This window comes from Azolla caroliniana, unplaced genomic scaffold (assembly GCF_043228905.1).
Source record: "Azolla caroliniana isolate FFs.n. ecotype wild unplaced genomic scaffold, voAzoCaro1.0.p SCAF_2, whole genome shotgun sequence".
NCBI lineage: Eukaryota > Viridiplantae > Streptophyta > Polypodiopsida > Salviniales > Salviniaceae > Azolla > Azolla caroliniana.
The window spans coordinates 24,497,616-24,568,676 of NW_028230437.1; the positions used below are offsets into that span (position 1 = coordinate 24,497,616).

Consider the following 71,061-nt stretch of genomic DNA (forward strand, 5'->3'; position numbering starts at 1 on the left):
AATGTTCCTGCTCCTTCGACAAGCCATTGGTCCTGTTCCTACTCCTCGGTCTCTTGTTTCTCTCAGGGGGGAAATGTGGTGTGCATGTGTTCCTTTGTGCCACCCTTTTAGCACACCCTTTTTAGCTAAACCAACCCAAATGGGTACCTTTGTATCAACTATATAAATTGACTACGAAGTAAGAAGCTAACTAGGCCGGTTTTGATCTCTTATGTGCATTTCACAATATTATAAAACCTTTCGTTTTGCAAAATAAATTTACATAATAAAAATTAATTAATTCACTAAAAAAAGATCACTCATTAATAGAAATATGAAAGGTATTCAAAATCACACCAACATATGAAAAGTTGTGATTAAAGAGTTTATGAACCATTATATTCTAATTCTTACTTCTAAGTAACACTTCTAAATTTAAGAGTATATGCACTATCATCTTCATCACCCATATCTTCAAGCTCAACAAAAATATCCACATGAACTTCATCATTGATTCATTTCAAATCAATAGCTTGGTTTTGCATTCTCAAAAGCCTCTCATCATCTTCTTCTTTGTTGATCATATGCATTCATCATTGTTCGTTTACGCGCTAGGTATGTTTTAAAAAATAAAACAAATACTTTTACATCTATTCATATGCATTCATGGGGGAGGCCCTACGAATGTGAATATGTCAATCTATGGTAATTTTTAAAAAATAAAATGAATACTTTACATCTATTTGTATGCATTTGTGGGGGGGCCTACGAATGTGAATATGTCAATCTATGGTCTAGACAATGCTTCTGCCTTGTACCCAAAATCACCCTCCACAATTAGCTTCTTTCTCCATTGATTTAATAAGCATTAGGGCCCAACCCATAAAACAATTGTAAATGTTGGCATGGAAGAAACAATTATTATTGGTCACTACTTGAATAGGATAACTTAAATTTTGGTTATGATGTTGCAAAAGGTTTACCTTTATTCTTACATATTCGCATTAAGAAGTAAAATTTTATCTCCCTTTTCTGAATCTATTTAATGTGCAGTTTAGGGTTTACCACTTTACCATCTACAAAAAGAGTTTATATCTTCATCATCCACCCCATTAAATCATTTGATTTGCCCATCTGGATGCTAGTTAATGCCTCATACAATTCCTGTGAGATTTTGCCCAATCCTTCATTTGCATAATGTAATCTGCATTCATATAAGCAAAAAGAAATACTCTTGACAATGCTTCATTTGTGTGATGTTTACATAATATTGAAAATTCACTGAGAATATGTCAATACCTTTCTCCGTGGAGTAAAATACTACCAACAGGAGAGACAACAACCGCTGTTCCTGTGCAGAACACTTCATCTGCATCGCGAACTTCATTCACATCAATTGATCTCTCGTCAACCTAACATTTTAACTTGTAAATGAGCTGTGAAGGAATAGATATCAGCATTATAAGAGTTTTCTTTGTTTCAAGCCAAATGGTGTACAAGAATTGTCTTCACCTCATAGCCTCGACTAATCGCCAGTTCGATGATGCTTTTCCTGGTTATACCAGGGAGTATAGTACCTTTCAGTTCTGGAGTAGCCAACTGATTTCCCTGGATTGACATATAACAGGTTGATTAACCAAAACCAATCAATCAAAACTGCAAAAATCATGCAAGGTAAAACAAAAGGTGCCGATAAGAAAAACAACACCTTCACAATGAAAATATTGCAGGAGGACACTTGTTCTAGGTATTTGTTCTCTAACGCATCTAGGTATATAACATCAGAAAGACCTTCTTGTTTTGCAGAACGCTGTGTTTTCAATACCTGTGCCCGTTTCTCATCTAATCATTGTAAGTATATTGCAATCTAATGAAGATATATGATTTCATTGTTGAAATATTATTACAGTTACTGCAGTTTTCTTCTACTTACAGGTGCATAATTGCCCACAGTTTTCACTCCTCCTGTCCCTCCGGGTGTTGCCCGGTGGTAAGTATCTTCAACCTTCAAATGAATAGGTGAAAGGCCTTCCTGGAAGATATAAAAAAACTTAAGGCTATATATCCAAATCAAACTAGCATTATTACACAATATAAATTGAAAAACAGTAACTTAGAAGGCAAAGTGTTGAACTACTATTGCACAGAAGTTTATAATTGTTTGATATTGATGCACTTCACCCCTTAATTTTGGTTATTTGGCATCTAAATTCTCAACAAACCATGAAATAGCCAAAAAAATTCAGAGATACACAATAAATCAAAACATTCAAAAATGCACAATAAATCATTAGAAGGGAACAAAACATTCAGAACGGCACAAAGATATATATTTTAAATTTAGAAATGACAAAGATCTCTGCCACACAAGCAGTCATACACTAAACATAATATCATCCATTCCTTTTATAGGACCATTTCTTTTGCTGAGTAGTGTAATTATATGTTGTAGGGTGCAATGTTTTAGCATCCAGCAAAACAAACAATACCTTGAAATAAGTGCCAACTGGGGCTACAAAAATCACAAAAGTATACTCTGGGGCAGGTGCCACTCCAAGAACTACACCGGACCCCATAAGCAGAGGGCGAATATAGAGAGATCCCTTCCCAGGTGGAGGAATCTGTAAAATAATGACTGAAAGAGTTACTGTTCACTTCAAATAAGAAATTATTGAGCATATAAGCACTCTGACACACTAAGTAAGAGAAGGGAAATATTCTGAAATCCCCAAGATTTTCTTGAATTTCCTCAAATGTTCTTTTTCAACCGCCAAATGAGCATTTATATGCTGTTTAAGAAATCATATGTGCTGATTAATTCATTCCCTTCTTTCAGGGTCGAACAAAGGCATTGGGGGAAATAACAAAAGATGAGGGGTATCAGAGAATAAAGAAGAACTCCATGGAATTGTCAGAGTTTTCCAATAAAATATACACACCCAACGCTTATTGGCCAACACAGTTTGCTTCACGGCTTGCACAAATTGATCAACTGAAGGAGCAGGCATGCATAACCTCTCTGCTCCTTCAATCATTCTCATCGCATTCTCCTCTGGACGGAATAATAAGATTTGTTCGTCTTCAGTACGATAAGCTTTGAGGCCTTCAAAAAGACCCTAAAAAAAAGTAAAATAGAAATATCAAAATATTAAAAATAAAAAGATGTATTGTGGCATTAGAAAAAATATTTCTTTTTTGTAAAAACCTGTCCATAGCTCAGAATACCAGCAGACGGGCTCAGATTCAGGGGACCAAATGGTTGTATATCTCCTTTCTCCCATTCACCATCCGAGCCACATTGTGACACAAACATGAAATCGGTTTCATGGTAGCCAAATCCCAAACTGTCCCAGTCAATTTGTGGCTGAGAATCCTTTTCCCTGATCCCAGTAGTCTAATTTACTAACATTATCTACTATCAATCCCCTTCATGTCATTAGATTCTACACATAATGCCACTTTACATAGCAGATAACAAATGCCATTCTCAGTAAAATAAGTTCATAATATTGCAGTAAGAGCCACTCTAACTAGTTTAGTCCCCAAACCAAAACACCAAGCTGCATTTCGACTGATATAGAACTGAGAGCTATTATTGGAAATTTGTCAACGTGAATGAAGAAGAAAATTCCTTTCCAACTGCATGAGCTGGGCGGCATTTCCATTCAAAATCAAGACCATGGCCCAATGGAGTTAGTTGAATCGGTAATCAAGGTTGGAAAGATATCATAAACCATATGGAGACAAGAGAGGCCATGGATGAAAGGGATGGCATGATGTCTGCTAATCATAGTAGGTTCTAACACAAAGATATGACTATGGCTTCTTCACAGCAGACTCACCATGCTGAAAATGACCTAACCTTTTGCACTTAAATAAACATTGGGAGAAGAAGAAAACTAAACTTTATTAGGCACACAGAGTCCAAATTAAAGAATATATTCCAACAAGTTCACAACCTGCGCACCTTCAAGGAATCATGCAATCTTGTCAAAAGCAATGACACAATCTTTGCTGAAATTTCTGAAAAAGTTCAATTTGAGTGACTTGGTGAAGAAATCCTACAGTTGCTCAGTAAATTGGATAATCTAATCCACGAATAATCCAACAAATCTCATTCGCGAGATTGGTTGGATTATTAGGCAGAATCCATATATGTGGGTATCCTTATGTGTGGGACGTTGTATGACGAAAACCTTCACAGTGTGGAGCAACATTGCGTTCACAGGCACTCCATTGTTAATCTCAACCATGCATTTTGCTTACAGGATAGGATGTGACATCTCTATAACAGCGTTGTTCCTAAGACCAAAGAGCACCACGTTTTCCAGTGTACAAACCAATTACAAGGTATGTTGGTGTTTCCATGGTCTCTTTAGGAGAATTTCTCCCCAAACCTCAGATGATGAAATTGTCTGATAGAGATGACTAGGAATATTTCTACTGGAGACATGTGCAGACATATAGAGGTCCTGCTAGGGGGCAGCTGCACATGATAAAAATTACCTTTGTAAACAACCTCATACAATGGATACTTTTGCATAGATATTTGTCTCAAGATTTAGGATTGGCACTACATCAGATTCTGATTGTTCTGGCTGTTTGTAGATGTTAATATGGCATTCCATTCCATTCCATTTCTCTCTCATTTAAACAATACACATCATCCTATGATAGTGTTCATATGCTGATGCGCCTATATTTTACATTGTATCATCTGCCTTGCTCGCATCCTTGGACCCTATATAATTGTATTTTGAACACAGCCTGATTGCATAGGGAAGCTACAGTGTTTAGATATAGTTCAATTTTGTTTTATTTTAGCAGCCATATTTCTACGAGTCTCCCTCCCTCCCTCTTTCTCGCCCTCTCTCTCTCTTTCACGTACTGCGAACTGGTCACTGCAACGCCTCGGATAGAACTCAAACTTTTGGATTTTACTGACACTCTTGGGATGAACAGATTCCGATCATGTTTCTGTATTCCAAACCAATCAATCTTAATGTACAAACACTGCAGACACAGACGCACAGAGGAAGAAAAGAACGCATTTCGTAAAAGATTAAGAAGAGAATGTATACCTGGAAAGCAAAGCTATGGCGGGAAGGAAAAGAGGTTTTTTTGTACTCTGACATGGAAGGAGCGATCCCATGAAGACCAAACGAAGAAGACGCCATAGTCTCGCTTTTCTCTGTCACTGTCACTTCTCTGTCTCTCTCAATTTTGAGAACGCTTTTGAGAAAATGGAAATTCCCCATAATACCCCTCCCACGTATTTAACAGTAATTACCCAAAAAAATACCCCTCTCTCGTACTTAATCGTAATTCCTGAAATACCCCCTTGGATTTAAAGAGTAATTCCTGAAATACCCCTCTCCCCCACTATATAATGATCGTTCCTGAAATACCCCTCTTCTATATTTAATGGTAATTATTGAAATAATGAGGATAAATACCAAACTACCCCATCCCCACTCATGTTTAAAAAGTGATATATATTGAAAGTGTGCCCCGCCATTTGCAAACATATTGGTACATTAACGAAAGGACATGTCAAGACAAATTTTGGTGCCAATTAGCAAGAAGGCGAGATGGTTGTCATGGATGATGCTTGATGGAATTTGGTGTCATGGGATGGAGTGAAGAAGAGTTTAGGTTTCATATTAGGGAGTGTAACAAACAGGATAATCTTCTAGTTGTTGTCATGTAGTTATTGTCTTATACAACTTATTAATGACGAGAGGATGAGTGGTGAGGGTGTGGGGGTTGAAGCAAATATATGAGGGGATGAGGAAACTTTATATTTTATGTGTGTAGTCATGGAAGTTTTTATAGTTGGTAAGGATGAATGATGGTGTTGACGGGGGATTGAAGCGCATGTTTAGGAGGGGATACACACAATACATTTATGCTATTGTTGTTTATACAGGTTTTAGGAGCTGAACGAATAGATGGGTGACGTAGAAATGAAGCACATTGTTGATGTGCAAAATGAAGAGATTAGGAGGAGTATCACGACAGGTTCAAAATGGTATAAATTGAGATAGGTGATGTGGTATTAAAGCAATTTGTCTAGTTTTTAGAGATGTGAGAATGGTGGTGGTATGGGCTGAAGCAAGGTTTGATGTGGGGGCATGTTTTAATTTCATGGTGATGATTGATGATGGCGGTAAGAATTGAAGCATGTGTCATGTTTTGTTGTTGTTTGTTTGATAGGACCTTCATGGTAATCGGTTAATAGGTGAGATGTTGGATGGGACTGAATGAAGCAATTTTTTATGTGATAAGGATAAGTGAAGACGGTGGGGGGGTCGAAGCCGATTATGATGAGTGGGTGAGGAAACTTGTAAACTGTTTTTGTGTTGTTAATACAGGTTTTGCGTGGACATTGACAAGATGCTAGTCGACGAGTTGGCTGATGTGGACTAAAGGAAGAATTTTTATGAGATAAGGATGAGTGAAGATGGTGGTGGGTCGAAATTGAATAGCACGAGTGGGTGAGGGAATTTTTATACTGAGTTCTGTTGATTATGCAGGATTTTAGTGGACTTTGGCAAGATGCTGCAACATGCTAATCGCCGAGATGGTTGAAGTGGACTGTATGAAGCATTTTTCTTGTTATGAGGATGAGTGAAGATGGTGGTGACGTCGAAGCATACTATAGAGAGTGGGTGAGGAAAACTTTAGATTAACTGCTTGTGTTAATACAGAATGTTTATGGATAGTGCCAACTTATCAAACAATTATGTGGGTTAAAAAAAGACAAAGGCTTCACATGCTTATAACACTGGACAATGGAAGTATGCAACCCACAATCTTTAAACCAGGGGGACATATAGTTTGCATTCAGTATGGAGGCCTTGACAATCTTCTCGAGGCATCAAACAAAGAGAAAAACAGAGGGTATTGGGATCTTGAATGGAACATCCCTCGAGGACTCCCAGAACGGGTGAAAGAAGATGGCTATTTACAGCCTGCAACATGTTATGGAGATTGAAGGTTCTTGATTGCATAACAAAAGGGTATAAATTGCATTTTACCTCGTTTGGTAGACCTTTGTGGAAGCTTTTTATAGAACAATTTTTAGATTGATTGTTTACTTTACTCTATGCTGGAGTCAAAACTTTTCATCAAAACTTTTGTTTTTTCAACCAGCATCTTATAAAGATGTTTTGGGGAAATTTTTGTATGTTGTTATGACTTTTCTAAATACTAATGGAAGTATACTTTCTTTTGACAAAGGCACCAAACTTGTTCCGTTGCCAAAATATGTTCTTGCAAATGAAAAATATTAGTATTCGTTCCAATAAGTCTTCTGCCATATTCTACCAAATATGTATCCAATACTTTATGAGCGATCTTAGATGAGGGACATGCCCAGGAAAAATGAAAGGAATAGATTGAAACAACATCCATACAAACTAAAAGAATACTTTGAACTTGTTGGGTATTTGGTATAGTACCCCTTAATATACAACAGAGGAGAATGTATTCTAGGTATCCAACTTTGTGAAGAATCTTTTAAACATCCAAACATAATCGAAATCAATTTAAAAAATGTGTCTCTTGTATTAGAGACCTTAGTTTTAAATCGTCAATAAAGTTAATGAACCAAAGGCTAGCTAATAACAAAGTTGATTACCACTAGCAATAATTTGATGTTGCTTTTAGAATGGTGTTGGGTAACACAATAATCAATGTGTATTGGAAGCAATGAGAACAACATTTCCAAATCACATAACCGATGTCTAATGACAATGATACATGATGTTACTCAATAGGAGCACTACAACAAGTGGATGCTAGACATAACACTAAACAAGGTGTTCAAATACATTGCACATGTGCACGTTTGAATGAAGCATGATACAATATTGGAGTTTGAAAAAGATTTATGGACATAACTACAAAGATGATTTGCAATAATAGTAGGATGTCAATGATACACGATGTTACTCAATAGGAGCATTATGACAAGTGGATGTTGGACATAGGACTCTACAAGGTGTTCAGATACATCGCACATGTGCGTGTTTGAATGAAGCATGATGCTATATTGGAGTTTGAAGAAGATTTATGGACATGTCACATGACTATGAACATGATTTGAAACAATACTAGGATGTCAAGAAGAAACAACATTGTGGATCAAAGGAAGAGAAATCGAAACAAAGCAACAATAAAGACATAAAAGAACAAACAATCTCCGTGTTTAGCAACTTGAGCACGTGGAATACAAATAAAACTGAAAGAGATCGACTCAAAGCCAAATAAATCCTATCACAACTCATGCACGTGGATTACAAATCAAGTTGAAAAAGATCGTGCTTGGAGTTTATTGATCGCATACTTTTAATGGTATCACACATAGTACGTAATGTTCGTGTTCGTTAGCCCAAACATTCATTTTCATACGTATGCAAACGAATGCGTATGTTATTAAAACATTCGTATGTGTGTTTTTTACGCTTTTTACCTTAATTGTCTTACTCTAAATAAAAATTACCTTATAATAAATAATGAGTGCAAAAGTATGGTATCTACCATACTTCGAGGGGTTATTTCTTATGCGAATGATAAGAATGTTCGCGGATGCGAATGCACGAATGGTTATGCTTCATACTATGGTATCACACAACCTATCGTAACACCTTAAGGAAGTTCACGCTTGTCAACAACTTCTACTGGCATCGAGTGTTGAAGATTTACAATTAATATTTTATTGGATACTTGGGCAAGTCCATGTTCCATAAAACATGCATTTGCCACAATATTAAGTATTGCGATGTAGCCAAACGTGATGCCTTTGGCCTTAATTGCACTTGGAGGATGATGGATTTGCTTACTTGATAAGAAAGGATATAACTAACACGAGAGGATGGTTGTACACCTTTCCCAACTCTACAAGACAAGTGCACGCTATTGTTTAGGAGACCCACAAATAAATATGTCTCAAAACATTGTCATTGGTTTGTCTTTGAAAGCTAGGAGATTAGTTATAATTATTCAACTTTTGATAGATTTTTAACTTGCAATAAGACGTCACAAATTCAACAATGATCGTGTGAGATATTTAGTAGGTAATTTGCATGTGAGTTCATCACATTGTTCATCAAAATATAAAACGGAGAACCGAAAGTATTGTCATACCATTTATTGTTCATATATCATCCATCTAAATGTGAATAGACTACAAGAAAAATTACCATGTCATTGTTTTATATCCAAACTCATAAAGCTACCAACCATGTCAACAATAAGCTTTGACCAAATGTGCATGCAAACATGAATAGAGAACCCAAAACATTGTCGTTACAACCAACTATTCACTACCATGTTACAATCACATCCTTATATATTTTGTCCATCTAACAGATCCAAAACATTGGCATGCCATGTCGAGCAACCCACCATTGACAACTATATCAGCACTTGGTCCCTACCTCCGTCCACCCAATCTATTAATGAAGCTGAACTAGGTCATTTAATTTTTTTCCAACCAATCCTATTTCGCCATGTCAACACGACGCCCTTACGGGGGATCGTAAAAGAATGGCCATGGCCTTTAATTTGCAACCAATGCACTACTGACGTTTCAGCAAAATCGCTACACATATTTTGAAGCACTACTACCACGGCGATTGGTTTTGAGACCAAATCTGGATTGCACGCACATGACTGTTCTCCCGTCCGTCCGTCCAAATGTGAACACGAAAAACAAAGTACAAAGAGTAAGAGATCCACACGCATTCGCTCTTTTCTTTTCTCTCTTCCGCCAAACCCTAGTTTTACTCCGTTTCTTCTTCTTCTTCTTCGCCGTTTCCTTTCGCCTTCGCAGGTAAGCTATGGAAAAACACATGTCCGAATCTTGATATTCTGGTCTTGTTTTGTTTTTTTCCACTGTTTCCCCCTCTTCTTCTTCTTCTTCTTCTTCTTCTTCTGATATTGTCTTGTTAAGGCACGAACTCACAGTGTGGAGCTTCTACGATCTGCACAGTTTTTTGTTTCTGTAATTTTGTCAGTCTCGTCTTTATTTTTTCTGTGTTGTTTTCTTTATTTTATTTCGTCAGTTTCCAAATGTTCAAAATTCATTGCGTCTGAAGTTTTTTCCATCTGTAGGTCTTCCGTTGGAGAAGATGGTGCGTATCAGCGTCTTGAACGATGCGTTGAAGAACATGTATAATGCCGAGAAGAGAGGCAAGAGACAAGTCTTGATCAAACCTTCTTCGAAAGTCATTATCAAGTTCCTTACTGTCATGCAAAAATTCGGTATGTTGTAATTCTCTTTTTGTCTCTAGTTTTTGTTGCCTTTGTTAATCGTGCTTCTGGACTTGGACATTTCTTGCTTTTGAGAAATAAGAAAGAAATATGAAAATTGTGATTTAATTCGGGTTTGTTTATAATTGGATAAGTATTTGAGTTTGTTTAACACATAAGCAGTAATGAGTTTTATGATTGTATGAAGCTTATGTGAGCTTGATGATCCCTGACGAATTCTCAATCTTGTTTGAACTTGATTTCTGTGATCTTGATTATCTCTAAAGAAATATGCGATTCTTGATTGATTTGAGGTGGATTATACCCTAGGAAATGTGAAGCTCTTTTAGATGGATTATGCATCACTCAGAATTCAAGCTTGCTTGTTCAGGAACTATGAGATGTACTTGAGCTTGATCTTATATACGAGGAATGCAGTTTTTTTATGAAATTTACATAAAAGTCCTGTTTTTGTTTAATCTCTGTAGACCCGAAGAAGTCTAGAGTTCTAGTTCTCTATTTACCTTGAGTATTCCTGAAGATGTATAGAAGTACTTAACTTGAGTGTTGCTTGAGTTTATCTGAGAAAGGAAATGTAGTCCTTGTTTTTATGAAGCTTGGTTATAAATGAGGAAATGTGATATTGCTTTGTGAAATTTATCATATTTCTCATTCTATCAAACGCTTGGATGATATAAAAGCTTCTCTTTTTGGCTGAAATTTACTTAAATGGCAAGAAGTATCTAGCACTTGTTTTATTGAGCCTATTTACACCTGAGTATTGGAGCTCAATTATAGCAAAATAGTCTTTCTGGCCGGGCTTGGTCACCTGGGGACGTGAAACACATGTGAAACATTCACCTGTGTCTGAGTTTGGTTACACATGAAACGGGGAAATTTTGTCTGGTTTGAGTTCGTTTACAGAGAAGTGGAATAGACTGTTACTGTTCAAACTTTAATATACACAAGGAGAGTTTGATATCCTTGTCTGGTTTTGCCTCAATTTTACCGAGGATTTTTTGAAACTGTGGTCATCGCTTAATTATAAATGAGAAAATTTGATCTGAAAAGTTTTGTTTTGCCTTTATTACGTATATTCTCGTTGATGCTATTTTCACATTGATTAAATACATTGCAACTGTATTCCAAGTATATTATTATCATAAAGCGATTGCATTTGAACTGTTTGTTTAGGTTATATCGGCGAGTTTGAGCTCGTAGATGATCACAGGGCTGGAAAGATTGTTGTGGAATTGAATGGAAGGTTGAACAAGTGTGGAGTAATTAGTCCTCGATATGATGTTGGTGTTGCGGAATTAGAAGCATGGACTGCTCGCCTCTTGCCATCGAGACAGGTTTATTATCTGCTGCTAAACATCATTCAGGATTCTAATTCTTTTATAGTGTTTGTTGACAATACTCTTCTGTTTTGAAATTTGCTCTTCTCAGTGATCCTAAGATATCTTTCATACATCTACTTCTGTTTTCTGCCATTTAGATATCAAGCAGATTTGTGCTCAAAATCTTGTAGGAGTCTGTGTGTTTGTTGCTAGGGCATTCATATCAGAAAGCTGAATCCTTGTGTTACGTTTAATAGTGTGAACTTTTTCACTCGATCAACATATCAATTGTTTTAAAAGTTGCTTCATTTCAGACACATTTTATGATCTTGATGATACAGTTCCAACTTTTAGTGAAGTTTAAACATCTTGCCTACAAACTGTTACCTATATATTTGTATAGTGGATATCTTCTAACTGTCAGTCCTGTAGTTTCTTTTGGTTGGATATATAGTCCTGCCTACATACTGTTCTAACCTATATTTCTATAAGCGCTGTCACGTATCAATCCTTAACAGAACTTTAATTTCAGTTTTGGCTCATGTTCCTTCTTGGAACTTGGAAGAAAACTTTTCTGAACTTTTGATTTTGTTTTCCAGTTTGGACATATTGTCTTGACTACATCTGCCGGTATCATGGACCATGATGAAGCACGTAGAAAGAATGTTGGTGGGAAGGTTCTTGGGTTTTTCTATTGATGATAAAGGAAAGACTTTTTAACATTCGAAATCACCCTCATGCAGTATGTATGTTACATCTAAGATAGAGAGAAGACATACTGCCAATTTTTTTAGGGGATAATTTTTTGAGCATCAATTCTCTTTAATGTTTTAACAAGAATTTGCTAATGTCTTCTTGAATCTTAAAATATGTTCTAAGCTTATAATTTTTACCTCGCAATCTGAGAAGTGGTCATGAAAATGGATTCTGCAATGTGATGATTGGTATCAAAAACCTATTCTGCAGCCTGCTAATTTGTCATGAGAATTAATTTTGCAATCTGATGATAGTTCAAGTGCATTTTGCAATGCTATAATCTTAATCTGAGTATGAATTAAGTAAGCAGTTGGATAATGATATAAATGGTTCGACCCAACTTGATTCCTTCTCTGTTGGTGTGATCTTATGAATGGTTTAGGAAAGGGCACTAATTCCTGGATGAAAAGTGGTAATTAGGTTAAAGTTAAGAATCTAACTGCAACTATGGATTTTGACCTGGAGTGTTATTTAACTACAATGTGTTTCATTCAAATCATATTCAATGTATCATTGTGATCAATCAATGTGCTGTTATTGTGTATATTTTTATGTTCAATGACATTTTGGAGGCTTATATCGTGAAACATGTCTCACTGGGTAGATAAAACACCTATCACCTCGTTAATTATCTGAATTTGGTTAGGTCTTAAGAATGCCAATTTCGTTTAGGGCTGCAGTGTGGATACTGAGTTGATGTGTCAGACAAATTAAAAACTTGATATTAAAGCTGTGCTTCTAAAAGTATTTGATCTTGGTGAAAGAGGTTTCTTTGATCGTTTTTATGCAAAACATGGGAGAACATCAGAGAACTGTGCAATTTGTATGTTGAAAAATAATTGCTGCAACATAATATGCGAACATAATACAAATACAGTACTATAATGAGCAGTCTTCCATGAAAAAGAGTGACACACTACATTACTTTGTCTTTGAATGTGATTGACACTGTGATACATCCGCCCCTTGGAATTTTGTGTGTTTGATGAAAGTCAAAATGTGGGTTTTTACTTTTAGTAATTTACGTGTCAAATATTTCCAAACATATGCCAAATTACTGTCATAACAATCTTTTTCAAAATGTGGGTTTTCAATATTTCCAAACGTATGCCAAATTACTGTCATAACAATCTTTTTCAAAATGTGGGTTTTCAATATTTCCAAACGTATGCCAAATTACTGTAATAACAATCTTTTTCAAAATGTGGGTTTTCAATATTTCCAAACATATGCCAAATTACTGTCATAACAATCTTTTTAGTGATTTACATGTCAACTAAAGGGAAACCTTAAATCATGTGAAACGTTGGCAACTAAGGAAAAACCTATCCAGGAATGCATAGGCTAAACTTCTCAAGATTCACCCAGAAAAACCTAGTCACCGCTAAAACCTTAGAAAGCTTATCTTCTAGGCTAACCTCAAATATCTCCATTACAACAATAGAAAGTTTATCTTCGAGAACCACTTCCAGGTTTAGCTGAAAATAATGCCGCACAGTGTGTAGAGGGCATGCATACACATCAATTATTGAGATCCAAAAACACAAAAATCATATTATCAGCACAAACTTGATCCTTCAGGTGTGTGAGAATTATACAACACTGATGAAGATGAAAAGATAGGAAGAAAGATATGCTTAGATATTGATGACAGCAGGGTTTACCATTTCAACCCAATTACTGGCTCTCAATGGTATGCTATTATCAGTTTGCATAGGATGACTAGGAATTGACAGTTCCTACCCTCTGAAACACAGTTTTACAGGACACATTAACGTCCCGTTGTTTGAGAGAGTACAATATATATTTATTTATTTATATATGCATTTTAATGTATACTTTAGCAATGAGTTGCCTAATCATATTTAGCCAGAGCAAGAAACTGATGAGGACGATTGCTGTCTTTTCCTCCTAGCTTTGATCATTTGCTGGCGTATCTTAGCTTGAATCTCATCATCAAGGTTTTCATCAACAGAACTTTGGGCTTGTGCGGAGATTCCTGTAATTAATGGCAAAGTTACCTAAAGAGGAAGGTTTAATTAAACCACAAATGCATTATATAAAATCTTATAATTACCTCGTTCTACTGTTTCCTCTTCCATTTCGAATGTTAGCACACTGATCGAATTTTTCTGCTGTTGTAAAATTCAGAGAAACTCTAGGTTAATCGAATTTTCGAATGTATGTATATAAAGTCTTATTGAATCTCCTCAAAGTGGAAAAACTCTCTACCTTTGAACTTGTGACCTTTGTTCTCATTGCAGCTGATGCGCTGTTTTTGGCCACTTGATGTTCAGGAGGAGGGCATTTTCTCTTGATTATCCATCCTTTTTCATCATGATTTATTGGAGAGAGATTACTTGAATCTAAATTGATCGGGCAGTCTGAAACTTTTCCTTTATTTAATCGTGTAGATGGTCTTGCACGTTTCTTGATAGCCACCTCGTTTTTTGATTCCATTTGCTGAGAACTAGCTGATCTTTTGTATCTTCTTTTAGGTTGCTTTGATGAATCTAATTTTTCTTTCATTAATGAGTTTAGTTTCAGAGTCTTTGACATGTCTGTGTTTCCAAGCTTAGATGTGTCGTTCACAAGCATTGGTGAGTCTTTGGAAAGTATCTGCGTGTCCTTCTCAGGCATTGATGAGTCTTTCCATTGCTTTGATGAGTCTTTCACTGGCTTTGATAAGTCTTTCCTTGGCTTCGAAGATTCTTTTCTGTATTTATATCACCAGCCTCTTATAATTAGAACACAAGATCTTATGCAATGTACTAGGAACTGACCTTAGGTACGATGAGTCAACAATAAAAATAGCAAAAACACTCCCTCTCTTACCTCTGATTAGACACAGGCAACTTGCTTTTTTGTGACGCTACCTGTTAGTAAATTAGAACAGGGAAGTAACATGTTGGATCAAATGTAACTATATGTAGCATCAGATAAAGATCGTGATGTAATCCTGTGAAACCTCTAGTGATGGAATTATAATCTGTATACAGAATTAAGAAAGGTAACCTCAGCACCATCAACAAAAGCATATGGATTAATTCTATTCATTGCGGACCACCCTTCCATCTGTGTAGATCTTATACATTCACGTACTGTCTGGACTTTCCCAAATAACCAGTTTGAGCATTCTGAAACTCATAAGACCATTTCCATAATTATCACAATTCATGAAATCTTATGTAAGAAGGCACCTGTAACTCATCATGAATACAAGTGAATAAATCCGACTTGACCATTGTGAGATGTTGCATGAAAGCGGTTGGAAGCATCTCAAGCTTATTTGAGAGCTTTTCTAAGCTGGTTGCATAGTCTTCCTTTTCTGAGAGTTGCTTCAAACTTATGGTAATGGTCTCTCTAAACTTCTCTTCTTCCTTTAGCTAGAAAAATCATTCACCAGAAAGCATAATAATGATTTCTCTCAGCCATGTTGACCAGTGGAAAATGTGGTAGGAAACTGATAACCTTTCAAAGATCAACAGAAATAGCATGCTTGCAACGATACTAAGACCAAGAACTGTATGGAACTCTCTTGAAGCATCACTTTTTCCTTGATTCCTTCGGCTGTATGAAAAAACCAGAATATATACCACCATTGATCACTTCTGATAAAACAAAAGAATCGGAAATCATATTTCAATATTGAAGGATGCCTTTATATAAGAGCTGCAAATTGTCTGAGATTCACATACACTCCATGGAGGCGTTATTGGCATCTCTTGAAATCTTATGCAGATCACCAACTAAGGAATCCAGCACAGTAATGATTTTGCTTAGATCTTCAGTCAAAGTTTCTAATCGTTTTTCCACTTCCTTAGAAGGAAAACCTGAAGTTCATTTTCCTCTATAAATATCCATGAAAAACTGACAATGTAATGAACAATCATGAGTAGATTCATCACACAGAGAAAAATCCTTCGATCTTACTGTTAATAATTTCTGGTAAAGAGCTACTGTTCAATTTCTGGATCAGGTTAGTAGCTCTAGGTGCCGATAAGGCCAACTTCGTTGTTCTAACATTTCCTTCATCACGATCACATTGAGAAGAATTATGAGGAGGAACTCCTGCTATTGCTGATCTATTGCTTCTCCACTGCAGCTTCAGAAAAAAAGAAAGAAAAAACAGATGATGTTATAAAGAGCTTCAACGGTCACAAAATCAGAAAAAAAAAGAAAACGAATGTAATTGAAGAGCTCCAAAATTAAACATGAAGAATTTTTGGCTCACAATTACACATTGAAACAACCACTATTTACAAAATCAAATAGAGACATAACGTAATGAATTGACTGAGGAGCTCATACTCCTCGATGGAAAGGGAGAGGAACGTAAATCAAAGAAACATAACTCGTTCATACTTCTTCCAATAAAGAGGAGCAAGGCTCATCCTGTGAGATTTGAGAGAAAGGCTGAGAGAAGACATTGTTGAATCCTTGTGAAAAGGATTGTTGGCTTTGCGATCCTCCAGAGTTATATAAATGAAGTGGTTGAGGTTGTCTGTTAATTATACTATTTGGCTGAATAATTGCATTATCCCTTTGGTTATTATAACTAGAACTAGCAAATTTCCCCTGGTTGCGTCGACCATTATATGCAGACCTGCAATAATATAATGATTCAAGAGATGGGAATTACATCTTTTAAATCATTCAACAACTATGCAGATAAATTAATGGAACCTTTGCAATTGCAGAGAAACTAAACTGATTCCTTAGCTCAACTAAAGAGAAAAGATTGTACTCGATGATTAAAGCAAAAGGAAGCAAGACATTCAATGAAAAGGTACATCAATCCATGCAAAAGGAAGACAGAGATCAGTTTTGATCCATTCATAACAGAATGAAATCATGCACATTAAATGGTATCTTATAAATTTGCAGAGAAACTAAAAGGTTTCTCCAGATAAGCTAAGTCAACAGATCAAACACATTCAGTCAGTGCAAATGGAAACGAATGGCATCGTTTGAAGATCTCGGAAAAATGAAGATAAAGAGTGACCCCTAAGTCTGACAACCAGTAAATCAATCACTGTGAAAGGAATTAGCTGCAAATTCATCACTCCATCAACATGAGAAAATATTGAAACAAAACTAATGGCAGCTTTTGCTGATAAATGACATTCATTGAACCAAAATGTGTGCGTACATGTGTATATCTTCATTCAGAATAGAAGGAAACAAAGAATCATCGTTCCATTGACAAAACATATTATGTAGACGAAATTGCATCTTTAGCAGTTGAATTTTATATATGGATTTAGCAAGAATGCAACGTTGCAAGAGAGTAAATACAACTAAAAATGGCAACTTTTGCCGAGCTAATTCAATAAGTATTGTTGTACATTGGGAAGAATCAAGCTTTCCTCAGACGAAGAAAAATATACAATCAATGTTCCGATCAAAACCTGAAACAAAGAAATAGATCTTTCCATAAAACAACGCCTAAAAATCCAAATTAGATCTGTGTAAAATAGGAGTCTAGAAAAATACTTCTGTATAGCATAAAAAAATGATGTCTCCTAAGTAAAAGAAGAACAAAGTCTAAGCACGAACATAGGATACAAGAATATTTACAGTGAATTGATGTTGCTAATTAATTGACGAACAAATCCATCAGAGAGAAGAAGAAGGATGCACAATAAATCGTGACAGATAACTTGGAGCTTTGATGATGTGAAGGAATAATTGAAGGAAAATGATAATCCGTTAATTCGAAATTACCTGATGAATGCATACATTTAAGCCATACCACTATCATCATATACGGAAAAAGAGAAACTAACATTCGAGAGAGAGAAAACGAGATACCTGTCCTGATGCTGATGATGATATGGATTAGGGTAGACGGAGAGAGAAGCGAGGTCTGCTGGAGAAGGTCTGTTGATTCTGAGCTTGTTCGCCATCGCCGACAGATTCGTCTTCTTTTAGAGCTGAAGGAAACAGCGAGGAACGAACGGAAAACGAGAACACAACACCGAAAGGCTTTTCAAACATTTGAAATGGTTTTTGGCGTGGACGGCCAAGGCCCATTTCTGTTAATTTCGGCAAAAGGGCATTTCTGTAATTTCATAAATAATAGGGATGATGTGCATAATGCTTTTGCATTTGATGGTAGGCAGATAGGACTCAAAGTTAAAACTTATATCTATCAAAGTTAGAAGGCAGTGTTTCTTTTTCTTCTTCTCTAAAACAAATTATCCTTCGATTAGTTTTAAAAAGAGGCATATCACCTCCAATGTACAAAATAGATCGAAAGGAAGGAAAATATCCTTCCCAAGCTCGTCTTGTATAAGACAATGGCTAGCCATGGATCCTTCATATAAATGAGGTAAGAAAATGAATCTATATACATCCAAAGTAGCAAAAAACAACCGACAAACAGGGAGAAAACTTCCAAATTATCATACAATCTGTCAATCGAAAGATTGGAATGCAACTCCAAAGCTTCCAAAATAGTTATTTTTAATAGCAGTCCATAATCCGTATGTGTAGGAATATTATTGTTTTCAGCTTTTAATGAACTCATCAACCATGACCAAACGGAAGCAACGTTTTTTTCAACCAACATTATTTGACCCCGAAACATCCGCACACACCGTGCTTTCCGTAGAGATCAAACAACTATTGGAGCCAATCTATCCCACAACTCCTCCTTCCATCTCATAATAAGAGATGGAATTATGAAATTACCTCTAGACCATTGCCCCATGGAACAAAGCCTCTCCCACACTTTCATGAATATAATTGTGTGTTTTTACACAGAGAGGAGGGGGGAGGGAGGGAGAGGGAGAGATCGTGGTCTTCAAAACTACACGAACATGATTTCATATGTTTCATGGATATTCATATAATTATATTTGATGATGATTATATGCTTTGCCAATTCTTACAACCCTTGATTTGGTGGTAGATTTAATTGCAATAACAAAAAACAAAATACCCACAATGTCACATTAATAACATCTATCATATGTTGCTTGAAGATAGAGCTTGCTTACTAATTAAGGTATTGCCTATACAACACATTATATGTTATAGGCATAACCTTATGGATCAATTTTATTGTTAATGTTAATGGGTCAAGGGTATGATAGTTGGAGACATAAAATACCATTGTAATCCCATATCACCCAATATTACCTTGTGTTATGCCTAGAATGTTGAATATCAACTTTGAAGAAGAGAGCTTGGTTGTGCTTATAAGATTACCCGATGTGTGCAATGGTGGAGTCGAGTGTTAGACATAAGATGATAATCTCATTTTCCATTTTGTGCAAAATTGCTTCTTTAGTAGTTATAGTGGATTGCTTGCCTTTGTTTTTTTTCACAATCTTGATGAGACATGTTTTTTTTATAAAGGCATTGGGATGATGTCATGCACATATTCATTACCACGTTTCATTGAGACAACCATTGGAGTTGTTATATCACAACTTTGGGCATCATTAATTGTGAAACATTTGAGACTATTTCAATGGGTTTTTGCTCAAGGAATGAGAGCTTTATCCTCCCATTATACAAGTTGTGTTTGATTGTTAAGTAAATTAATGTTATACTATTTGGTTTTAATAACCTTATAAGGCTTAGTTTTTTAACCTAAATACTGGTCATATGCCAAATATATGTAAGAAACACAAGCATATTGCAATTTGTGGAGGACCGCCCTTTATAGATTAATGATGACTAATGGCTAATGGCCTTGTAATGTGAAAGGAACCATTTAGGGTTTCCAAAATGTATTAAAAATGCAAGACTCTTATGTAAAAGGGGTCTTTGGGTGCCCTACATTTGGGGCTACATTTTGCTCCTCATTTTCTTCCTTTTACATCCACTGAGTGTCACTTTCTTCCATGTTGTTTTTCCGCCTAGTTTATTGAGATATATATGTTTCTTATCTAGTAGTTATCTAATAATTAAGACACCTCATATGTTTGTTAAATAGCAATGATCTATAGGCGTGTGTTAATTTTTAATTAATTTAAGAATGGTAATGATCCTTGGAAGTGCAACACCCCAAGGTATGAGTCATGTTGATCCCTTTGGAAAAACTCGATTCATTGACCACCTTAGATGTTTGCATATATAGTACAATTGGAGTATCAAATTTGGTTTTTGTTTGATAGTCTCTATGTACTGCCACAATTGAGACATTGGTTAAAAGGAAAATTGGTTTCATAGCTTTCACAATTGAGCTTTATGAATACCTTTCTTCCAAGAGGAGTTGCTTTTATATCAACTCGTAATACAATACCTTAGAGGTTTACCTTGTCACAAGCTCCTTGCTATTATAGTATGGACAACAAACATTTTTTGTATTGACATTTGTTTTAATATATACAATAAGTTTACAATAGATATAGACAAAGGTATTGATAATAACACTATGCTTTTTAGGATGACAATACTATCCTCATTCACTAAAATCACAAGTGATATGATAAAGGTTTATGAATGGAGAGTATATTCATCTCAAAAAAATTTGAGATGTTGTCTTCCAATACATGAAGCAATCCAAATCCACCTCTTTTTATGAATCTCAAAACTTTGGATGGAGAATATAAACTTCATAACTTTTTCTCGTTAGGAATCCTCGACCATATTCATAACCTAAATGGAATGCCACATCAGTAGATTGTGTCGCAATTCATTCGGGCCTTTTTCCTGTTCATCCATACTGAGAATCCTACCTTGACATTGACCCTTAGTAGGTTAAGAAGGAACTGATTAGATAGCTAATGTAAACTATATATGGCTTAATCATCTCAAATAAAAAAGAGGTACACGTTCTCTGTTTGCTATTGCAACACGAATAACGACTCAATATATCTAAGAATGAACGACTAATCAACATGAATAACGAGACAATTGTTGTCTTGCTCTATGGATTCAAGAGATTAACCATGAATAGAATATTCATCATTTTGTATCTCAAGCTAGAAGCTAATCCTGGGTTTTTTCTTTTGATGTATACGAACACAACCTTCTCAATAGTTTGGAGACCTTGAGGTAGAGAGTTCAATACATCAATGTGGCATGTATTTGAGGATAAATAATATGGTGAAATTCAAGACTTGGTATTAATAGCCTAAAACCTTCAATAAGACTAAAATTGTCATTTAGGAACCTTGGAACAATGTATGTATAAAGTCGATGACCAAGATTCAAGATGAACTGCTCATTCCTCGAGGTAAAATGGGTGCAATAAAAAGTAAACTTAGTAGAATTGCCCATACTATTCCACCTTCACATCATGTGAAAATCTCAACAACACTAATACAAGTGACATAACATTGGGCAAAGAGAGGGAGAGGACTATATGCTAGCAAGGGAGGAATAAAGACCAATAAAAATGCCGCATGAGGATTGAATATTGTGCACATACTCTCCCACCTATTTGCTACGTGAAACTCTTGACAACGATCATATGAGCCACACAATCATGGGGCAAAAAGAGGAAGACAACCTGATGCTAAAGAAGTGCCATCAAGTGAGGAATAAAAGCCAATAGAAAGCTCCATGAGGACTCCAATATTATGCACATACTCTCCCACCTTCTTGATAGGTGAAAATCTGGAGAACAATCATACGAGGGAGGGGCACCCACGGAAATAGGGAACAAAGAGAGGGAGAGATGCCGATGTCAGGGAAGTGCTAACGAGGGAGGAACAGAAGCCAATGAAAGGCAACATTGTGGAACCAGTATCTCCCCAAAGTCCCCCCCCCCCCCCCCCCCCAGCTTCTTTGCGATATGAAAAACTAGACAATAATCATATGACTGGCACCCATAGAGATAAGGAATAACAAAGAGATAGCGAGCCGAAGCCGATAATGCGAGGAGAAGTGCTAGCGAGAGAATAAAAGGCAATAAAGAGGTCCATGGAGATCCAATATCTCTCGCACATACTCTAACTTTAGATTTTAAAAGAAATGCAATGGACATGCAAGAAGATGCTTTGCCTAATTTTTTCCAAAGGGCAACCGGAAGGATCGGTAGAAGTTACAGCGTCACCGGAAGAAACCGGTCATCCCTTCACCCTCCTCTTTCTCCTCTCCTCTCCTCTCCTCTCCTCCCTCTCTCTGACTTCCATATCCCTACGTGAATCTACGAGCTAAATCGGAGCTTTTTCACACGCCATAGCCACTGCCGACCTTTTGAAACCGTAATTCTGCTGTTGAGTTGTATTCCGTTACTGTGTTAGTGGTAGTGGGCTTATAAAATCCTACCCCCACCTATACCCCTCGAGCTTCATTATTGCTCCGTTTTCTCTCCCTGTTGTTGCATTAATCCTTTATTCACTCAGGGGAACTGGTTTTTTGTGTTTGTCTTTGCAGAACTGTATCTTTTCTGCTACTTTCCTTTTCCTTTTGAGTTTTCCTTTCTTTTCTCTGCCTTTTGGTTTTGGTCAATGGAAGACATGAAATCTGAAGAACAGGCGATCAAAGGAGAAAGTGCAAAGAAATCAATCAAAGGTGAGGGGATTCTGACCATTAACGATGACGTATAGTGACTTAAAACTTTGGTTGTTGTTTTCTGTCTTAATTACATTTCTTAAGTGCATATACATACATACATACATACATATTATATATATATATATATATATGTAATTCATGAAACTTAAGATTTTATCCTTTTTAAATTTAGAGAAATTATAAAATAGGTGTCTTAGTATTGTGAAAGATCCCATGATTGAGTTTTTGTGTTTTCCAGTGATTGTTTTATAGTTTTTTATGTTTATGATCAATGAGTGTCATCATTTTCTCATTGCACTGCAAACCATAGATGCCATCATATATGTTCCAGACTTCAGCTCATAGTGCAATGAGTATGCTGCTAATATGTACTAGGAACCAAACTTTTGATCCTGTATTATCTCCCAGGGACAATTCCTTTTATGATCCAATGCTATGTTTTTTGTCTTTATGATGACTATACAATGATTGGTGGGCTCTATATATAGAAACTTGATAGTTGTTTCATCTCATTGCATTTCAAATTATAGAATGATAGCCGTGAAAGTTTCATCTAATGATGCTTTGCAAAAGTTCATGAATACTGTTTTAGTTCAAAGTAGGATTTTCCCTTTGATCTTTCCTATTGCCCAGTGCTATGGTTTGTGTGTCTGCAATTGCTTTTTATCCTTTTATGTTTATATTTGAGTGTCATCCTATTCGTGTTTATGATTTAATAATTTAATGCTTAGTTTTGCCCTTCCCTTCTAAGAAACTTATGTGCTGTAAGATTTTAGAACTATAAAAGCATTTTGATTCTCTTATAAGTTTAGAGTAGCGACAACATTCTGCAATTAAGAAGGAGATATCTTTCTATTGATGTAAGTGCGTAGTGGATACGTGAACCCTTTTTTTGAGCCCTTATAAAAACATTCAATATTCTGCAATCAAGAACTACATCTCCTGCTATTGAATCTTGATGTAAATGGATATGTCAACTTATGCGTTTTTAAGCTCTAATAAAGTCATCACAATATCCTACAACCGGGAACTAGGTGACTTGGAATCCATGCGATTTTATGATATGTCAACCACAGGTTTAAGTACTTGATGTGCGACAAAGGATCATTGGATTCAGTATTGTTCAGTGTCTCCATTTTCTTTATTGCATCATATGTTCATTTAAATAGTTTAGGTACAACCAAAAATGGCCTGAAATATGGATTGGTGATGAGGTTTCTAGAAATATTCAGTAAGTATGTAGCACAAACTGATCGCAGATTTCTGTATGAAAGTACTCAATTATAACATTGGCCTTGCATGTGGATTTAGAAATCACTTGAACTACAACCTTAACTACTTAGATTTATTGAGTATGCACTTGTAAGCAGAAATATTAGGGGTATCAAGTCTATGTAAGAGGATTTGACAAAGCAAAATGATGTAACATAATGTTTGGGAACTATATGCATTTATTTTTTAATAAAGATAGTTGAGTATATCATATTTAGAAAAATAAAGCAACATGCAATGCAGTTGATGATTAGCTGAAGGCTAAGTTGAAAGTGATCCATGCTTTCCAACTTTGTAATATTGCTGGTTTAGTTACATAAATTTCCTATATTTTCTTTTCAGTTGATTAATCTTAATTCTTCCACATTATAAAATTGAGTAATTAGCCTGGTAACTTAACAGAACTATGTATTAATATTTCATATGTGATGTGCCATCTAAAATTGGGCATTGTTTGTAAATTAGAACCTTGTAGAAATCGGATACATAGTTAACTGCTAAGTTTGTATTGCTTGTGAAATTCATGATAGAAATGTGGGATTTTAGTAGAGATGATGCAACATCTATTCTATGCTATACATGATAGAGCATGTTCATCTTCTTGTAGTATGTGTTTGCATTTCATACAGGCCATGCCAATTTCTCATTATGACCCCAATATATGAGACTTGTGGTGGTGTTCAACTTCAGAGGAATTTAAAATGGAAAAACATTTATTTCTCGGTTCGCATAATGGTGAAATTGTTTTCTTTGCATATAAAACATATTTTGCTTAAAGATAAATACTTTTTTTGCTGCCCAAAGTAGCATTTTAGTTATGACTATTTTTGGACATAAATATCCTTCAAGAAGATAAATACTCAAGAGCACTTGTAGGCCCAAATAACTTCATTCTTTTGATGATATATAAACTCTGCATGTTATTTTTTTGGATTGTGTGCACGAAAGTTTCATGCATTGCTTTCAAGGCAATTGATTGTTTGGTTACACCTATCAAGCACTATCTATATTGTGGTAAGACTGCAGAAAATCACAGAAAACCTTATTATCATAGATTATTATATAGAAAGTTTAGGGGGAAAGCAAAGTATAAGGAAGAAAGTTAAGGAAAGACATGTAAGTTGCATATACACTAGAGAGAAGAACAAGCAATTTACATTTTATATTTTCAGGTAAGATTGCATTTCTTGTATTATACTGATTTCTCCTGGCAAGAGAAATTCTAGAGAAGTTATCTGGAGATGCTGAGATGAAATAGGAATGTGTTTCGGAATTTCTCTACATTAGATAACATGAAAGCTCCAGATTGCTTCTTGATGGCGTATAATGATGAATTCAATTTAAGTTTGATTTATGATGATCGCTAATTACAGATGATGGAAATGCAATATCTGGAACAAGTAACAGTACAAGTCCAATGTCTAGTGCTCAAGATTTCAAAGGTAGGTTTTTCCTTTTGAACTTCCAAGTTTGTTTTTTTAAAAGTGACTTCATATGTAGCTTTGGGTTTGTTGCAGATTTGCCAGGAATAGAGAATATAATTCCTTTGTCTCCTCAGTGGCTGTTCTCAAAACCCAGCGACAACAAGACACTGATAACACCAATTGTCAGTACACCATGGTTATTGTTTGTAATAATGTGTATTGCCCGTGGGCAATTTCCTACATGTCATTCCAGAAGTCCTTGAAATTATGTTATTTGTGACATGATTGCTCCACATTAATTGGATTTAGCATGCAGGATCTTCCATATGCACCGACAAACTCTATCAATGAAGTAAAGGTTGATCATGTATCAAAAGAGTTGCAGAGGGCAGATGGGAATCGAGAATCAGAGAAACGAAAGGAATGGTGGCGAACTCTGTCCTTAGAAGCTGATGGGAGTGGTCGACGCGATCGTTGGAGGGAAGAGGAACGTGAGACAACCTCTGTTGGTAGACGTGAGAGATGGAAGGAGGGTGGAGATGGTACTGAAACTAGGAGAAACGATCGTTGGTCGGAGAATCCATTGAATCAAAGAGATTCTTCTGATGGTAGAAGAACTCCCTTATCAGAACGCCGTTCTGATGCTCCCACACGAGACATCACTTTTGAGACACGTCGAGATAGCAAGTGGAGTACACGATGGGGTCCAGATGAGAAGGAGCCTAGTAGGCGAGAGAAACGTCCCGAGATCGAGAAAGAAGAAGTGCACAAGGAAAGACAACACTCTGTTTTCAATACTACTGGTAGTAGCCGGAATGAGAATGAACGAGAAACTACAAATTCATCTGGTCGGGATCGTGATCGCATTTGGCGACATCATTCTATTACTGGTAGAACTAAGGGAGAGACAGTTTCTCTTGGATCTACCTCTCCCAAAACGGCTCCTGGATTTGGAGTTGGAAGAGGCCGTGGTGATAATACAGCTATTGGGTTTGCCATTGGCAGAGGACGTGCTAATTTTTCTGGTATTTTGAATACAATGACTCCCTCTATCGGAGCTTCAACCCATTTAGAGAATGCAAATGCCACTCAAAGGTTCTGTTATCCTCGGGGAAAGCTTTTGGACATATATCGAAAGTCAAATGTGTTCTCTTCCTTCACTGATTTTCCTACAAGCTTTAGAGAAGTATCTGATTTGACACATGCAGACCCTCTGGAACCATTAGCCTTTTTTACTCCTGACATGGATGAAGAGGTAGGGTTTAACATACTGAATGGGTTCTTTTGTTCCCCTTATATACTTGTATGGGGGTCATGCGTTTTTTGTTTCATTTTACTAATTGGAAGCAATCTATCCAGGTTGCCTTGGAAGGTATTATGAAAGGTGACATCTTGAGCAGTGGTGCAACTCATTCAACTACGCGAGAACAAACACCTAACAAAATACAAGACAATGGTAGTTGGAATCGTACACAAAGTTGGAATAATGGTGAATGGAGTATTTGATAATCTCAGTGATTTGGAAATTTGTCCAGTATACGACCGTCATTTGAGGACCTCTTTCTGGTTGTTTCTTAGGTATTAAAGAGGATATTCAGATTGAAGCTTCAAATAAACGAGATTTATTCATTCCTGATGATGAAGCCAGTGCTGAAAATAAAGAAGGCATAGATGTGCACATAGATCAATCTATTCATAATGCAGTGGGTATGCAATGTGTGGTTATTATAACCGCTGATGATTCTTACAGATCGGGATCTTTAACACCTATCTTTTTTTATAGGTAACAATAAAGGTGACAATATGGAAACTTTATCCTCACAAAATGACGTGGTGGTGGAGTTTCCTGAAGCTGGACCAGATGTGCATTGCTTAACTAACAGTAAGCAAAATATGGAATTGGCAAAAGATAGGAAGCACTCGGATATACAAGATTCTGAAAAATCAGAGATTATGGACAAGTTTATATCTTCTCAATTTAATGCACAACCAGAGTTTGAGGAAACTGCTGGTTTTGAAGATAAGAAAGATATTGAAGAATGTCAAACTTCATTGGGAGATCTATCCCTTTTCTATATTGACCCTCAAGGGGAAGTTCAAGGACCTTTTCTCGGCGTGGATATTGTTGGCTGGTTTCAAGCTGGTTTCTTTGGCATCGATCTCTTAGTTCGACTTTCAAATGCTCCAGAGGGCACACCTTTCACCCGACTGGGTGATATCATGCCAGATTTGAACTTGAAAATGCAAGGATTGCCTAGTGGAGGACTTGATATTCTGGATATAAATGGAAGATTGATGGAAACTTTATCTACAGAGTTTTCGCAACAATCGACCTTGGACTCTGTTATGCAAGATGAGGTAAATAAGAGCCTGGTACACAATAGAGAAACCAATAATGGATTGATTGATCGAGAAATGAACAAAATATTCTTAGAAAGAAAGGGGAGTTTCCATGCTGAAGATGCCCAATTGCCACAAACCATCCATATAGATGGAAACACAGGTTTGTTTCTTCACGATTTTGATCAGATCTCTTTAAATTTTGGTTATGTTTTATATTTTTGTAACATTGTCTTTGTTGGGTAGATGTTGCAACTGACAAACTTCTCGAGTGGGGATCTGCTGCGAATATGGAAACACATGGGCTTGGACATGGGCTTGGACATGGGCTTGGAAGGCCTCCCATACAACCACAAAGGAAGTCAAATTTTTCTCATATGCAAGCAGAAGACCTGTCTGCATTTTCACAGAATCTATCAGATAAGAGTGCAGCCCATCCAGAAGTAGCTGGTGCATTTTCTAGTTTGACTGGGGAAGAACGGCAAGCAATTTCTGAAGCATTTCCAGGTAATTCGTTACTACAGGATAAATCTTGGCCAGATCCTTTGGTGCCAGAGACATTTGCCCATCAGGCCAACTTTCCAGGTTTAAATGCTTTCGAACTTCAGCAACTCCAGCACTTTGAGAAAGAAAGACTGCAACAAGTGGAACTTTCTCAGCCTGTTCCATTCCCACATTTATTACATCAGCATCATCATCAACGACAGCAACCCCACTTTTCAGAAGTGCTTGGACAACAGCACGTACCAGAACAGCTTTTAAATCATGGGCTTAATCATGATTTTAATATGCATACAGCTCAGCACTTGGGCAGTCCTCATCCTTCATTTCTACTGCAAGACCACTCACAGTCTACATTGGAACACGTGTTAAGGCTTCAACTACAGCAACTGGAGCAAGAACAAGTGCCTTCACGTGCATATCTTGAGCACTTGTTAAGGCAAAATCATCAATTAGAAAACCTTCACCCTTCTCAGGTTTTAGCTGAACGCCATTTAAGAAGGCTGCAAGAAGCTTCTAGGACAGATTTGCAAACTCAACAGGTAGAGGAGTTACTACACAGACACTCTCAAGAACTCTTTTTGCAGAGACAACAAGAACAAGCAAGGCATGAGCAAGCACAACAAGAAGCTTCTAGAGCGGATTTGCATGCTCAACAGATTGAGGAGTTACTACTCCAGAGACACTCTCAAGAGATCTTCTTGCAGCGACAGCAAGACCAAGCACGCCAACAACATGCTTTTTTGCTTCAGCAACATCTCTTGAATCTTGATGATCACTGCTTACCTGGTGGTTGGAAAGTGAACGAGTTTGGTGAATTTGTACAAACTCCTGTTTCAAACTCATCACCTGCTCTCGAAGCTTTTCATGAGTCTCAGCTTCATCATCAGCAGAGGCTATCCTCTTTGCATCATAGAGGCGAGATGCTCGGGCTAGATGATAGTCAACAATATCACTCAAATATTGACTTACACGTTCTTGCAGATCTTCAAGCACAGAGAAAAATTTCAGCCTTGCTAGATGGCACAGAGACTATGCCAGATAATCTGCTGGCGCAACTTCGAGGCAAAATAGGAAGTTTTGAAGCACAAAATAATCTCTCACAGAATCAAATGTCTTTTCCGGAACAAACTTCATTTGGAATGCAGGTACCCAAAAAGCAGTATGAACATTCAGGTGGAGCTTGGAATGTGGGCTATGACCTTGATATGGAAATGAGAGCAATGCCCAGACGAGATAATGATATTTCTAGTTTCGATCGAATTTCTAGACCTGAGTTAACTACAAAATCGCAGGTTCATGCTGAGATGCTGAGGCAATCTTTAGAAGAGAGCATTGATAATACGGGTAGAATGTCAAAGCAGTCATCCATGCAGTCCCCTTTTCTGAGACAAATAGGAAAAACTTCAGAAGAAGACCTTGCAAAATTGTGGAGCAATAATCACAACACGGACAATGGGATGTTAGGTTCACATTTCCATGATCATCTCGCATCTTGGCAGGCCTTGGCACAGGCAGAGTTGAATTTGCGAGGGAAGGATTCTCAGACACCTCAAATGAAGTTGTTTAATACCAGGACAGATGATGAAATTTCATCAATGAATAGAGCCCCTCTAATGGGTTGGAGAAATTCATTTTCTTCTGATGTAAATAATAATGGATTAGATTCTTTTCAACAAAACACAGCTGATATAGGCCCTGTTTTGGCACGTTCTGCTTCTTATGCAAGCAAAAGGGAATCCTCATGGGAAAAACATACTGCTTTGCAAAATGTTAATAATATAAATAATCTTCATAGTACTATGAATACCTACCTCTCTAGTGCAGAAGGAGTTCCAGGTTCTAATATCTCTATGTTCTTATCAAATTCTTCTGCCTCTGTGCCTGATCCTGATGTTGCTACTCTTCTGGATAACAGTAAAGAGGTAGGGTGCCACATGTACTCTACAAGATGTTTGTTTTGATTAAGGGTTTGATGAACTAAAATTGATCTTTTTCTTTGTTTTCTTGGTAATGTAAATAAACAGGCATTGTATATGAGTGCACTAAAAGAACTTAAGAATACACAAAAGAGGGTGATAAATGAACCTGAGTGGCAATCTCATCTTTCAGAACATGACATGGCGATGTTGTCCATGAATTTGCCTCATGTGGGCGAAATGTCATCAATGTGGCCCAGGTCTTCTTCCGATTCATTTATCCATAGCTCAACAGAGCAACACTTGAAGAGTGGAAGATTGATGGGTGGACATTTTGAAGATCATGATGAAGTTTTCTTGAATTATATGAACTCGAAACAAGGCCTGGGAATTGAACAACAGTAATACCTTACATCTCATTAATAATTCTCATTTTCTTTTCTTATGTGGTGTTAATGTGCATATACATGATATACATATACAAACCTTTTTAGGTCTTAGTTGGATAGAGGCACTCCAATTTGTGTTTATAGATGGATTTGTCAGTGTTAATATAGTTACTTTATGTAGCCTTGTTATTGACTCCTAATTAAGGTTATCTGTGTTCATAAACATTTTGTCTAAAATTCATTTCTAAGCTACGTAAGTTTTTTACGTAGGTTCAATTATCTGTCACTGGGGACTCAGAAAAATACCAGCAATGGAAATGAATCCCAGCAAACAGGCCTTGCTGAAATTCCATCTTTATCAGATTTCCCTGGAACATTTTCCCAACCACCACCAAGTATCCAAAACCCACAAGGTAGAAACTCAATGGGAGTTTTAGTAATTTTGTTTTCGTTTGGAAATCCATTGTATCTAGCAAAATGCTGTGTTGGATGTTGCAGGAATCTCTATGCCAAGTGAACAATCTTCTCTCACTGTAGCTGATGCAAAAGCATTCCGTGAATGGTGTGAGAACCAGATAACCATACTTACGAGCAGAGGTGGTAACACTCGTGTAATGATGGCAATAAGTTTGTTTCTTTATCTTTTTTCTGTTTGTTAATGATTTATTATAATCTTTGCATCATTAGAAGGAGCTGAACAGCTTACAGAATACACAGCTCCAGAAGTACTACTACCACGAGACTCCCTACCAACAAGAGTTAAAACCCTCTCGGTTGGTGATGTTGGTATTGGACATCTAAACCTAATGGAGACAAAACCCAAACAGGTTTATGAAGGGTATGAAGAAGTAGACGTGGAGGCTAATGGCCAAGTTTCGGCATCCAGAAGTGGGAAAAAGAAGAAGAAGGTCAAGAAAATTGTTGATCCATCGCTTTTAGGGTTTAATATGACCAGTAGCAGAGTCCTAATGGGTGAGATTCAGCATGCTGATGACTAGGGTAAAAAATGAAATTTTGTGTGTATATACATTAGGCGAGCCTTGTACGATACAGAGAGAGAGAGGGGGGGGGGGGGGGGGAGCTGTTGTGTTTTTTCTACCATTTTTCAATAGTAAGCACGTTATATTTCTTTTTGGAACTTCAAAACTGTAAGTCTTTGTCAATCTAATTTGATCGCTTTTCTTGAGCTTTGTACATCGGTTGATTGAGAAGGTATATACCATTCGGCAACAGAAGTGATTTGAGTAATCACTGTTATGATCTATATAGACCATGCACGTCAGCATTGTAAAACATTGTATGAGTGTATAACTTGGTTAGCTGTGAATGTAGTTATTGTATAGTTCACTGAATTGCTATAAAATCATAAACATTCTCCGGATATGGGCCTTGTAAGCCAATGGTTGGGTTCTCAATAACTACAGCAACTCCTACAAGAAAAAGTAACATTCTCTGGATGATGGCAAGTTTGGTAGGAGAGGTTATTCCCCACTTGAAGTTCCAAATTTGGAGCTGAGTAAGAGCGTTATTGCGATGAGGGCTTTGGGTGAATGGGTTTTTTGTCTTGCTTTGTAAGTCATAGGTAGGTCAACTCATCCCACCCCTCATAAACATCCGTCTCGCTAGAGTATATATCATGAATTCATAGGATTTTAGTAGAGCTTTGATTGCAATGTAATGATTGTTATGCAAAATCATTCATTCTATCACTGTTTTAAAGATTGCTTGCATAGTTGAATTGGGATGTGATTATTGTTTATGCAAAATAATTTATTCTATCAGTGTTTTAATGTTGCTTGCACAGTTGAATTGAGTTGAGGTGTTATGATTGTTTTGCAAAATCATTAATTCTATAACTGTTTTGTTGACTGCATACATAGTTGAATTGAGATGTAATGATTGCTTACATAGTTGACAATTTGAAGGCCAAACAGGTAATATCACTATGTTTTTTTTATGGTATGAATGTAATTTATGTCACATGGTATTTGTTATAGGAGAAGGCCCGTTAGTTGAACTGGTGCAAACCCTCTAGCACAAACAAGGTATTGAGGAGAACTATGGTTCAAACGTGGTTGTGGCTGAGTTAGTTCAGTCGAACCAAATCAGAACGTAATGCATCTTTGTAAATGATACAACCTTGTTGCATGTGGCAACGTTATTGAGAATTATGCTCATTGCCAAAAAATGGTATTAGAATGAGGTTTGGTTGGCTCATTCAGATACCTATTTAGCAATAAAGTATTTAGTCTTGATTGTCTACTTAATGCTTAATTCTCAATTTGATCAATCTTAATCAACCTTAATATCTACTCCTAGTAAATGCACGTCTTCAAGTCCAAATATGGTAAACTAAGTAAATTGAGTACCCTTCACAACTTGTCTAGGGAGCTTCATCCATGTGGATATATAGATCATAATGAGCTTCAAAAAGGGAGTAAACATGAGAGAGATTGAGGGCTAGTTTGGGGCTCATATGTTGAACTGCACCGAGAAGAATCACCAAATGATGGCCATTCACCTACACCTACATTAAATTGACTACATGTCCTTGCCAGCTCCAATCCAATGTGAAAATATCTGGTAATCATATCAATAACTTTTTTTCCAAAAAAATTAACCCTTTTCCCCCAAAAAGATACCTTCTTTTTTCACACTTATTAGTAAAAATATTAACACGATATTTATTTTAAGTATTTCATTATCCTTATGAGGTGGTTATGCTTATTTGTGTATCTTTGTGTACCTTTTATAGTAATGACATGTATAACAATGTAGCAATCTATAGGGGTTTTCATTTTTAAAATTTGTATGTCAGTTTTTGCAAACTTATGTCATATGACGTACATCTTTAAAAAATGCCCATCAAAAGACTTTGCTACTAACTTGTCAAATTTAGGCCTTGCAATACAATGTACATGAAGTGACAATAAAGTTGAACATTCAACAAATAATGGATGTTCATTGATGCATGTGAAGGAAATGTAAAGTACCGTACTAAAAGATTGTAGACTAAAGATTCTGCCTTTATATTGATGCTTTCATGTCTTAAGAAAGTGCATGTTTCATCTTTTTACCATCGTTGCCCTTCTTGCATTGTTGGGTTCAATGAATAAGCCTTTGTAGATTTGCATATAAAAAGGATACTTACATGGCTAAGTAGAATCTTTTAAGAGGAATCACATCAAATATCATTTTGTTGATGCATCAAACCACAAGGTAGAATTTTACGGTTTGAATTGTTGTTTGAGTTGTATTGATTGTTCATCATATGGAAAACATGCGACTCTCTTAACTTTACCTTATTTGCATCCAATGTAAGAATGCCAACAATTTAACTTACAAAGGTATGTGTTACATAGTTGAATCTATAGATCATAGATATAGGCTAGACAGATGTGAAATAGAACTCCAGATTTCCACACCTACATTATCCCCACATGCACAAAACAAATATAACATGGAAATACATTTATGCACATGGTTGTTAGTTATGGAATATAGTACTACATATTCCTATACAAGCAAGGACAAGGGTATCTTGAATAATTCTAAATTACACATTAAGACATTATACATATGTCCTATTCATCTGGCCCCTATTGGAATTAGCCATGTTTTAGAAGACTCGTGCATAAATGTTGAATGCCATTTTTAACGCGGAGGAGCAATCATGTTTTATGCATGTAATGATTATCTCTCATGAACATCAAGATCACATGAGAAAATTATTATAGTGTACATTATCATTTGCTTACATATGTAATGTATAATGGTATTTATAACTTTCAAGTTTGTAAAGTATGGATCCTTTTTAAAAAAGAAAGAAAGATACACCTTAGTATATTACTTGAGAAATGTACATATAGAAAACAGAAGGAGACATTTCATCTCACCTCTATTGTGATATAAAGGCTAGATATCATATAAGAAGCAAGTGGAGCACAAACTACAAGCTATGTAATAATAAAGAAGGTATGACATAATTGCACGGTCCACCTCATACCAGAAGTTGTCTCTGAAAATAAGAGAAGCCCTTGCCATCGTTTCTTAAAGTTCACTTTATGTTGCCATAGAACATCAACTGAACCCTACAGATCATCATATTGACCACATAGTGTATGGACAAATAACAACCAGAATTCAATAAGCATGGTGCAGAGATGTATGTATGGATCTTTTCATAAGGTAAAACCAATTCTTTTTGTTGATGTTGAGTATGATACAATCATTTGTAATCTTAAGCCATGAGTAACCCCTATGCAAAGAATACGAGTTGCATCCCTCAGTTTTAGCACAACAAATTTATCATCCAACCCCACCATTAAGTCCTCATACTCATACTTGTTCTTCCTTTTTTTCCCTACAGAGATAGGCCTTGGTATTATAAAATCATAAGAAACACAAAAGTTGTGTTGGATAAAGGAGTATACGAACCGACTCCATTGTGCTCACATCATAGCCGATTTGATGTGTATATACAAGAACTACACATATTTGTACACAATATCTCCTAGATTTGTATGGTCTATTTCTCCCAAACTGCAACTAAGCATGCATTGTAAGCTATACCACCAATATCTATAGCAACAGAGTCCATAAACAAAGTTAGTAGACATTGTTTCCCAAAATGACAGGAACAATATGCATCCATATTATGTGATCTCTACTCATACTTGTTCTTACTTGCACCATTATCAAGTGGTCTTTTAATGGCACGACATTAATAGCTTGCTTACCATTATTGAGCTTCACAATTCATAAGCAATGATCATCACCATTATGCCCATAGCCATGGCATTTATGAAAGCATTAAACTTTTGATATCATTCTTGACGCACTTGCTTCATACTAAATTTCATATCTTTTGCTCCCTTAAACCCCTTCTTCAGAACCCTTGCCTTGTACTTTGACAATGCATAATCTAAAGTTGTATGCATGAACTTGAAAACCCATATGTATGGTAACATGTTATTTCCATTGGGAAATTATAGGAAATCTTGTTATCTCCTTTTATGAGTTTGCTAGATAGATGCAAATGTGCCTCCATACTTGTATAGGCACATTATGGTTATGCCCAATTGAGTACCACTTCTCTTGTCAACAAAAGTTTATTTCACCCATGAGAACAATTTAATCAAATTATTTGGAGATGATTTCAGAAATAAGAAAATTCTTTCTTTCATATTATAATGATCAAATGATGTGATCGTTAATCTCTTCTCTTGAACCCCTCTATTTATTGCATCCTTTACATCACATGTTTTGCAATACCACTTCGCTCTCTCTAATCCATCACATATTAATCATTATTTCTATTGTGAATGGCAACCAACCTACTCAAGTTATGTCATTTGGTCTTATTATGTACATATAAATATAATTTCCATGTCAACAGATGATATAAAATTATGTGGATATTGGAAACTCTTGCACTCCTCTTTCTTACTATATTACCAAGAAAATTATATCTCATTGTTGCCAACTAAATCTTTTGTGTCCAAGCATACCAATATGTCATCATCATCTCAATCTTTTGTGTTCAAGAATATGAAATTCTAGTAAGTTCTCCTATAAAGAAAACAATCCTAATGCGTTGGCACTTGTTCTTAGATTGCTTTCAAAATCAAATACATTAACATTATACATTAATACTTCTCAATTTGATATCCATATCCACATATGTTATTTTATAGATATGAGTTTGTCATTTTCTCTTTAGAGTGTCTACCACACTCCATGAAAAGCAAAACCCATTTAAATCACATGTATGAATAATCAATAATTGCTTTTCTTGTATAATGTTTCATAAATTGATCATTATAATTTCTGATATGAAAGAAGAGAAAGGTTGTGATTGTTCACATTGTTAGCTGAAATGTGTTGTATAACTCAATTGGAGAGAAAGAGTGTGTGTGAGTGAGAGAATCCTACATTCCGTAGTGGCATCTAGTAAATTAAGAAATATCTATGGTAGTAAACTAGTAAATTAAGAGATATCGATGGAGTAATAGTGAGGTGAGAAAATTGGGTTTCGAACCCAAGACATAATGATAATAATGTAAGAACTTACCATTAATGTTAACTAATTACAATAAGAAAAACAAAAACAGTTAGCATCCATAAAGAGGCCAATATTGGCCCATAGGACCAAGCACAAAATTTATCTTGATGTGTGTCTCCTTCCTAGTAAGGTTGCCATTAAAGGGTACAAAACCTAATTTTAAAAACAAAGATTTTATACATTGTTTCACGTTTCTTTCATTCTCAACAAGAAATATATTATTTTCTTTGATTGTCTAATCAATAGATAATGGTTTCTTTGTACTAAAGAATCCCATAAGATACGAATAAAAGATGTCCACAATGCACATGCAATTGCTTGTTATCCACTCATACAGACACTTATTTGACTTTGATTTTAATGTATATGAAGTCTAGCATTGAGAAAATGAGGTATTTTTGGAGAGAGCAATAATTGCTGGAAAAGGTCTCATATACATTCGTAATCACACATGTCAAAGGGCAATCGTAATAATGACTCTAAAATTTGATTGTAAACCTTTTAGATATATTTCTTGAACATTAGGAAAATGGAGGTAGATGTCTTTTATGTTTGTTAATTATTTACATAACTTAAAAATGGATCTTTTAAACTTTTTTTTTCGGATTTCTTGTCAATTTCACAAAGTACAAGTATAGAGAGTCATGAACACTGAATGTGAATACGTGCGTATCAATTTCACCGTTATTTCTTAATGACTATTGTACAAATGTCCATGTATCATCATCCCGATAGACCATGTTACACATGTTTATGAAATTTATTATATAATTTTGTTGAGAGATCAAGCTCAACTTAATTTAGTTATTTAGTCAACCATGTAACTTCGTAGTTACCTAGATAGAATCTAGTTAGGAGTGTAGACTATAACGCCTTAAATAGGACCTTGTACTTAAGGGGGATATTGTAGATCCTCACTCCCAAGTACATTTAATATAGGACTTACACCTTAGTACCTATATTCTACTCACACATGTGCACCTTTGCACATGAGATGTATATATACCTCATTGTGGGTATTTTTGTATTTGATGATAATGATGCTAATTTAATATAGAGTTAATCATCCCCCATCTTGTGTTGTTAATAAGTGTATCTTCGTCTCTCTCTTCCTCTCACACACATACACACACAATGTTTTCTTCGTTTGGATATTATTATCCATTATATGGTTGGTTCACTTCTATTCAATAGGTGCTAAGATTTGTTGGGAGAACAGGTCCTTCCGGATGGGAAGAAGAGAACGAACCGAATCAAATGAAATTGAAAAATCAATTTAATAGCCGATTTGGGGGACTATATTTGTAAATAGTTCAAATATACCCTTAGTAGGCCATACTTGTAAATAGCCCAGAAAGCTTTATTAGTATAAATACAATAGGGCAAACTTTATGGGTGTATCAAGAGTTCATCATTGTTTTTTTTCTCCAAAACAAAATATCCTTCCAATAGTTATATAGAAGTTTCCTCTTAGACTTGGCAACACACACAATGACGATCATCGACTTGTCCTTTTAAATGAAAACCTGCAGGTAAAGCATAATAAAGCATTAACCACTTAAAAGAAATTGCTCTCCGCATACATGGTAGAGCCCATAAACATTTCCAATAAGCCACCATATATTGATGCGATATAGCACCAGACTCCCAATACTTTTGTGCAACAAGATTTATGCAATGATGTTGCATAAAAAAACGTCTCTCATATGCTGCGGAGTATTGGAAAAAGGGGAGAATCCAACTCTCTTGTTCATTTGTCAAGAAACGACCAACCAACTGCCATGCATAATCAGTTGGGTCCTAATTAAGATGTATCATTGGCTTACTTTGGAATGCCCATATTTGTATTGCATGATTCGCCAAAAAAAGGCTCGAATATAAGAAAATCTTCTTGTCCAACCGAGCAATAACCCTAATGGGTTTTGCGGAGGCTAACTCCATAACTTCAACTTCTACATCCACTAAATATAAAAGACTATCATTGCCAACGTCATAAACTCTTATTTGACCCTAGTTAGCATATACTCGGGCACTTATTAAAACACCCAAAGGAGAGAAAAGACCATACCATGTATAAGTATTAGCCCAATTAAGTCGATTTTGGCAATTCTGTATAGCCTGTTGAATCTGTTCGGACATCAAACAACCCCCACACAAAGAAAATGAAATTTGCTTTTTGTCCTCCTCTGAGAGCAGTTGAAACCACTCCCAAGCAGCTACTGAGGTAGTTGGTCTTGAGTCTATTTTTCCCCACGATAAACACGGTCTAATCCCTAAAACACAGCTAGAGCTATCAGTAAACAAATGATTCCATAACAATGGTTACCTTAAAAATTGGGTTTCTGCCTTAAAAATAAGAGAGCCTCTCTAATGGCCTTCCATGCCCTCAAAATACCTGTAAAGAATCTATGAGAACCAACATTATGAGCCTTAATTGGAAATTGAAAGTTAAACAACCATCGAAAACTATCCTGCCACTGTCTTCCTATTGTAGGTTTAATGTTACGAAGAGATAATAACCATAACTTTTTCCACAACCATTCCGAGGTATAAATCCTCTCACAACATGCTTTGCAAGAAGAGCCTTACTTTGGAGCAAAGGATCTATTAATCCTAGTCCACCTTCACGTAATGGTTAGATTAAAATCGACCACACAACATTTGCAACAACACTTGATCCCAAAGGGGCACCCCAAATTACGAATAATAGATTGTGAAAATAGCCATGTTGATGCAACATACCACATCGATGCACACAAAATGTAGTTTGCCAGAAGCACCCTTCCTGGTAGAGACAAATTAGTGTTATCCCAATACAACAACTTATTTCTAACCCATATTAAAAGGGGTGTTACAATCTCTTCTACTAACAAATCTATCCCCACTTGACAGCCTAAATACCTTATTGTTGTACCTCGAGGTACCCTAATAAAACCTAGAGATGGCACATCTTGTGGGGGAGAAGATGACACAACCCAAAATCCCATGGACTTGTACCTATTGATCAAAGCTCCTGAAGCGTCACAAAAATCGGAAAAAACTTGTTGAAGATTCAACAACTTCACTTTATCTACAAAAACATATAAAGTGGTGTCATCAACAAATTCTGAATCAATAGCATAGGTTGCATATCCTTGTATAGGTAAGGCTATACCCCGAATATCCACACTCCTACTCTTAAGAAAATTAGAAAAGGCTTCATAAACTAAAATAAACAAAAAGGGAGCAAGTGGACACCCTTGTCTTACTGATCGCGAAAAGTAAAATCTGCCACCAACATCACCTATAAGAAAAGAGGACTATGAGCAGTCCTATAAAATGTTGCCACCTCCCTAATCCATTGTGCTAGAAAGCCCATACGCAATAATGTCCCTTCCATAAAATCCCAATCCACTCTATCATAAGCCTTCTCAAAATCTAAAAATAGAATAGCTAAATCTTGTTGTTGTTGCTCTGCAGTAGCCAACATTTCCCAAAAGAAAAAAATGTTATGAAAGATACTTCTTTTTGAACAAAACCCGTTTGTGAATCATGAATTAGTTGAGGTAAAAAAGGTTGTAATCTCCATGCTATTGTTTTAGCTAAAATCTTATACACAACATTAAGTAGTGTTATAGGCCTCCATTTTCGAACATCATGCAAAGGGCCACCCCCCTTCGGAATCAAATAAATTAGGCCCTTTGTCCAGTCCTGAGGCATATAATCCCGATCAAGAACTTGTTGGTATGTAGAAGTTAAAACATTACCAATCATATCCCAATACTCTATATACCATGAAACCCCCATCCCATCAATACTTGGACAAACATCCTTACCTAACGCCTTAGTTGCTAACAAAACTTCCGAAGGTTGCAATGGAGCAAGCAAAGAAATCTACATTTGAGACAAAACTCGATTAGAGACAGAAGCCCAAACGTAATCCCTCTTAATCAAACTATTTCTTAAGAAAGAAACTACAGTCAACAAATTATGGCAAAAAGATGATTCAACGATATCCCTCATCTCTACAATATCCGATGTAAAAGATCCATCTAAACGTCTCATTCTTGTCAGTTGAGGCTTTTGAGTTTTAATTTGATGAGGTTGGAAGAACTATTTACAAACCGTGTCAACCTGTCTAATCCATCTTACAAAGGATTTATGATACAAAAACTCTAACCTTTGCAATTGTAAATCGACAATCGTTTTTTGGACATCAATAACTCTCCTGGCTAAATCTTCAGATTGCAACCACATTTGCTGCAAATGTTGTAATGCTGTCAACGCTCGCTTATATCTTCCAACCTTGGAATCATAATCAAGGTACAAAGATTTCGCCTTATGCTGGAATACTTCCTGAATTTCCTTTAAGACATGTACCACATTAGTTAAGACAACATCCTTATCATAACGATGTCGAGACCAAATAGTTTGAACACAATATTTACAATATTCTCTAAGAAAAACGGAATTAGGAATTCTAAATCTACGAGTCCTTCTTGCCGATGATAAAAAGAATTTTAATTTTAGAGGAGAGTGATCAGAAAAAGAAAAACCGTGCATAATTCCTAATTGACCGCTTTTAGGCCACATAAAATCATCCCCATAAAACCTATCAAAATGAGAAAGGTTGACCCCTGCCAAGCGCCTATCAGATCTTGAAAAAGATAAGGATTCTGGTAATCTATTAAAAGAAGGATCTGACCAAAGATCAACCAACCAAAGTGACATACATAATCTTTCCCACGCCCTAAGTTCTGGTCAAGAGATAATATGTAAACTACCACCTTGCCTATCTTGCACATCCTCTATTGAATATTAAAGTCCCCAACTAATGCCCAATGATCACTCCAAAAACGAAACCTCGTTGTCTCCGAATTTGGGGCATAAAGATTAAGCAAAACCCCCTTTAATCTCTCCTATTTGGAGAACAATGTATTCTGCTCTTTTATCATATAATGATCCTGACATAATTACATGTGAGGCACAAATAGTTGAAACCGCAATACATAAACCCCCCTAAATATCGTATGGACCAAAGGCCGGCAACCAGAAGTGTTGCCACCTGTTAGGGAGAAGATCTCCATATCTTAAGAGATGTTGTTCCCCTAAATGATGCTCCTTAATCATGAGCACATCTATTGTGCCTACATAGGGTTTTTTCAATTCATGTCTAAAAGCTCCTCTCATTCGTCTAAACCGACTACCTCCTAATCCTTGTACATTCCATGAGAGTATATTTAGAACATCCATAAATAAACTGACACTATCTTTTTCTCCACCAAAACAAGACCTCTACATTTTCCTTAGCAACACGTAATTGTCTTCTAGTTGTCATCATATCTTTACCTGAATATTTGTTTGAACAAACTGGGATCGTCTTTTCCAGTGTAGACGTATCCCCTATAACCAAGGATATTGTTGAAAAAGAAAAATCATTAGTACTCTAAGGACTTTTCTTCTCCAAAACTAAGCTAGATTTATGTTTTGATGTATATTCATCATAGATTACTAAAGATAATTGGTTTTCACAATCCATGTCGACACCCGAAGAGTCTATCTTTCGCCCATTGTCCTGAGGGATCGGCTGGGGCAAGGAATGAATGATATGCTTTCCTTTATCCCCCAATTGATTACCTTTGGCCTGCCCAATAGACATAGCCTCTAACTTATGATGGCTTGTAGGGGAGACCATATCATTAAATTCTTTTATCGACAAGACTTCCTTATCCTGTTTCGAGGATGTTCGAATCTGTATTGTAGTGATTTTATTCACCTCCCTTCAATTATTCATTTTTAATAGCTATTATTGTGCCTACAAGAGAGCCTATTTGGGTTAACACTTGACGCCATTCTTTCTTCAATCCTGGAGAAAAGGCAGTAAAGATCATATTGGCCTCTTTGTTCTGTAAAATATCATCTGCAATCACATTATGTGACAGGGATAGTACTAGAGGCAAGGAGAATTAGTACTAAAGGTAGAGGAGAAGAATGAGGATTAGTACTAGGAAGGGAAAGAATGTGTGAGAACCACGTGAGAGGAGAGAGAGAGAGAGAGAGAGAGAAATAATGACAACAACAAGAAGTATATTATATTATAGGAAGAAAGATACAATAACATCTAGGAGGCTTAAGCCTGGCATTGAACCGATTTGGTTCTTGATAATGCCACGTGCCTCTTTTTATAGTGGCTTTATGAATACTCTTGACATTTCTAGAATGTTCCAGAGAAATCTAGAATATACATGGATTTCCTAAGTGAAATAATAAATGGAAATAATATTTTTTGTATTGCAACTTATAGCTTAATGGTAAGGTTTCCGCGTATGTGCCACAAGGTCATGGGTTCAAATCCTTTTGAAGCCATACCATGCTATATCATGTTATATCATGACACTACCCATCCCCCCCCCCCCCCCCCCCCCCCCTTAAGACGACGAGTGCTACGAGTAATCTTAGATGGAGGACCTGGTTTGTCGGGATATCGTCGATGAAAATCCTCAACAAGAGCTCGAGCAGTGCAGCTACGAGTCATCTTAGATGGAGGACCTGGTTTGTCGGGATATCGTCGATGAAAATCCTCAATAAGAGCTCGAGCAGTGCAGCTACGAGTCATCTTAGATGGAGGACCTGGTTTGTCGGGATATCGTCGATGAAAATCCTCAAGAAGAGCTCGAGCATTTACCACATTCTCGATAGGTTCCCAAGTACACTCACTTGGACTATAACCTAGCCAATCGACCAAACAATAGAGCTTGTTGCGAACAATCTTGAAATAAAGGATGGTAGCTACTTCGTACTCTGGTCCTGCTTCAAGCTCGATTGAGGGTGGAGGTGGTACAATACGATTCAGAATAGTGTTCTCGTGATACGGTTCGAGAAGAGAACTATGAAAAACCGGATGTATCTGTATTTGCGATAGATTGAGACGAAAATCGACATCATTCATTTTTCCGATAATATGGAAAGGACCTAATCACCAATAGTCCAATTTATCGCATGGTCAATTAGTCTTGATGTGTTTTCGTCATAGCCATACCCGATCTCCAATGTTAAAACTGGATTGAAGACGATGACGATCCACATAATCGTTTTGTGTTTGTTGAGCTTGTTGTAAATGAGTAGATAAGTCTGCCTGTATCTTGCGTAGCCGCTCCAAACGATCCTTTGCAGAAGGATTTATGGGTAACTCTGGAGTTTCGAATACACACCACTGGGGATGATAGGCCACATGTCCGAACATAGTCTTCGACAAATCGTCGCATATGAGGCCACCAAAATGATCGTTGTAGTAAATCCAACGTTTTAGTACTACCAAAATGCCCAACTGTATATGTGTCATGACAATTTTGGACTACTCGAATGCGATCAGAACCATACAAGAGTTTCTTAAAGAATAATAATCCATCATGACATTCAAATTGTCGATAGTCCGTACCTGGTTGCTGCGATTGCGAACAAGATGCCCGAGAGGGATCAATTTGTGCTAGAATGGCTTGAGCGAAAGCATCTCTCTTCAAGTACTCACGTACGGTATCGATAATGTGGGAATCCAATGGCATATTGAAAACCCGCATTGCTTGTAGTCGTGTTGGTCCCAGGATTACTTGTTATTGGTTATCGAATGTTGGCTCACCAGGACGCGGTGCTAGATACGAGCACTGCGATAATGCAGCTGCCTTCCTTGGCTGCTTCCCAGGATGATATGTAATTTTGAAGTTGAAACGAGTGAGGAATTGGGCCCACCGAGCTCGACGTCGATTTAATACACGAGCATTCTAGAAGTAGGCAAGATTTTTGTGATCACTGAATACGGTGACTTGATGAGAAGATTCCTCTAGAAAATGCCTCCATTGCGTAAAAGAGTCCACTATTGCTAATAGCTCCTTATCATGAATTTCATTGTTGATTTCGGCATCAAACTTGCGCGAGTGGAAAGCCACAGGATGTAGCTTTTCAACATTGCCTTTTTGTGACAGAATGCTACCCAAGGCGAAATCCGACATGTCTACCTCAATGATGAACCGTTACGGGTTTTTCATATCAACATGGACTAGGATAGGAGCTGATGTAAATTCCTTCGTAAGACTCTCAAAAGCCATGTCCGCTTCTTTAGACCAAACAAACGATTTTCTCTTCTTGGTAAGTTGTGTGAGAGGGAGAATAAGCTTTTAGTAATCCTATATAAACTTGCGGTAAAAATTGGCAAAGCCTAAAAAGCATTGCACATCTCACAACAAACGTGAAGTCTGCCACTCTACCACAGTTTTGACCTTAGTTGGATCCATAGAGATGCCTTCCGAGGAAATGACATAGCTCAGAAATTCCACTTGGTTGCACTCGAAACTATATTTTTCCAGTTTTGCATAAAGACCGTGTTCTCGAAGTCGTTTTAATACTAATAGTACATGAGAATCATGCTCTTCTTGGGTCTTCGAATAAACCAGTAGATCATCCAAATAGATGATCAAACAAAGATCCAAGAGATCTCGGAATATATCATTTTCCATGCATTGGAAGACTGTTGGCACATTAGTGAGACTGAATGGCATGATCGTATACTCGAAGTGCCCATATCTAGTGCGAAACGCAGTCTTCCATTCATCTCCTGGTTGGATTCGTACGAGGTTATATGCTCCTCGTAAGTCGATCTTTGTGAAGAACCTTGCACCATTGATCCGTTCTAAAATATTTGAGATAAGTGGGACTGCATACCTATTCCTGAATATTATTCAAACCACGGTAATCTACAACGTGACGAAGTGATCCATCCTTTTTCTTGACAAAGAAAATGGGTGCGTCGATTGGAGATTTCAAATGTCAAATGAAACTGTCTGCCAGATTCTCCTCTATATAGGCTCGAAGGACTTCTAGCTCGGTTGGTGACAAGCTATAAATCAGTCCCCATGGTGGCTCTTTTCCCGGTTGTAAATCAATGGGGCAATCATACGGTCGGTGGTGAGGAAGTGTTAGAGTTATGATCTAAAGTAAGCATATGAAAAGGATAAAAGATAGATAGATAGAAAGGGGAGAGAGGAAGAAGGGTGTCGATCCACCCGACCACCCCCGAGTGAAGGTAACGAGATGGGCTCGAGCCTCGATCGGCGTCCCATACCACCGTCGTGGCATCGTGTCGTACCTGGTGCTGGTGCGCTCGCTACAAGAGTTGCCCCACCACGAAACAGAGTCTCGATGTAGTCAAGATATGATGAAATGAGAGTAGCTAGGCCTCATATTTATAGTGATACCCAAGGCCCCCAAGCAAGTTCACACTTGGCCTAATGGGTTGTCTCAATTCCAAGGATTAAAAGTAATCCTCCCCTTCTTTACACTCTCGTTTAACCCTCACACTTATCCACGTGTATAGAATACTACGGTAAATTCTCACCACGGGATATTATATGGTCATGCCCGTAATAGGAAGCGTATTGGCTTGTACCTTATTGCACACATCGGCATAATGACGATACTTCTCTGGAAGTTGAATTGTGGATTCCTCTTTAGTGGTGTTGGAAGGTTTTACTGATACCACGAAGAAGAACATTGCTTCCTTGCGTCCTTCCTCACGCAATTGATGGAGCGAAATGGTTGCAATCCTATGAGTAGATCCTCGGGTTTGTCAATACCGGATTTCTCTTGTTCTCCAATCTATGTCTGGGTTATGTAATTTGAACCATGGTAATCCCAAAACAATGGGATGTTCTGGGGTACTAATTATATTAAATGATACTACACACGCTAAATTATCTAGGACAATATTAATTGGCTTTGACTCTTCAATGATATTTCCAGAAGCAATGGGACGACCATCAATGACTATTACGAAGGCTGGACAAGGGAGTTTTCTTAGGGATATTTGATAAGCTTGGGCAAAATTCCTATCCATGAAGCAATAATTAGCTCTAGAATCTAGGAGTCCTAAGACATGTACTAGAGGGGTACTTTTAGTACTAACTATTACTTGAGCTAAGAACGCATTGTTAACTTGGTTAGAGGCAATGGAACCACTAATGGGCTGCACAGATCTAGGGTTGTCCAACCAAACGGCTCCTATTTTGGTTGGACTTAATCGTTTAACTCTTCTTCTTACTGACTAAGGACATCATAATTGTTTGATAGACTTGGGCTATTAGTACTATTAGGACTATCAAACACTCCTACCGAAATAGACTCGGGTTTAGTACAAGCAACTATTTGATTTACTTGTCTTCTTGGCCAATGTGGACAGTTTATTTTGATTTACTTGTCTTCTTGGCCTATGTGGACAATTTATTGCGATATGCCCTGGTCCTCCACAGTACAAACATAATCGATTTACTCGGCGTCGTTGCTTTTCTTCTTCTGACGATGGTCCACGACGACGTGTGGTGTCGATTTCCATCTGTGTTGGAGTATTTGCCGGAGATGCATGATATGACTCCCTTGCAAATGGTTTTGCTACGACCGAGGCGTATGTGGGGTCCGACCTAGTCCTTGGCATTTGTAACTGGTGTTCTGAACGTCATTCGAAACACCAGGTATCGCATCATACCGCTCGATTGATTGCCTCTATGAGCGATTTTGGTTCTTCGAAGAAAGTCAGGAGTAAGTCTTTGGCATCATTTCGTAGGCCATATCGAAATTCCTCCATCAATGCTTGGTCATCCCAGGGGATATCAGAAACAAGTAGACGGAAATCTGCAGCATAAGCGGAGGTTGGACGATCACCTTGACATAATCGTCGGATTTTGTTGATTGTCGTCGTTATGTTATCAGTATCTCCAAAATAGGCTTTAAACTCGCTTACAAACTCTTCAAAATTATTTAGTAAGGGAGAACTTTTTTCCAACAACGGAGTGAACCATGCCAAAGCTGAGCCGCTCAGTAACGTGCCTACTAGACCCACTCGTGATGCATCGGTGGGATATCGGGAAGGATGCATTTGAATGACTAATCGTACATGATTAAGGAATCCTCTAAACTGTGGTCGCGTTCCATCGAATTTCATAGGAAGGCCGATCTTGGGCTCTTTATGAATCCCTTGAGTACTTGATCCTTGTTGTTACAATGCTACAATGGTTGCTTCAAGTTGTTGCACGTGTAACGCTAACTCCCCATGTTGTTGTTGCGCTTGCTGCTTTTCTAAAGAGATTTGTTGAAGATTCCCCCACAACCGTTGATTTTCTTGTTCCAATGCGACAAACCTTTCTTTCAAGCATTGCAGATCCGAGAAAACAGATTGGTATTCTTGAGCGCTAACAATTGCCATCGTATTGGAGAAAGGAAGCATAAGAAGATTAGTATGAAGGGAAGGAGGGATACAAAGCTAACGAGGAAAATCGGTTCAAACTGTCAGGGATAATACTAGAGGCAAGGAGAATTAGTACTAAAGGTAGAGGAGAAGAATGAGGATTAGTACTAAGAAGGGAAAGAGTGTGTGAGAACCACGTGAGAGGAGAGAGAGAGAGAGAGAGAGAGAGAGAGAGAGAGAGAGAGATAATGATAACAACAAGAAGTATCATATATTATAAGAAGAAAGATACAAGAACAGCTAGGAGGCTTAATAAGACTGGCGTTGAACCGATTTGGTTCTTGATAATGTCATGTGCCTCTTTTTATAGTGGCTTTAGGAATACTCTTGACATTTCTAGAATGTTCCAGAGAAATCTAGAATATACATGGATTTCCTAAGTGAAATAATAAATGGAAATAATATTTTTTGTATTATAACTTATAGCTTAATGGTAAGGCTTTTGCTCATGTGCTACAAGGTCATGGGTTCAAGTCTTTTTGAAGCCATACCATGCTATATCATGACATTATGATTCCACTTGTAAAAAGATATCCACGCACCTTGCAATGATGTATGCTTGATCTCCAACAAACGGGCAACGGATGAATGATCAGAAAATTATATGTCCTCTGCCCATAAATTGTATGTCTACCACATTATTTATTTCTTCCGGAAAATATGCATACAACATATGACGCAACTCAAGCCTATTCAGCCTTAATCCTTCCAAATGCGCCACCAACAACACCGCCTCCAACCGTTGTATTTCTGTCAAAACAAGGGTTTTTGCAATATCTGACAAGGAGAGTGAGATGACCTTACCTGAAATATAAGAAGAGATGTTTGGAGGGTCGAGGGAAGTTACACCAGAACTCCCTCTGTGTGTTGACTCATGTGCCGCTCGTTTCTTTGCCATCACTCGTTTCTCTACAACTCGCGCTCGTCACTCTCAATTCTGTTTTCAATAAAAAGAAATTAGTTGAGTTCGTTTAATGTAATATTGTGGATTATTAGTTGATCATTGTAATTGTTGTATAGTTGGAGAAGGTAGTTACCTCTATAACTAGACAAGAGAGAGAGTGTGTGTGTGTGAGTGTATGTAACTCTGTAGTCATCAATCAACGAAGAAGAGTTCAAGGTTGTTGTCTTGAATCCTCTTGTTGTACTCCTCCCTTTATAGTGATTCGTTTTGGATTTTGTAGACTCTATGTGATTTTTCCCATTCGGGTTTTCCATGTAACTAATACTTGTGTGTCTCTACTTTTTGTTTCGTTTTTTTTTTGTCTTGTCTGTGCATTATCTTTCACGTTCTTTGCACCCGCATTCTCATACGAATGAACCGGTTGTGTCTGGATCGATTCTAAAAAAGATTAATGTACAATCCGCAAGAAATTAGGTCCACCAAATTTGGGATGTTCAAACTTCTAATTATAGTTAGCCTCAAATTTTCCGCAACCAATGTGTATTTGTCACAAAAGCTTCCTTAGTTCGGTAGAAAGATATTTCATTCATTTTATTGTTATTTGGCAATATCATGTTTAATATAAGAGGAATGCATATGAAAGATATTTACTCCACATACGTAGTTAGCTCTGATGCATGTTATTCTTGATAATCTAAATGTCTCTAAGAATCTTGATGCTAATGATCATATCATACAACACCAAGAGATTCAAGTCAAACTATTTCTCCATTTACTCAAGTTGCATAGAAGTTCGTTATAGATCCTCATAGCCTCAACCTATCATTAGATAAACATATTTCCATATTAGGGTTGTTTGTGGTTATTGAGATGTAATGTGAAGATTACCAAGCCGTTCAAGCAATTACATTATCAATCTCTACACAAATCAATGATGTGGCATTTCCTTTAGATCTTCCATCATTTATGCATTTACACTAAATGGTCCACGTCCCATTGTTGAACCCATCGCGTCTACCTCTATTCCAAGTGGACAGTTCCACCTCATCTTGTTTCAACTTGTTGGTGGACCAAAGTTCAAGTTGATATTGTTTTGGATCTACGATCATCCATAACAAGTTATAATACCTCACCGAATGGTTAGACTAAACAATTAGCGGTCAAACTTTGGGAATCCAATGAGAATAATGCTAATGCCCAGGCTAATGTACAAGAATTTCATGTTAGTATCCTGATAAACCAGGCCCTATTTTGTGCCATTATGAGTTGTGCAACTCGTTGTCAAAGGAAAGGAATGGTGTTGTGAGCAGAAACAATGTTACAAGTGTCACAAGACTTGAACCCCATAATCACTTCAATGTGCATGTTAAACTTTAACCATTACGTTATCATATTAAAACATTTCATCTAAAATTGTAAATATTCACATTATTGTGACAACATGTGATATAGTTATCATAGCACATTCTGTGATAGTTATGCACGATAGCCAAGTGGCAATAGTACATCACAACTAGGTGACAAACATAACTTGACTATATACATGGAAGATCACAATATTGTCAAACCATTTTGATTCTATACCGGTGTTTGGCATAACCTTATAACACTTGTTCTTTTGTAATGTATAACCTCTTCATTATTTTACAATTCAAAATGCAATCGTTCAACTGTCTAATGTCGATTAAAGTTACATGTCATCCTCACGAACGAAGATTAAGAGTAGAAGACCCTCAAGTAGTGTGGAATAAGCTAATCCCCGAGAGGATGCCGTATTGTTTTATGTGTTAAAGTGGTTTTGTGCAAATATTAGAGAACGGGATTAGTCACTAATAATGTGTGTCAATATGCAAAACCAAAATCTAGAGCGATTTGTGCAAATATTATAGAACAAGATTAGTCACCAATAATGCATGTTAGTATCTAGAAGCAAAATCTATAGTGATTTGTGCAAATATTAGAGAATGGGATTAGTCACTAGTAATGCATATCAATATGCAAAACCAATATCCATAGCGACAATAAGAATATGACCATCAATAATCTTCACTAGGGCATCAAACGATTTGTTGTCTCTACCACAATGAATGTTGAAGCATGCAGTTGGTGAGATGCATAGTTGTTAAAAAACATGTATTTTACGTTTAGAGTACCTTTTTGTTTACTTTAAGGGAATTTAACCGGTGTTCCACGTTCTAGAACCGTCATTATACTTTTCCACATATTATGTATTCTAAATATTCCATAGTCAACAAGTATTTATACATTCCCCATAAATTAATAAATAAGTGGCAAAATAAGAATTGTTAGATTTAATACAAATATAAGAAGTATTTATATTATTCAACGTGTTTATTTTATCTTTAAAATATGTATTCCTATGTATATTTTAAAAAATGTAGAATACTTTTAGAAAAATAGCTCATATATTCTACGCAGATTGTATGCAAAGGTATTTTATGACTAGGAGAATGGATAATGATGATATGGAAAACGATAATACTTTTTCCAAAATCGATGAAAGATTAGTGAGTCAAGGCTAGGAAAATATAGTGCCAACAAAGTGCATGTAATATCAAGTAGTCTTTGATTTCTATATTTGATGGTTGTTTTATAGTGTAGGAGAGTGTATTGATGAACAATGGTATTGGACATAACATGTTGAACAATGGAATTGCGTGAGTGGGAGAAACTAATGTTCAAATATGAAGTTACTGATTTGTGGCATATTCCTACTTTCTCTCACACGCAAGATTCCTTGTTATATTCACGTTCCAATCGAAGAAATGTTGCTCTCAATTTGTCCTGAATAGATAGGTTTTATGTAGATTCTTTCTTTGGGGATCGTGGAGGATATGTGGGTATTGTATGTGGCACTTCGTTCTCTAATCATGCTCCGGTTTTGCTAAAATTATGTATGGACAACCATAATTCTATTTCTCGACTATATGTGCCAAGGTTTATTGTTGTTGATATGACTTTGCAACATTCAGTTTTTTCACTTTGGAGAATGGTTGTTGGTGATTCTAATTGTCAAAAACTACAGAATGCTCTTATTGCAGTCTCCAACTTCTTTGTACAACAAGCTAACATAAAACAGAGTAATTACACTAGAGGTTTGTTGAATGCAAAGAGAGGTTTGGCTTCCCTTCGAATTTTGCAGGAAAAACAACCACATTCTCAATATATTCATTCTAAATTGCAAAATGTTATGATGTTGATTTCTTCTTTGCAGCAAAGACGTGCACAATTTTCTTTTCAAACATCTACAACAAGATGGTGTGCAAAAGGTGACACCATGTCAATTATTTTTCAAAATGTTATGCCTAAAGAAATAAAATCCAGATTGTGCAGTTGAAAATATCTAACGGTTATGTAACGAATAGAGTTGAAATTAGGCATATTGTAGCTGATTATTATGAGTCTTTGTTATCAACAGATATTCCCAGTGTTGAAGTTCTACAAATGTGTCAAAAAGTTTGGACAACTACTTCCGTCAAGGTAACATCTTGGATGTTGCATCAACTTCTCTGTCCCTTTTCCTCCTTTGAAATTTGCAAGTTATCAAAGGTGTTGAGATAGATGTCTTCCTGGAAGTAGATGGAATGGGGAGAGATGAAATCATCTGTTTTATATATGACATCTGTTGGGAAACAAGTCCCTCCGGATGGGAAGGAAGAAGAACAGTGCTGATGAACACACTCGGCCGAGGCCGACAGGCCTCAACCGAAACCGTATGAGGAGGACCCGGCTACGGAGAGCCGGATGGTGCAGACCCAGTATGAACCGGATGAGGAGTACCCGGCTACGGAGAGCCGGATGGTGCAGGCCCGGTATGAACCGGATGAAGAGTACCCGGCTACGGAGAGCCGAATGGTGCAGGCCCGGTATGAACCGGATGAGGAGTACCCGGCTACGGAGAGCCGGATGGTGCAGGCCCGGTATGAACCGGATGAGGAGTACCCGGCTACGGAGAGCCGGATGGTACAGACCCGGTGAGAACCGGATGAAGAGACATATTCGTAAATATGTTTCTGAGAGCCCATCGAGGCTACATTTGTAAATAGCCGAAAAGTCATATTAGTATAAATATGACTTAGGGCAAACTCTTAGTGACTATTGTTGTTGTCATTTTTTCCCTGTTGGTGCAAGAAGAAGAGAGAGCACGTAATAATGTACAGAGAGAGAGAGAGAGAGAGAAAGAGATCATTGTCTCTGTTGTAACCGCCGCCTGTGGCGAAGATCTGTGAGCACGAGGTCGTTGCCTCAGTGAACTCACTGTTGTACATTCCCACATAGTGACAGTTTGCAGCCTGTGGGCTGCCGTGGTTTTTCCCTCTTTGGGTTTTCCACGTAAACCTCCTGTCGAATACAAGTGTATAATGGACGTATTCACACTATCCCTTTGTATAGATCAAGTTTGGGCCATTTGTGTAATTAGCATAAATGGTAGTTGCCCTAAGTTTGTCACTATACATAGTGACCTTGTAACCTTTTTGTAAGGTTGGGTTGTATTATTGTTTTCTATGGAATAGAAAGAGTCTTCTTGTGCCTTCTCTCTCTCTCTCTCTCTCTCTGTGTGCACGTTTTGAGAAATTGGAATACGCAGGTACTCAAAACCCTAATCGAATGCTTCTTGATCTTCCGCATCGACACGGCCTTGTCTCCAACATCTGGTATCAGAGCCTGCACAGTATTCGGTCCCTCAACCCGCTGTCGGCCGTCGTCTCAACCTGCACAACATTCGGTTTTTCGCTTCATCAGAGCCTGCACAGTATTCGGCCTTTCGCTTCATCCTAGTCTGCAAAGCATTCGGCCTCTTGCGTCATTCGAAGAAACAGAGAAGAAAGTAGGCAGACACAAGCTTGAATCTCGCTACGTTAGATCATCACTCGGAGTAAGCCAGTCGGCTGTACTCTACTTCCCTGATCGTAACTGCTTGAGGTGGGCTTCCTGCACAACGACGACTTCAAGGACAACAACCCAAATTCGTGCTTCATCCGGCTGATCGACATTCGGGAGGATCAGTTGGATCCGTCTCTCTCGTCGCTGCAGTCACCCGAAGCAGAATCGGTCCAGACAATCGGTTTCAATAATCGGTATCTGGCATATATATTCGGAAGCGAACCGGGCTCACTCCAACTCGGCAACATTCGGGAAGACCAGTCGGTTCTGTCCCTCAAGTTACTGGAGTCAATTCGAGCAAGTTCAACAATACATATATCCGAAGCCGAACCGACTCGGGTCCAAATCCGACTAGAACGATATCGGGTGAGCCAACCGGCTGCACTCCAACAAGGTTCGTAGTCAACTCCGAACCGAGCTTCGTCAACCGAAACCAAATTTGATGGCATCAACATCCGGCTCGTCAGAAATGAGTCTACGAAAGTTCAATGGATCGAACTTCAACTTCTGGAAGGAGCAAATGCAGGACTATCTCATAGTCAAGGGGCAAATCGATCCCATCGAAAATGAAGAACCTCCAGAAGGATACAAACCAATTGAGTGGCAGAAGCTGGACAGAATCGTCCGCGCCACGATTCGGATGCACCTATCGGAATCGGTATACTTTACGGTGCAATCGTGTACGACAGCATTCGAACTGTGGAAAACACTGTCGGACACTTACGAAAAGAAGGTCGCTGCAACAAAGATGTTTCTGATCCGGCGCCTCTACAACTTGCGGATGAAAGAATCAGATTCGGTTCAAGCACATCTCAATGAGTACGAAAGCATAAGCTCCCAAATCTCATCTCAGGGGACGGCAATAGAGGATGAACTCAGAGCAATGATACTCATGAGCAGCCTTCCCTCATCATGGGAAACTTTCGTCACAACCGTGTGCAACGCGTCAACCACGGTTGTTAAATACTCCGAAGTCACGAGCGCAATCCTGACCGAAGCAGCTCGGAGAAAGTCTTTCGCCAAAGACTCAACAGACGACGCTTATGTAGTACAAGGTTCGACAGACCGATCGAACATACGAGGAAGAGATTCCTCACGGCAGCCGAACAATCAGCGAAGACGGAGCCAGTCACGGGATAATCGAATCTGCAACTATTGCAAGAAACCCGGACACATCAAAGCCGACTGCCGCGCACTCAAGAACAAGAACGACAAGTCTCAGAAATCAGACAAGAAGAGTGGCCGGCATGAGGAGATCAATTACGTCAGCTCCTCAGCTGATGTGTTACCAAACGACCCGAATATACTATCAATCGAAAATCCAGTCGGATCAGAAGTTCTGCTCACGACTGAAGAATCGAGCACATGGCTCTTAGATTCGGGCGCGTCATTTCACGTGACTCCTCATCGATCCCAATTTCGGCAATATACGATCCGTCACTCCGACTCAGTTCGAGTCGGCAACTCGCAACACTGTGACATCATTGGAATCGGCACAGTAGAGCTCAACCTTGCAGGTGGCTCTACACTTGTACTTCACAATGTCCGACATGTACCCGAGCTCTCAAGGCCATTGATCTCAGTCGGACAACTAGATGAAGACGGCATTCGTGCCGGTTTTTCTTCGGGAGGGTGGACACTCCACAGGGGGAACCTCCTGCTTGCCAGAGGACCCAAGATACACTCATTGTATCCGTTACACGTTACGCTCAGAGAGGGTAACCTGTTTTTGGTGGATATTCCTGTGTCATCACTATGGCACAGAAGATTAGGACACCTCAGCAAGGCCGGCATTACGCACCTATCTAGAGCCGGATACATCCCTAAACTCTCCTTCTCGGACCATCAATTCTGCGAACATTGCCAGTATGGCAAACATGCAGCCGCATCACACCCGAGATCAGCACCAAGAGAAACGAGACCTCTCGATTTAGTCCACTCGGACGTCTGTGGCCCAATGCCGCATCAGTCTCTCGGCGGTGCCTCTTACTTCGTCAGTTTTATTGACGATTCGACTCAAAAGGTGTGGGCTTATCCAATTCGCACCAAAGATCGTGTCTTCTCGATCTTCTCCGATTGGCTCGCTATGGTAGAAAATCAAACTGACCGAAAACTGAAATGCCTTCGGACCGACAATGGGGGAGAGTTCAAATCAGAAGAATTCGTCAAATTCTGCCGACAACGCGGCATCCGACGTGAATTTACGGCACCACACAGTCCGGAGCAAAACAGGATTGCAGAACGCATGAATCGGACAATCCAAGAACGGATAGTTTCCATGCTCCAACACTCCAGACTGTCGGATGGCTTCTGGGCAGAGGCTCTACTCACGGCAGTACACATAATCAATATGTCGCCAAGTAGACCTCTAGGACTTCAAATTCCTCAGGAACTATGGATCGGCAGTAAGCCGAATTACGACAAGCTGAGGATCTTCGGATGCGAGGCGTACGCCCTTATTCCGAAAGATGATCGCCGAAAACTTGCACCTCGGTCCAGGAAATGCATTTTCCTTGGATATGGATCCGACGGCGAAATAGGATACCGACTCTGGGACCCCGAACGCAGACAAATCGTTCGAAGTTCGGATGTTGTGTTCAACGAGTCGGCTATGAATCCATCAGTCGAAACACCGATCGAAGTCCGAAGGGTAACATTTTCCGATGTGCCGACCCTTCAAGAAGGCCCCGCTCTTAACACACGGTCAGCTTCACGGGTAGCTGAACCTTACACTACCGACTCGGACAACTCTGACTCGGCACAGCCGAATGATTCGCTTTCGGACCATCCGACCTCAATACCCGATGCGACCAGTCCAATCATACCTCGACGATCCGAGAGACTGTCGCAACCTCCGGAGAGGTATTCTCCTGGAATTTTCTTCACCGACGCCGGCGAACCGACGTCTTACGAAGAAGCATCGACATCTGTCGATTCAGCCACCTGGCATCTGGCGATGGAGTCGGAAATGCACTCCATTCGGGTAAACAAGACTTGGGATCTGGTCGAATTACCTAAGAATCGACGTGCTCTTCCTTGCAAGTGGGTTTATCGACTAAAAGAGACGTCTGATTCGACCACCCCAAAGTACAAGGCCAGATTAGTTGCAAAGGGCTTCCGACAAGAATATGGCGTCGACTTCGACGAGATTTTTTCACCAGTGGTGAAAATGACAACCCTTCGTTTTCTACTCGGCGTAGTGGCAGCCGACAACTTGGAGCTGATTCAGCTAGATGTCAAAACAGCCTTCCTCCATGGTGATCTTGAAGAGGAAATTTATATGGAGCAGCCAAAAGGCTTCGTGGCAACTGGCCAAGAACATCTAGTCTGCCGACTCAGGAAGAGTCTATACGGCCTCAAACAGGCACCGCGACAATGGTACAAGAAGTTCGACGACTTCATCCAATCGATCGGCTTCTCAAAAAGCGATGAGGACCATTGTCTTTTTACCAACACAGCTCAAGATGGATCACCCATCTTCCTCATCATTTACGTGGACGACATGCTAATTTCTGGACGCCACGCAGGCGAACTTGCCGATCTCATTCGGCAACTGCGGTTTGTCAGGAATCAGTAGTAAGACGGAGACGGAATTAGTACTAAACGAAGGATTAGTACTACAGAGAAGGGATTAGTACTAAACGAAGGATTAGTACTATGAGGGGTGTAGAACTTCTTGAGAGAGAAGGAAGAAGTGAGCGAGACAGAGAGACAGAGAGAGAGAGAGAGAGAGAGAGTAATGATGAGAGAAATATATGTATTACGTGAAGAGAATGTACAACTGTGGCTAGAAGGCTTAAGACTGGCGTTGAACCAATTTGGTTCAACATAACGCCTAGTGCCCTCTTTTATAGTATTTCTAAGAGTAATCCTGAAGCTTCTAGAATGTTCCAGAGAAATCTGGAATATACATCAATTTCTAAAATAAAACATAAATGAAAATAATATCCTACAACTTATAATGTATAGTCTAATGGTAAGACCTCGACCCATGTAGCATAAGGTCATGGGTTCGAGTCTTGCCATGACACTATCCCCCCCTTAAAAACGACGAGTGTCACGAGTCGTTTTGGATTGAGGACCCGGTTTGTGTGGATATCGACGATGGAAGTCTTCGAGAAGAGCACGAGCATTGGTCACATTCTCGATCGGCTCCCAAGTACGCTCGCTGGGACTATATCCTAGCCAATCGACTAGATAGTAGAGCTTGTTGCGAGTAATCTTGGAATCAAGGATGGCGGCAACCTCGTACTCAGGTCCATCTTCAAGCTCGATCGGGGGTGGAGGTGGTGGAATACGGCCTGGAATGGTGCTTTCGCGATAGGGTTCGAGGAGAGAACTATGGAACACCGGATGAATCCGAAGGTGCGGAGGGAGTTCGAGCCGAAAAGCAACATCATTAATCTTCCCGATAATACGGAAAGGACCTAACCGCCGATAGTCCAACTTCTCACATGGGCGAGTAGTCTTGACGTGTCGTCGAAGCAGCCATACCCGATCGCCAATGTCAAAACTGGATGGAAGTCGATGACGATCCGCATAAACCTTGTGTGCTTGTTGAGCTTGCTGGAGCTGAGTAGATAGATCCGCTTGTATCTTGTGTAATCGCTCCAAACGATCCTCTGCGCAAGGATTCGTGGGCAATTCTGGGGTTTCAACTACACACCATCGGGGATGACAACCTGTGTAAGCATAAAATGGGGTAACCTTTGTTGAGGAGTGGACGGAGTTGTTATATGCAAACTCGGCGAAATGGAGAATATCTGCCCAATCATCTTGATGGTAACTTAGAAAACACCGAAGATACTGCTCCAACGTTTGATTTGTTCGTTCTGCCTGGCCGTCTGTTTGCGGGTGGTAGCCGGAGGAAAGGTTACAAGTCACTTGAAGCATTTTAAAGAAGTGCTTCCAAAACTTCGAAACGAATTGGGGTCCACGATCGCTGATGATGCTATCAGGGAGGCCGTGATGCCGACATACTTCGCGCATAACAATCTCGGCGGTTCCTTCACTGGATATTTCTTTAGTACATGGTAGGAAATGAGCCATCTTCGTATAGCGATCTACGACTGTTAAGATCGCATCGAATCCCTTAGACATCGGGAGGTCCGTGATGAAATCTAGAGCAATGGATTGCCACGGCTTACTCGGAATTGGTAATGGTTCTAACAAACCATATGGATGATGCCTTGGCATTTTTGCCCTGCAACATGTATCACAAGTCCGAACAAAATCTTCGACAAATTGTCGCATGTGGGGCCACCAGAATGAGCGTTGTACTAAATCTAATGTTTTAGTACTACCAAAATGCCCAGCAGTATATGTATCATGACAGCTTTGGACTACTTGAAGGCGACCAGTACCATTAGGAACATACAAGAGTGTCTTAAAAAATAGTAATCCATCATGGTATTGGAATTGCCGATAATCCGTACCTGGTTGTTGCGATTCCGAACAAGATGCTTGAGAGGGATCAATTTGTTTTAGAATGGCTTGGGCGAATGCATCCGTCTTCAAGTCCTCCCGTATGGTATCGATAACGCGAGAATCCATGGGCATGTCGAAGATCTGTGCTGCTTGTAGTCGTGCCGGTCCCAAGATGACTTGCTTTTGGTTATCGAAGGCTGGCTCGCCGGGACGCGGTGCTAGATATGAACGTCGTGATAATGCATCCGCCTTCCCTTGGTGCTTCCCCGGTCGATAAGTAATTTTGAAGTCGAAACGTGTGAGGAAGTGGGCCCACCGGGCTTGACGTCGATTCAGCACACGAGCATCCTGAAAGTAGGCAAGGTTCTTGTGGTCACTGAATACAGTGACTGGGTGAGGGGATCCCTCTAGGAAATGCCTCCATTGCATAAATGAATCCACTATTGCCAAGAGTTCCTTATCATGTATCTCGTAGTTGATTTCGGCGGCGTCAAACTTTCGTGAATGAAAAGCCACAGGATGTAGCTTCTCGTCATTACCATGTTGTGACAGAATGCTCCCCAATGCGAAATCCGATGCGTCAGCTTCGATAATGAATGGTTTTTCTGGATCGACATGACCCAGAATTGGAGCTGATGTAAACGCCTTTTTCAGATTCTCGAAAGCCAAGTCTGTTTCTTCAGACCAAATGAACGCTTGCCCCTTTCTGGTAAGCTGTGTGAGAGGCAGAACGATCCTTGAGTAATCTTGTATGAACTTCCGGTAAAAATTGGCAAAGCCTAGAAAACACTGCACATCCCGCACCGAACGCGGAGTCTGCCAATCCACCACCGTTTTGACTTTAGCTGGGTCCATGGAGATGCCTTCTGAGGAGATGACATAGCCGAGAAATTCCACCTGGTTGCACCCGAAACTACATTTTTCTAGTTTTGCATACAGACCATGTTCTCGAAGTCGTTTTAGTACTGATAGTACATGAGAATCATGCTCTTCCTGGGTCTTCGAATAAACCAATAGATCATCCAAGTAGATGATCAAAAAATTATCCAACAGGTCTCGGAATATATCGTTTGCCATGTGCTGGAAGACTGCCGGCGCATTAGTGAGACCGAACGGCATGACTGTATACTCGAAGTGCCCGTATCTAGTACGAAACGCCGTCTTCCATTCGTCTCCTGGTCGAATTCGTACGAGGTTATATGCTCCTCGTAAGTCGATCTTCGTGAAGAACCTGGCACCATTGATCCGTTCTAAAAGACTTGAGATAAGGGGCAGTGCATACCTATTCCTGATGGTGACTTTATTTAAGCCACGATAGTCGACAACAAGGCGAAGAGATCCGTCCTTCTTCTTGACGAAGAAAATAGGTGCGCCTGCGGGAGATTTTGAATGCCGAATGAAACCATTAGCCAAATTCTCCTCTATGTAGGCTCGAAGGACTTCTAGCTCCGTAGGTGACAAATTGTAGATTGGCCCCCATGGCGGCTCCTTTCCTGGTTGTAGATCGATGGGGCAATCGTACGGTCGATGATGAGGAAGTGTGTTGGCTTGTATTTTATCGAACACATCAGCATACTGACGATACTTCTCGGGAAGTTGAACGATGGACTCCTCTTTGGTGGTGCTGGAGGGTTGTACTGATATTGCGAAGAGAAACATGTCCTCCTTGTGCCCTTCCTCACGCAACTGATGTAGTGAAATGGTTGCAATCTTCTGGGTAGATCCTTGGGTTTGTCGAAACTGAATTTTCCTTGTCCTCCAATCTATGTCTGGGTTATGTAACTCAAACCATGGTAATCCTAAAACTATGGGATGTTCTGGAATACTAATTATATTAAATGATATTACACATGCTAGATTATCTAGGACAACATTAACGGGCTCTGATTCTTCTATGATATTTCCGGAAGCAATGGGACGACCATCAATGACTACTACGGAGGCTGGACACGAGAGTTTTCTAAGAGATATCTGATGAGCTTGGGCAAAATTCTTATCCATAAAGCAAGAGTTTGCTCCGGAATCTAGGAGTGCTAAGACATGTACTGGAGGGGTACTTTTAGTACTAACGGCTACTTGGGCTACGAACACATTGCTAACTTGCTTAGAGGAAATGGAACCACTAGTGGGCTGCACAGATCTAGGGCTGTCCAACCAAACGGCTCCTATTTTGGCTGGACTTAGTCGTTTAACTCTTCTTCTAACTGACTAAGGACATCAAATTTGTTTGCTAGGTTCGGACTGTAAGTACTATTAGGACTATCATGCACACCTAGGGAAATAGACTCGGTTTTAGTACTGTTAAAACTATCATGCGTAGCTAAGGCAATAGACTCAGGTTTAGTACTATTAGTACTAGCAGTAATTTGGTTTACCTGCCTTTTTGGCCTATGGGGACAATTTATTGCAATGTGTCCTGGTCCACCGCAGTAAAGACATAGTCGATTTGTACGACGTCGCTGCTTTTCCTCTTCGGATAATGGCCCTCGACGACGTGTTGTGTCAATCTCCATCGGAGTCGGAGTATTCGCTGGAGGTGCAAGGTATGACTCCCTCGGAAAAGGTCTTAATGTCACTGAGGCGTAGGTGGGCTCCGATCTTGCCCTCGGCATCTGTAGTTGTCGTTCCGAACGACGCTCAAATAGACGGTTGTCGCATCTTACCGCGCGACTAATTGCTTCTGTTAAGGACTTCGGCTCTTCGGGGAAGGTCAAGAGTAAATCCTTGACATCGTTGCGTAAACCGTAACGGAATTGCTCCATTAACGCTTGATCATCCCAAGGAATATCGGCGGCGAGTAGGCGAAAATCTGCAGCGTATGCGGAGGCTGGACGATCACCTTGACGTAATCGCCGAATTTTGTTGATTGCGGTTCTGATGCTGTCAGTATCTCCGAAACATGCTTTAAACTCACCGATAAATTCTTCAAAATTATTGAGCAACGGGGATTCCTTTTCTAATAGGGGAGCGAACCACGCCAACGCTGAGCCACTTAATAAAGTTCCTACTAAACCCACTCGTGATGCATCGGTGGGATATCGACAAGGATGCATTTGAATAACTAGTCGTACCTGATTAAGGAACCCTCTAAACTGCGATCGCGTTCCATCAAACTTCGTGGGAAGGCCAATCTTGGGTTCTTTATGAGTTCCTTGTGTTGCGGGCCCGTGTTGTTGCATCGCCACGATGGTTGCTTCGAGTTGTTGTACGCGTAACGCAAGTTCCCCATGCTGTTGCTGCGTTTGCTGTTTTTCTAAGGAGATTTGTTGAAGATCCCCCAGCAACCGTTGGTTTTCTTGTTCCAAAGCATGAAATTTCTCCTTCAAACATTGAAATTCCGAAAAAACGGATTGATATTCTTCAGCGCTAACAGTGGCCATGGGATGAAAGAGAAGAGGAATTAAGAGACTAGTAGGAAAGGGGAGAGATAAGAGGGAGAGGAAGGGAAAATTGGTTCAAACTGTCAGGAATCAGTAGTAAGACGGAGACGGAATTAGTACTAAACGAAGGATTAGTACTACAGAGAAGGGATTAGTACTAAACGAAGGATTAGTACTATGAGGGGTGTAGAACTTCTTGAGAGAGAAGGAAGAAGTGAGCGAGACAGAGAGACAGAGAGAGAGAGAGAGAGAGAGAGTAATGATGAGAGAAATATATGTATTACGTGAAGAGAATGTACAACTGTGGCTAGAAGGCTTAAGACTGGCGTTGAACCAATTTGGTTCAACATAACGCCTAGTGCCCTCTTTTATAGTATTTCTAAGAGTAATCCTGAAGCTTCTAGAATGTTCCAGAGAAATCTGGAATATACATCAATTTCTAAAATAAAACATAAATGAAAATAATATCCTACAACTTATAATGTATAGTCTAATGGTAAGACCTCGACCCATGTAGCATAAGGTCATGGGTTCGAGTCTTGCCATGACACGGTTGAAGTTTGCCATGAAGGACCTCGGTCCGGCACGACACATACTTGGCATGAAGATTAGTCGGCATCGCGATAAACGACATCTTTTTCTGTCTCAGACCGACTATATCGGACGTGTCTTGGAACGCTTCAACATGCAATCAGCCAAATCTGCTTCAACCCCGCTCCCCATGAATCTTCGGCTCTCTCAGCGAGACTGCCCGACATCCGGTCCGGAGGGGGAAGATATGAAGTCGGTACCGTATGCACCGGCAGTCGGCTCCCTTATGTACCTAATGGTCGCGACACGGCCTGATATCTCTCATGCCGTAGGAGTCGTTAGCAGATTTATGCACAATCCTGGCCGATCGCATTGGAACGCAGTCAAGCATGTGTTCAAATATCTGGCTGGCACAAAAGACCACGGCATTCTTTTCGGTCCGAACTCAACCTCAGGCGTAGTCGGTTACACCGACTCGGACTTCGCCGGCTGTATAGACAGTCGGAAATCAACAACCGGATACTGCTTCAAATTCGGCAATGGAGCAATTTCGTGGAAGTCGAAACTTCAGGAGTGCACAACGACCTCAACGACCGAAGCAGAATATGTAGCTGCGTCCGACGCTGCAAAAGAAGCTTTGTGGCTTGGCCGGCTGGCGCACACGTTTCGGCAAGTCGACCATGACTCGGCTCCAGTTGTCTATAGCGACAGTCAAGGTGTTGTTGCCTTGTCGAGAAATCCGGTTCACCACAACGCCTCCAAACATATCGACGTTCGATATCACTTCGTTCGGGACTGCGTCATTTCAGGGAAAATCGGTCTAGAGAAAATATCCACAACCGACAATGTCGCAGATGGAATGACCAAGTGTCTCTCGGCAGACCGCTTTCGGTCCCTTCGGCATCAGATGGGCGTAACGACAAACCAGTCCGGTTAGAGCCGGACACAGCGCAGGATGGTTTCAGACAACCGACATCAGTTCCTTAATGATCGGCTTCAACTCTTCCGACCCGACCAGTCCGGTCTTCTGCCTTCGGATCCTGCCGACTCGAACAAAACTGATATGTCCGAGAACCTAGGTTTATACCTGTAATCTTAGATAACCCATGTATACGCCCATTACGGGGGAGTGTCGAATACAAGTGTATAATGGACGTATTCACACTATCCCTTTGTATAGATCAAGTTTGGGCCATTTGTGTAATTAGCATAAATGGTAGTTGCCCTAAGTTTGTCACTATACATAGTGACCTTGTAACCTTTTTGTAAGGTTGGGTTGTATTATTGTTTTCTATGGAATAGAAAGAGTCTTCTTGTGCCTTCTCTCTCTCTCTCTCTCTCTGTGTGCACGATCTGAGAAATTGGAATACGCAGGTACTCAAAACCCTAATCGAATGCTTCTTGATCTTCCGCATCGACACGGCCTTGTCTCCAACAGACAGGCCAAGGCCGAAACCGTATGAGGAGGACCCGACTACGGAGAGCTGGATGGTGCAGACCCGGTATGAACCGGATGAGGAGTACCTGGCTACGGAGAGCCGGATGGTGCAGACCCGGTATGAACCAGATGAGGAGTACCCGGCTACGGAGAGCCGGATGGTGCAGGCCCGGTATGAACCGGATGAGGAGTACCCGGCTACGGAGAGCTGAATGGTGCAGGCCCGGTATGAACCGGATGAGGAGTACCCGGCTACGGAGAGCCGGATGGTGCAGGCCCGGTATGAACCGGATGAGGAGTACCCGGCTACGGAGAGCCGGATGGTACAGACCCGGTGAGAACCGGATGAAGAGACATATTCGTAAATATGTTTCTGAGAGCCCATCGAGGCTACATTTGTAAATAGCCGAAAAGTCATATTAGTATAAATATGACTTAGGGCAAACTCTTAGTAACTGTTGTTGTTGTCATTTTTTCCCTGTTGGTGCAAGAAGAAGAGAGAGCACGTAATAGTGTACAGAGAGAGAGAGAGAGAGAGAAAGAGGTCGTTGCCTCTGTTGTAACCGCCGCCTGTGGCGAAGATCTATGAGCACGAGGTCGTTGCCTCAGTGAACTCACTGTTGTACATTCCCACATAGTGACAGTTTGCAGCCTGTGGGCTGCCGTGGTTTTTCCCTCTTTGGGTTTTCCACGTAAACCTCCTGTGTACCTTCCTCTCCTTTGAGTCGTGTTTTTCGTTTCCTGTTTTCTGTGTATGAAAAGAATCTCGGTTGTGGCCGAGCTTTGTGCATAAGGAGCGTTGAGTTCCTGTCAACATCATATATTTGATCATATGCTTATACTAGCTTTTGTATCTTACAATAAGAAGTGAGATGAAATGTCTTCGTCTGTTTTCTCTATGTATAGTTATCAATTATCTTTCTTACAAAAAGAAAACAATGGTATTGGACAATCATGGGGTTTTGTATTTGTCTATTGTCCTTTGCTCGGAGGTGGTTGGTATGGTTAAACACCCTTAATCCACTCTCTCTCTCTAATCTTTTAATTCATTGCTTGTTGGTAATAGTGACCAATTTGGACATACTTTCCTAGGGATAATTAGCGATTATCAACTCTTGGGAGAACCGGAGAGAAAATAAGTTTCATATTCTTGTTAGACTTTATTGAGAAAAGCATTCTAATTGTTTTGTACTCCATAATAAGATAGCGTGTCTTTGAAAGCTACTTAAGAACATGCCAAATACATGTACTTGGTTTTGCATTAATATAAGTATCTCCAATTTTATTTTTAATATGTTGTCTCTTCTATTTATTAGGTTTTAGGTCAATGGTTTGTCCATTAGCAAGAACATCTCTCTCACACACACTTCAATGTAAATATATGCGTTTGAGAGTGCACATTGACTGTTGTAATTCTTAAATATTAGGGCCTAAAGAATAAACATAACTAATTAATTAAGCGTCTTGATCAGAGACCCTTTCCCACTCAAAAGTTTTCAAATAATGATGTCATTTCTCTTGTTGTAGTGTGGAAAGAACCAAATCAACGCGCCACTTAGCATGATTGTGGCTCGGGTCATGACGTTGTTTTTGTTGCTAGTGGAGAACATTCCCTCTCAAAACTCACTCCTTTCCTTCTAATGCCCCATAAATGATTGTTGAAAGAGGGTTATTTTCTTAATACAAAATATATTTGAATTCGTACAAAAAGAAAGTGTAAACTATACATGTAAGGTTGTTTGTTCTTGTGTCCAAGCGTGTCTGACATTGATGCTATCACATGAGAGAGAGAGAGAGAGAAGCAATCTCAAGGAAGATGACAAGAATTTGTGGGATTTAGGAGATAGATACGAGTAAGTATAAATATAAATGATTACGCGCATGGAAATGAAATGAAATGCTATAACCATGTCATGATAACAATAACAAAAAGGAAAGTGGCCTATGACTACCAACACAATTCACACACCCACACAAATATAGCTTGAGACGGAGGGAGAGAGAGAGAGGGAGAGGGAGAGGGCGAGAGAGAGAGAGAGAGAGAGAGAGAGAGAAACTAATTTGAAAAGTCGCCTAACGTGATCAAAGTGGAATTTTTTTTTACAACCACGAGTTGGAGAGAGGTGGTGGGGTGGTAAGAATCGAAGGCGAGAGAGGAATGTAAGGTAGACCGAAAAGAGGGTGTCGACGAGAGACAATGAATGAAGCTCAAAGAAAGGTGGTTCGAGTGACACATAAAGGGGAAGGCATCTACGAGAGCGAGCGAGAGAGAGAGAGAGAGAGACACGGAGACGAGCATCTTGGGACCAATTTACCACAACCAAAGGAACAAAGAGCAAGAGAGAGAGAGAGACACGGAGATGAGCATCTTGGGACCAATTTACCACAACCAAAGGAACAAAGAGCAAGAGAGAGAGAGAGAGAGAGAGAGAGAGAGAGAGAGAGAGAATGAGTGTGTGGATGAGGTGATATGTTTTGTGAGGCCAAGTATTAAGTATGTATGTATGTGGTGTACAAAACAAAATATGCACATGTATGTATGTATTGTATATGCATGTGAAGTTTGTTTGTTGTTGTGTGAGGACAAAAGACTTTTCTATTAGATCACATTTCCTTCCAAACCTTCTCAAGTATTAAGTATGTATGTATGTGGTGTACAAAACAAAATATGCACATGTATGTATGTATGTATGTATGTATGTATGTATGTATGTATGTATATGTGGGCACAAAAGACTTTTCTATTAGATCACATTTCCCTCCAAACCTTCTCTCTCTCTCTCTCTCTCTCTCTCTCTCTGCATACATATATGTATGTATATATATAGAGAAGTGAAGCAACCTCTTCTATATCACTCACTCACACTTAAAAAAAACTTACTTAACTCAATTGCCTCTGCTCTGATCTGTTCTTTCTCCATCTCCCAATTTCCTCTTCAATTCCTGCATATCGCCAAATTCATCATCATCATCATATATATATACTATATACATCGCCCAATTTCCTTTCCCTTCTTCCTTATTCATCCATCATATACATATATACATATACATACATACATATATGTATATGTATGTATCGCCCATAACTCCATAGCTTCTCCATCGCCCAATTTGTGATCCACTGTCTACTTTCTCTTCCTACTCAGAACCCTAAAGCTTTTATCAGCGTTTTACAAATCTCCACTTCCTCTGCTTCCCCTTCAGCTGAGCCGAGGCTCCTTTGCCTCGGCATCTGTCTGAGCTATATAATAATACATACAATTTTCCTACCACTTCTCTCTCTCTCTCTCCATTAAGAGCTTGATTCTTGTGAATCCCTGCTCTCTGTTGTTGTTGTTGTTTTTATTTTTTTTCTTAAACATGCCAATCCTCTCATCAAATGGCCAAAATGAGCAGCACCAATCCTCTCCAAGCAATGGTGGCACTGCAGGCCTACCATGGTCCCCTTCTCTCTCTTCTTCCTTGTACAAATTAGACACCTGGGGCTCCCCTTACTTCTCTGTAAACCCACAGGGCCATGTATGTGTGGCTCCTGATGGCCTCCTCCTCCCCACAAAGAAGCCTTGTGATGAGATAGACCTCATGAAAGTGGTGCACCAGGCCCTCAAGCCCCTCAACAAAGGTGGGCTAGGCCTCTCCACCCCTCTCATCATTCGCTTCCCCCACATTCTGAAACACAGGCTACAATGCCTCCAATCTGCCTTTGATAATGCCATCAGAAACCATCATAATTACAATAACACCTTCCGCGCCGTCTTCCCCGTCAAATGCAACCAGGATCGCGCCATCGTCGAGAACATCGTAAGCTACGGAAAGCCCTTTGGATTCGGCCTCGAAGCCGGCTCCAAGCCAGAGCTCCTCTTGGCCATGGCTTCCCTGTGCTACAAAGGCAGCCCAGATGCTTTGCTCATATGCAATGGCTACAAAGATGCCCACTATGTGTGCTTGGCATTGATGGCTCGCCTCCGCCTCCGCCTCCACTCGGTCATCGTCCTCGAGCAAGAAGAGGAGCTGGACATTGTACTGAAGGTGAGTGCCCATCTCTCCATTGAGCCTGTCATTGGGCTTAGGGCAAAGCTCAACACCAAGCATGATGGCCACTTTGGTGACACCTCTGGTGAGAAGGGCAAATTTGGCCTCTCTTGCTCCGAAATCATGAGTGTTGTTAACAAGCTCAAGGCTGTGAACAAACTCCATTGCTTGCAACTCCTCCATTTCCATATAGGCTCTCAAATCCCATCCACCGCCATTCTTAAGGATGGGGTGAGTGAGGCCGCCCACATCTATTGCGAGCTCGCCCGCATGGGGGCCAACATGAAAATCATGGACATCGGAGGGGGCCTCGGGATCGACTACGACGGCACCAAATCTTCCTCGTCCGACATGTCGGTCGGGTACACATTGGACGAATACGCGGCCCAAGTTGTCGGGTCCGTGAAGAATGCTTGCGACATGAAGGGCATCGAACCCCCCATGTTGTGTAGCGAGAGTGGCCGCGCACTTGTCTCGCACCACTCCGTGCTCGTCTTCGATGTCATCTCTTCCAGCACAAAGGCAAAGCACACATCCCAAGGGCTGATTCCTTCACACGTGCAAGATGAAGTCCCTAGCGAGTTGAGGAACTTGGTAGACGTCTCGCTCGAACACATCCGAGACCTTAACTACGATGGGGCTTTGGAGGTTGCAAAACTCCTTAAAGAAGAGTGCATCCACTTGTTCAAGGGTGGCCAATTTGGCTTGCCACAATTGGCTTCCATTCATAACTTCTGTGATGTGGTGTCGGAGTGGGTTTCACGAAAAGACGAGGGACAAATGTCATCGATCTTTGCGGGGAACTCGACAAAGGTGCGTGAGAACGAGACCACTGACCTACATCACAATGCCATATACCACATAAATTTGTCCATTTTTCAGTCCATGCCAGATACGTGGGCAATAGGACAACTTTTTCCCATCATGCCCTTGCAAAGGCTAAATGAAGAGCCAAAGGTAAGGGCAATTTTGTCCGACTTAACATGCGACAGTGATGGGAAAATAACCAAATTCATTGGCACGGGTGCCAAGGGGGGCAAATTAAACTATTTAAACGTGCATTCGTTAGAGGAAGGTAAACCATATTACATGGGGATGTTCTTGGGTGGGGCTTATCAAGAAGCATTGGGAGGAATACACAACCTCTTTGGATCACTAGATGTGGTGAATGTGAACAAAGATGGGCGCATTGGCAATGGTTTCAAGGTTACGAAAGGATGCGATGGTCAGACGATCGGTGACGTGTTGAGGAGAATGGACTATGATCCTTCCACAATGCTAGAATGCGTCAAACTTCACATACAAAAGAACTTGGAATGTACCAATGATGGTGGGGACAACAACATGATGGATTTCATCGAGAAGCTGGCATGGAGTTTTGAAGCCTCTCCTTATCTCTCCTCCAACAATGTCATCTCTCCTTTGACCACCGAGCGTGTTTACACAAGGTTCTCAAGAAACAACTATCATTATTTTCAACCCTCCATGCCAATTGGCCTATTAACAACCAATAACCAATCAATGCTCTCATCCGTGATGAGGGCAACTAAGCATAACTCCTTCCATATGGTTGACCCCGACCCCTTCCACAACATCTAGACCTCTTTCGTCTTTTGTTATTGGTATTTTTTCTTGCACACGTATTAGCTCATATGTTCCTTCTTTATACCTCAAGAAAGTGTCTTCTCGAGTTCAATACATAAAACCATAAACACGTCCCCAAATATATGTATCCATTGATAAATTTGTATGACATGTAATCAATCCACCAATTACCGCCGTTAATTTTCACATAATTATGTTGGAAATTTTCCAATATAAGCATCAAAATTTCTCACCAACATAATTTGCAAAAGCTCCCAATGTTTGTCGATGTAATAATGGCAAATATAAAGGCTTCATTTTCCCTTTTGTAACTATCAAGCTACCTTTTAAGGCAAAATTACTTGGAGACGGGATAAATGTTTTTGTTTTTTCCTTTCCTTTTCTTTTCTCATGGAACAAGGCTTCCAGACAATGTGAACCACATTGTCCCCTCCCCATGTGCATGCACATAGAAATATCAAATGTACACCTAGTGCAAAGAATCTTTCGTTCTTTTTTCCCTTTATAGTAATTGATTCTAAATTAGGAATCCGATTTTCACAAGAATAAATGGATACTTCATGGGTTTTGTCCTCACGTGGGAGCTCTTACTTGGGTCAAGTAAATGCCGTCTACGAATAAGTTAATTATTTACATCTATGTTGTTTATATGTTGATTCACAATGGGTGGAGTGTATGAATGTGTGCATGCACCTACTTGCTCACCTTTGAGTGATTGTGGATTCAAATTTAAGCCTATACTATACCGCGCACATCATGTTTGTATGTTAGGTTGATATTATTGTTCATGACAAAACACTACCAATTTGATTTGATCTCTACCACCAAAGAATACTTATCATGATAC

General features: G+C 39.1%; 6 protein-coding genes across 14 annotated transcripts; 3 read left to right on the plus strand and 3 right to left on the minus strand.

Annotated features, from left to right (window-relative positions):
• Window positions 1-1,012: 1,012 nt before the first annotated feature.
• LOC147867735 (branched-chain amino acid aminotransferase 2, chloroplastic-like) lies at window positions 1,013-5,186 on the minus strand. 2 transcript variants are annotated; one of them, XM_087315532.1, is made up of 10 exons: window positions 5,061-5,186; window positions 4,868-4,956; window positions 3,185-3,359; window positions 2,919-3,095; window positions 2,469-2,600; window positions 1,913-2,011; window positions 1,688-1,804; window positions 1,492-1,587; window positions 1,279-1,391; window positions 1,013-1,183 (listed from the first exon to the last, which is right to left on the minus strand). In XM_087315532.1, exons 1-10 carry the CDS (start codon window positions 5,154-5,156, stop codon window positions 1,069-1,071), a joined length of 1,209 nt encoding a protein of 402 aa, XP_087171658.1. In that variant the 5' UTR covers window positions 5,157-5,186; the 3' UTR covers window positions 1,013-1,068. The 2 variants fall into 2 exon arrangements, with proteins under 2 accessions (XP_087171658.1, XP_087171659.1); XM_087315533.1 differs by lacking the exon at window positions 1,013-1,183 and having other exon boundaries at window positions 1,281-1,415.
• Window positions 5,187-9,728: 4,542 nt separating this feature from the next.
• On the plus strand, window positions 9,729-12,422 carry LOC147867736 (small ribosomal subunit protein uS8z/uS8w). The gene is made up of 4 exons (XM_087315535.1): window positions 9,729-9,817; window positions 10,099-10,248; window positions 11,431-11,591; window positions 12,176-12,422. Exons 2-4 carry the CDS (start codon window positions 10,116-10,118, stop codon window positions 12,272-12,274), a joined length of 393 nt encoding a protein of 130 aa, XP_087171661.1. The 5' UTR covers window positions 9,729-9,817; window positions 10,099-10,115; the 3' UTR covers window positions 12,275-12,422.
• A 1,450-nt stretch (window positions 12,423-13,872) lies between these two features.
• LOC147867737 (uncharacterized) lies at window positions 13,873-15,434 on the minus strand. 3 transcript variants are annotated; one of them, XM_087315539.1, is made up of 5 exons: window positions 15,348-15,434; window positions 15,168-15,208; window positions 14,565-15,027; window positions 14,410-14,467; window positions 13,873-14,331 (listed from the first exon to the last, which is right to left on the minus strand). In XM_087315539.1, the coding sequence occupies exons 1-5, from the start codon at window positions 15,405-15,407 to the stop codon at window positions 14,198-14,200; spliced, it is 756 nt and encodes a 251-aa protein (XP_087171665.1). In that variant the 5' UTR covers window positions 15,408-15,434; the 3' UTR covers window positions 13,873-14,197. The 3 variants fall into 3 exon arrangements, with proteins under 3 accessions (XP_087171665.1, XP_087171664.1, XP_087171663.1); XM_087315538.1 differs by having other exon boundaries at window positions 14,410-14,464; window positions 14,565-15,048; XM_087315537.1 differs by having other exon boundaries at window positions 14,565-15,048.
• Window positions 15,435-15,499: 65 nt separating this feature from the next.
• LOC147867738 (protein PAIR1-like) lies at window positions 15,500-18,308 on the minus strand. Its single transcript, XM_087315536.1, has 6 exons — window positions 18,147-18,308; window positions 16,698-16,938; window positions 16,266-16,437; window positions 16,031-16,165; window positions 15,850-15,902; window positions 15,500-15,718 (listed from the first exon to the last, which is right to left on the minus strand). The coding sequence occupies exons 1-6, from the start codon at window positions 18,239-18,241 to the stop codon at window positions 15,500-15,502; spliced, it is 915 nt and encodes a 304-aa protein (XP_087171662.1). The 5' UTR covers window positions 18,242-18,308.
• A 3,988-nt stretch (window positions 18,309-22,296) lies between these two features.
• Window positions 22,297-31,842, plus strand: LOC147867739 (uncharacterized). Of its 6 annotated transcripts, none has more exons than XM_087315542.1 (12): window positions 22,297-22,808; window positions 25,457-25,525; window positions 25,601-25,689; window positions 25,824-26,762; window positions 26,867-26,996; window positions 27,086-27,214; window positions 27,291-28,010; window positions 28,094-30,273; window positions 30,376-30,668; window positions 30,927-31,069; window positions 31,155-31,256; window positions 31,347-31,842. In XM_087315542.1, exons 1-12 carry the CDS (start codon window positions 22,745-22,747, stop codon window positions 31,652-31,654), a joined length of 5,166 nt encoding a protein of 1,721 aa, XP_087171668.1. In that variant the 5' UTR covers window positions 22,297-22,744; the 3' UTR covers window positions 31,655-31,842. The 6 variants fall into 6 exon arrangements, with proteins under 6 accessions (XP_087171668.1, XP_087171669.1, XP_087171666.1 ...); XM_087315543.1 differs by having other exon boundaries at window positions 31,155-31,253; XM_087315540.1 differs by having other exon boundaries at window positions 22,298-22,808; window positions 31,344-31,842.
• A 35,607-nt stretch (window positions 31,843-67,449) lies between these two features.
• LOC147867740 (arginine decarboxylase-like) lies at window positions 67,450-70,587 on the plus strand. The gene has a single exon (XM_087315546.1). The coding sequence runs from the start codon at window positions 67,938-67,940 to the stop codon at window positions 70,206-70,208; it is 2,271 nt and encodes a 756-aa protein (XP_087171672.1). The 5' UTR covers window positions 67,450-67,937; the 3' UTR covers window positions 70,209-70,587.
• The last annotated feature ends 474 nt before the right edge of the window (window positions 70,588-71,061 follow it).

Excerpts from the sequence above, each read along its gene's own strand:
- LOC147867735 (XM_087315532.1), bottom strand. The coding sequence starts at position 5,156 with ATGGCGTCTTCTTCGTTTGGTCTTCATGGGATCGCTCCTTCCATGTCA. Across the intron at positions 3,360-4,867 it reads GTTGCAGTGACCAGTTCGCA|GGAAAAGGATTCTCAGCCAC; the intron begins GTACGTGAAAGA and ends TACTGGGATCAG. Across the intron at positions 1,184-1,278 it reads ATTTTACTCCACGGAGAAAG|ATTACATTATGCAAATGAAG; the intron begins GTATTGACATAT and ends ATATGAATGCAG.
- LOC147867736 (XM_087315535.1), top strand. The coding sequence starts at position 10,116 with ATGGTGCGTATCAGCGTCTTGAACGATGCGTTGAAGAACATGTATAAT. Across the intron at positions 10,249-11,430 it reads TACTGTCATGCAAAAATTCG|GTTATATCGGCGAGTTTGAG; the intron begins GTATGTTGTAAT and ends CTGTTTGTTTAG. Across the intron at positions 11,592-12,175 it reads GCCTCTTGCCATCGAGACAG|TTTGGACATATTGTCTTGAC; the intron begins GTTTATTATCTG and ends TTTGTTTTCCAG.
- LOC147867737 (XM_087315537.1), bottom strand. The coding sequence starts at position 15,407 with ATGGAAGGGTGGTCCGCAATGAATAGAATTAATCCATATGCTTTTGTT. Across the intron at positions 15,209-15,347 it reads CTTTTGTTGATGGTGCTGAG|GTAGCGTCACAAAAAAGCAA; the intron begins GTTACCTTTCTT and ends ATTTACTAACAG. Across the intron at positions 15,049-15,167 it reads TTGCCTGTGTCTAATCAGAG|AAAAGAATCTTCGAAGCCAA; the intron begins GTAAGAGAGGGA and ends ATATAAATACAG.
- LOC147867738 (XM_087315536.1), bottom strand. The coding sequence starts at position 18,241 with ATGGCGAACAAGCTCAGAATCAACAGACCTTCTCCAGCAGACCTCGCT. Across the intron at positions 16,438-16,697 it reads GCTCCTCTTTATTGGAAGAA|CTGCAGTGGAGAAGCAATAG; the intron begins GTATGAACGAGT and ends TTTTTTCTGAAG. Across the intron at positions 15,719-15,849 it reads AGAGTTCCATACAGTTCTTG|CTAAAGGAAGAAGAGAAGTT; the intron begins GTCTTAGTATCG and ends TGATTTTTCTAG.
- LOC147867739 (XM_087315540.1), top strand. The coding sequence starts at position 22,745 with ATGGAAGACATGAAATCTGAAGAACAGGCGATCAAAGGAGAAAGTGCA. Across the intron at positions 25,690-25,823 it reads AGACACTGATAACACCAATT|GATCTTCCATATGCACCGAC; the intron begins GTCAGTACACCA and ends TTTAGCATGCAG. Across the intron at positions 30,274-30,375 it reads TTCTGGATAACAGTAAAGAG|GCATTGTATATGAGTGCACT; the intron begins GTAGGGTGCCAC and ends GTAAATAAACAG.
- LOC147867740 (XM_087315546.1), top strand. The coding sequence starts at position 67,938 with ATGCCAATCCTCTCATCAAATGGCCAAAATGAGCAGCACCAATCCTCT.